Source organism: Poecile atricapillus, chromosome Z (assembly GCF_030490865.1).
Source record: "Poecile atricapillus isolate bPoeAtr1 chromosome Z, bPoeAtr1.hap1, whole genome shotgun sequence".
Lineage (NCBI taxonomy): Eukaryota > Metazoa > Chordata > Aves > Passeriformes > Paridae > Poecile > Poecile atricapillus.
In genome coordinates this window covers 80,714,627-80,786,715 of record NC_081289.1, presented here as the reverse complement: position 1 = coordinate 80,786,715, position 72,089 = coordinate 80,714,627, and the positions used below count along the sequence as shown (strand labels likewise).

Below are 72,089 nucleotides of genomic sequence, written 5' to 3'. Positions count from 1 at the left end.
TCTTAAAAGATAAAAAGTAATAAAAAAACCCAACAACTGCCAGAGAGAAGCAGGCAGCAAGGAGGAGGAGGACAGAGGCATGAGTGTGCTGTGAGGTCGCTGTCTCGTTTGGCTACAGTCTCCCAGAAGCTCAAGAACATCCTTCCTTGCCAGGACTGGACAAGTCGGAAAAGCCGCATCAGATTTTGACCTGATTAATAAACCACCAAAATGCTATTATTGTTATTATTTGCTTTAAAGCAGACACTTTCACTCATCTCCTCTTTCAATTCTCTTGATATTGAGAGTCTGCCAGCTATTCACCAGCCTTCACAGAAGTAAAGGTGAACACCGTTTATTTCTATCTTTAGCACACCTTTTATAGGGTTCTGCAGGGTCCGTGGGCTAAGCAAGTTACTATTGGCTAATAACACACAGGTTTACATTCTTTCTCTTATACACAAGGATATTGTTTTACTTTACTCTCTCTTCTTCAGGAAGGTTTCAAGGACTTTAGCCTTTAATATCACAACTTATTTCAAAGGCTGGTTTGTACAGACAGGCCTTCACTAATATATAAAATATATCAACAACTTGAAGCTGATGGAGTTGTAGACTAAAATGTTTTTAATGTGAGGGCATCACATTAATGGTTGTAAATATCAAGACAGCAGTTTCTAGTTTGCTCTACAGAAAGTTTTTTACTCAATCAGATTAAAATATTTTGGAGAATAAAAGGCCTGAAAAATTCAACAGTAATATCTATCACCCCCCAACATGGAGTGCTAGTCAGTTGCATGTACTGCATATCCATACTAAAATATGTTTGAAATACTGATATGTTTTTCTTTTTTCTGTTTTGAAACCCAGGACTATTTATAGATTGCAATTATTCCAGTGTTTGCATTGTTATTATTGAAGGAGAACCTGCTACACAATGGATGCCTTGTGAAAATGACACTTCAAAGAGAAAAATTGTGACATAAACCCTTGCATTTTTTTCCCACAACTGTGATTTATTAAATTCAATATGAAATATAGATGTAAAAGACAATTTGCATTTTTTTCTTTCTTTTCTTCTGTGTTTTCCGCTTAAATGATTATAAATACATAAACTGTCCTGTTCCTTTCTTTCTGAAGTCCACTTCAATAATGGCAGACTAATGTAATTAAATCATAATTTTTACATTTATTTCCAATTTTATTTCACTTTATAGCTAATTACAACATTTTGCAGCATTTTGGAACTGACAGCTCCAAAACACTTCAGCAAAGATGCCAGGAAGATGCTTAAATATTTTAAATGCAAAATGAACACTTTTTAAAAAACAAATATTGTATTAAGATAGTAAATATAGTTCCCTGTATGTTTAGATTGATAACAGAAGTACAGATATTTTTAATCAATTTCCTATTAATAAATACCACAGGCCATATGATTTCAAAAGGAATTGCAAAAATTCAAATGGTGTTTTAGAAAAAGCTCCAACTTTATTGTGATTTAGTCAAAAGTTAACAACCACTTCTTCAGAAAACTACCACTATAGTTACTGGTTAAATTAATATAGGGAGAGTGGATGTGCATCTTTTTTCCTTTTTTTTTACTAGCAAGAGATATATTTGCGAAATGACACATACATCTGGCTTATTATAACCCAAAAAAAAAAATAAAATAAATCAATAAAATAAAATAATTCAGTTTTATGGAAGTATAATTTTTTAATTCAAACCAACCTGAATCTAAATCAATACATTTCTGTGCAGGGATTTTTCAGCTGTTGGTTTACTCTTGTGCTTCAATCACTGAGAGCAGCTGGGGCTTTCCAAACAGCGCTTTTCTGCTGTGTTTGTCATGACAGATACAATGAGCTTGCCTGGGAAAAACCCTGGGCTTTTTGCAGGTACAGGAACTACTCTCCACGAAGAGGAGAGAGTTCCTGAAGAGCTGCCTGGCAGAGTACCAAAAGCTGTGTGAGCTAATGGAAGCTGTGCTGACATCTCCAGGCCATGGAGACTTTTTTGTTTTGGTAAAAGTGCAGCTTGGGGAAGTTCAAGGGAAAGGTCTGTCCTGTCAGAACTGCCTGCTCCTGGCAATGGCTTGATTCTGTCAGGGAATATCTGGCCACCAGAGCTGAGCGCATTCATACTTTTCATTATTTTGCAATTTTTTCTTGAGAATGAAGGCTTCATTTTATCAATTGGGCAGTCAAGGACTGTGTGAGATATGTCCCTTGTGGGTGTTAGCAGACTGCACTAGAAACTTTTCCTTCCTTTAGCCAGAGCAACAAGTGTTAAAAAAAAAAAAAACAAACTAAGTTTACTTGCAGCCTGATTCTGTCAAAATGCACAGTAGTTTAAGTTAGCTGTTGCAACCGTAATCCTTTGAGGTTTGAGAGGAAAAGTTGGCAGAGGTAAGGCTTTCCCACCCCCAAAAGAAAACACAGATGAAATCAGGCAAGGTTTTAAGCTGTCTTCAGTTCTAAACAAATCACACATATTCATACAAAACACATATTCCCAACAATTTAATTGTAAAGAAAAGACCCAAGAATACTAACACAAAGAAGAATTCTTTACTCAGCCATATTCTGAAATTCTGTTGTGGGTCAGTTGGGTCAAGTTTAACACAAAACTGCGTGGGCAGCAAGGATAGACATCACACAGATGAAACACCAAAATGATTACTGAAACTCCTATAGCAATTTTGAATGATTTCAGGAAAACTCTCCTGCAAGAGTAGTTTCATTCAATCCATTACCTGCCTGCTACTTTAGCCAGAGGAGCCTGGGTACTGCAGTTGGCACAATGCCCTGTGTAGCCTCCTGGAGGGGTGGCAACAGGGAAGTGATCACAAAAAGCTTTACATAAACACTGAAGATCAGTTTCTTTTTTCCTTTTTTTTTTTTTTTTTTTCTTTTCCTTTTGCAAAGTATCTGCTTTATGCTACTTATAAATAATAAAAGAGCTGGAAAATTTACCTGCAGAAATCTCTTAAGTTTCAATATTTTCTGTGAGGTAATGGTCTAGAGAGGCTGCTGTGGATGCTCCCTCTCTATACTCTCCCGTCTAGCAATAGAACAAATTCACATCCATCCATCTCTGGGAAACAGGAATATGGTCTGTGTCCCAAAATGAGCAAAATTTGGCAGGGTTTGGGTTGAGCAGCTTTGCCACAGAGCTGTGCACACAAGTCCTGCCTTCTCAAAACAATTCTTATGCTTTCCTTCTGATGTTATTCCATAGGAAAGAATGTGAACCAGTCACCTCCCTGACACAAGAACTTGTTTGAGTTGGTAGGGCAGGTTTTTGTAGAGAGAAATTAATGTAGAATGGCAGAAATGAGAGAAAAAAGACCAGGTTAATTAAATATAGGCTAATGCCACACAGGCTTCATTTCTTTTCTAAAAATAAAACCCTGCAAAAAAAACCAAAGCATTGGTAAAACTCTACCATTTTACTAGGTGAACAGTTCTCTGTTTTTCTAGTCTTGTTTATATACAAGTGAAGAAAACTATTATTTCACTGGTGATGTGCATGCTGGAGCGTGTTGAGCATGTGCTGGTGCAGTGACAGCCACCCCTGAAAGGACAGCACCCTGCACAGGCTATAGGAGGGGTGTCAGGAGGCCCCCAAAAAATCACTCACCCTGCAGCGTCACTTCTCTGGTCATCCACAGACTCCCTCCAGCAAGCAGTGCACAAGCATCAGATGAGTAAAACACTCCAAAGTCTTTCACTTTGGAGTAATTACTTCAGGAGTAATTTCTGACACCTTATCTCCACTCCTGATTTTGCCACTGGGATTAGAGTGTTTCATGCTGGAAGCTTGTGGGAGCCTTTGTAGCAAGTTCACTTAATTCTAATGGGCTTCTTACTTTCCACAGATGAGCTGCTATTATTTATCATCATCATCATCATCATCATCATCATCATCAACAATGTAAAACAAATCTTTATGTTTTGCAAAGCCACAGCTTCCTGAAGAGTCAACACGTTTTTTTTCCCTCTCACACCTCAAATGGGATAAAAAAGAAATATTGTAGGATCCTCTTGTTAAAATATTGGGTGATTATCATTATCCTACATTTTTCCCAAGAGGCTCTTCTTACATATGCAGAATCATTCATTACAGGTGAAGTGTCAGCTGGCAAATGCAGAAAAAAATTCCCAGACCAGGTACAGAACTGACAATGAGGGGTATTGAAATCCTTTATCCACCGACGAGAGTTGATGAAAGTTTTCAGCCACTTCTGCATGATGCAGTATACCCAGGCCCTTGGTAGTCCCATGTGATGTGCCACATGAACATGACACAGCCTAAAAAAAATTAGAACCAAAGCCATTTATTAACAATGTCAAATGCTCAAGTCAGCTAAGTAACATCACAACCTGTTGCTGGGGTTAGCCCTGCAGCCAGCGATAAAGTACACTTACAGCCACATGAAATAGAAGGCTCAATTCCTCCTCTTCTTTTTTAAAATCTGTTTTTCTAATGATTTTTATTTAGTTCACACATTGCAGAACCCAGTCTGTAAGACATTGTTTATTTTGTAAAAGGATAAAGCTGAAAAGTATTGAAGTGATGCAATTTGAAATTAAAAAACCCTTTTTGCTTTGATAAATCCATCTTTGTTTAAAATTATTTGGTTAAGCAGCTGATTTGATCAGTCAGATACAAAAGCATTTTCAGTTTAATAATGATGTTTACTTAATTATGCTTAATTAAGTATATTTCAATTAAGCACACTTAATTATTCTTAATACAAAACATGAGTAATTATGTTGCCTTCATCAATGCATACATTTAAGCCACTTGCAGGGTAACAAGGAGATGTTGTCACTGCATTTTTCAGTCAGTTCCAAGAGAAACTGATGGCACAAACAGACTGCCTTCACCTTCTGGTATATATTTATTTTTGTAGCCAAAGGCTCTTATTTTTCTCAGAATGTGGACCATTTGGTAGTATAAAGCATATAGAGTGTAATGGCCAAAAAGGATGTCCGCAACTTTAACTGAGAATTTGATTTGAAGCACTGGTATTTTTGGCTCTTTCTTGGGGTGACCTTGGAATAATTAAAAAGAAAACAAAACTTCAGAGTCACCCAGTTGTTTTACATTTCAGGGACAAGTCCCCTGTTTTGGACCACCGAGGTTGGCCATGTAGATCCACTCCCTGACCCAGAGGTCTCCCAGTATATTCACACATCACTGAAAATGAAAATTGAAAGCGAAAAATTATTTGAAAACCATTACAAAATTAATTTCTGCCTTTGAAAATTTGGCTGTGTTTTTTTTATTCTTACACTGCTGAGATCTTTGTTCTGAAAGATGGTTGTCTATGCTTAGAGTGGTTTATCAAAAGCTTTCCCTGAGTTGTACATCTCAAAGCAATGCACAAGAAGCTGGCTATTAATTCTGATGCAATGGCATGGTCTAGGTGCAGCACAAAGTTTCTAGAACACTTTTGTTAGCATTGTTACATAACAGCATCATTCTCAGCTGAGAGTGGTGAGGAACTGACACAGTGCCAGAGAGGATGTGGGTGCCCCAGCCCTGAAAGTCCAAGCCTAGGATGGGGCTTGGAGCAACCTGGTCCAGTGGAAGGTGCTCCTGCCCCTGGCAGGGGTGTGGAATCACATGACCTTTAAAGTCTTTTCCAACCCAAATCATTCTGTGATAGCAACAAAAACTGCAAAGCCCCACTTCTCACCTGATTTCTCTCTTCCTGTATTTGTTTTTGTCATTCTTTGCTAACAAAACAACTTAGAGGACCCAGGCAAACCAGCAATGACAGGCTTAAGCTGCAAGGAGAATTTTAAAGAAGAATAAGGCAGCTACTGTGCACTCTGAATCTCTCAGAACTAGATGAACGGAGTTAAATTATCTTATCTCAGAAGCTGATGGGCTTGACCCTCATGTGTGAGACACACACATCCTCTGGGCATCACCACCACGAAGTGCATAAGCACTGATGAACATCTCAGTGTGAGAATGGACCATCTATCAATCAAATCCTGCTGCTGAGGCCACAGCTCAGCAGTTTTTAGGAGGAATTTTCTTTTCTGGGAAGAGAAATCTAGAAACAAACTATAGATATATGAGGTGCCAGCAGTTCTCTGCATTCAGAGGGAAGAGGTGGGTGGTACATGGGAAGAGAGAGTACTACATGAAGAGGTAATTTTTCTGTTTTTCTTTTTTTATTCACAACCCTACACATACATACATAGGAAGAGATCAGTGTTCAAGAGCAGGTGTACTTAAGAAGCTATAACCCACAGAGAAGTGATGTGCTATACAGCCCAAAGATGCTAGCAACCATAGCAAAGGGAAGAACAAGGTTTGGGGGAAGCATTCCTGGAGCAGGCAGAGGTGCCCCAAATGGTAATGATGCTGCTAAATTCTCAGAAAGGAGAGTATGATGAAAAGTCAAAACTACGAAAGGGTGAGGAATACCCCTAGTGATGTGGAGTGATTTGTCAACCTAAAGGAGACAAACAGTAGAAAATTATTTTGACAGAAGAAAGAAAAAGTGATGGAAGAAGGTCCCTTTGAAGTTGAAACAAGGTCCCTTGAGACTGTAATTTGTATAACCTGTGAAATCATGTTGGAAGCTCCAAAGTGGCCCTAAAGAAGATTAATTACTCTGACTTGTTGGAATAAGCACTAAGAGCAGAACAGGATTTTACATGGATGCATCTGCCCACTATCCTCAGCAGAGAGAGAGAGAGCACAAATCTGAGGAAAAAAATACCTGCAGCGTGTCTCATATTGTTGCATTTTCTCTGCCACCAATTCCAGTACAGACCTTTTTTTGTCCTTGATGCCACAGCACAACAATTCTCACCTGTTCTGGCATCACTTCCTCCTTCCCTCTTGTTACAGCATGTTGTACTTCCATGGCGGGAATACAAATTCCCAATGCTATGGGGACAGACAGAGCACAATGAACTCTTGTTGCCTTCCAGCTGCCAAATCACTCACCCCTTCAGGTAGGGGTCTGAGTGGGGCTCTTAGCAGGCCTTCCTCACCACCCAGCTGCAATGCCTCAAACCTCTTGGAATTTGCAACTTCATGACTAGAGTTTCTTAAATAATGTGTGCGTGTGTGTGTGTGTGTGTGTGTGTGTGTGTGTGTGTGTGTGTGTGTGTGTGTGTATGTGTAAAACGGTGCATAATTGTGTTTGACTTACTTCCACTTTTCTCTTTAACACTCCTCTTAGTCCTAAAACATCAGATGTATCCATGGCAACAATTAAAAACCAGACTGACAGGCCTTACCAACAGTATTTCAAAATTGTAGCTATACAGGATATGCCATATCTGTGTTAATTCACAAATGTGTCCTTAATGTAAGTGCTCTAAATAGGAAAGTTGAAAGATGTGTTATTAAGGATAGACCTGAGTGAATACTAACACAAATTTATGTGAATACTGTTGACACTTCTTTTTCTTTTTCTCTTGAATGAATGTTCCCATCAACTCTGAATGAAGCGAATTATTGTCACTTGCTTTCAGGAAACCAACCCTTGAGAAGAAAAATACACATCGCCAAACAGGCAAACATGAGGTTAGGAAGGTAGGGCCAGATAACCCCACCAGTGATCCTTTGCAGCCTTACTGTGATTCTGTTTATGATCTTGGGTTTATACACTTTCATAAGACAAAATACAGCTTGAAGCACAGCTGAGAAGATGCTGGATTTCAGAAGTTAAAAGCAACCCATAAAAAAAAAAAGGCACAGATCATTCCAACTGTGTAATGTTGAAAAAAAGAAATCAAGTTTTTGCAATAAACTTTGTGTGAATTTATTAGGAAATTTTACTTTATTCTATGTAACATAGACTAGAAAATGCACTACTGATAGGATTTGTGAATGCTAGTTATTTCAAGGTAGAAGTTTTATATTACAAATCCACAACTTTAAGTTATTCCTGCCTGAGTAAGATGGACAACTGAAAACCCTGAGCTAATAGAACTATTCTCATGCTGCTTTTCAAATTGAGATGAAAAATTGAGGGAAAGCCATGATTTACACTCAAAATATCCAACCATTGCATGGTGAGACAGTTTCTCTACAATTCCTAAGATGAATAGGATTTGATGAATTGAACAGAGAAGTAATTTTATGTCTGGGATAGTTAGTAAGAAAGTGACAACTTAGGGGGTTTTTCTTTGGGTTCTTTTCTCTTTTCTCTTTTATATTTTCCTTTTCCTTTTCTTTTCCTTTCTTTTTTCTTTTCTTCTTTTCTAATTTTAAAGAAAGAAATCCTTTTTTTGAACTCGTTTTTTGCAAACTGCTTAGTCTTCAGATATGTGAGGGTGAAATGCACCCTCTTTTTCCATTGCAAGGGAGGGATGCCCCTGTCATGTGAGTACTGCTGCCAGCAGGGTTGGGGTTATGGTGGCAGAGCTGCACTGATCCCTTTCCCCTCTGCCTGGCCAGGCTGTGGCTACCTGTGTGATGCTGCTGCTCACCAGAAATATTTATATTAAGCTGAGGGAGACTTACAGCAACAGCACCAGTATGCAGATGGGGAAAATAGACAGGAAAACTTACAAGACCGTTTATAGGTTGTTCATACGACCTTGCTATGAGCCCTACAAAACTCACTACAACCCTGCTGGAGTCACTAACAAACCAAAATGCTTTACAAAACTTGAAGCTCTTCAGTAATTCTGAATTGCTCTGAAACACTTGTGCTCCACTCATGCTCCATAAAGTCTCTTTTAACCACTTCAGATTTATAAAGGGAATACTGTCAATATTATGGTAATTCAACTCCTTCAGTCGCACATGTGAAATGAAATGGTTCTGTATTTTTCTCTTATAATTTTTGCTATCTGCCAGGTAAAAAAGTGGATTATTAAATGAAAGAAAAAAAAATTACTTTTCTGGATTAAAAAAAAAAAATAATCAGTTATCTTATGCCACTTTGCCTAAGCTATCATGAAGCTATCATTTTTCTTCAGTAAATATCCACTTCATGAGTTAAAAAACCCAAACCATGAAGGGGTTGGACAATCTTCAGATATTTGCCTTTAATATTTGTTACAGATACATTTTATATTGTTGGCTTTTCACAAATATTAAAATGAATGTTATGTGCATAAGAATGAGAAATTTTGTTGTATTAATATAGTCTTCTTTATTTCTGTTATTGATAAAATTTAGAAATAGTAGTATAATACATATATGTTAGGCTATGGCATAGTATTAAAATAAAAACTGCTTTTGTTTGTACAACCCAAAGACTGAGGAAAAAATAGGTAGAGACTCCTGCATTTGTAAACTATCTTACCCAGATGAAGACAGCACTGACCAGAGCTCTGGGGGAGGAATTTATTGCATTTCTGGTATCAGGGAATGTAAATCTCAATGGCGCCAAGAGGATTGATCTATTGGGAAGGGGGCAAGAGAAGACTAAACAGAAGAACACCAAAGATCCTAAGAAGAATGTATGAATATGTATGAGAATTTATGGATATGCAGTATGATTCTGTTTTTAAGGGACAATCCTTTGTTAGTAAGGTGTGCTCTCTTGTCTGAATGCAGAGACACCCGGCCGTATCTGTATACTTTACTTTATTTTTTTCTCCTAATTGTTTTTTTATTAAACTTTTAAATTCTATAAAAATTATGTGAACCTCGTTTTTCACATGTTGAAAGCATTTTATGGTCAGGAGACGTACACTTGAAGTATATTTTACTGAGAACTGAAAATATATTAGCAAATACATAGAGCTTACTGTTGCAGTGCATTGTTGTTCATTATATTTGATTCCATTACATTCTTTATTGTTAAGTTGTACCCCACCCCCCCCCCCCCCAATCCTGCCCTCCTACCCCGGTTGCCAATCCACCCTGATACCTGCCCCTTGTTCCCGAATGTTCCCTGTTCCCCCTCCCATTAAGTTGTCAATCCTCCCTTGTGCCAACCCCCTGCCTGGACCGCCCCCTTTGGAATTCCCCTATTCCTCCGAGCCCCATTGGTCCATGTGCCCCACACTCCTGGTGTTCCCCATTGGTTTATGTATTGTGTAACCCCGCCTTGTGCTCCTCCCCTAAGTCTTCCCTATTGGGTTATTATTTGTACACTCCCCTTGCTCCTCCCCCACACATAAGTTGCTGTACCCTTGTATCTTTTGTCTTTCTTCCCTGGAACCTCCAGGAGAATGAATCCCTTTTGGAAGCCACATGGAAGACGTCTCCCTCATCCTTGCTCCTGCCCTCGACGCTGGACAGCCTGTGCCGTAGAGCATAAGCCCTAAGCTGCCCTGCTTTCCAGGAGCAGCCCACTCTTGGCTCGGTGCCGGGAGCTGGCTGGGGAAAAATCCGGCTCCGTGTCAGCTTACCACTTTTTTTGGTATTACTCGCACCACACAGCAGAGAGCAGCACTGAATTGTCTAAATCAGACATTCTTAACAATGAAGTTGTGCAAATAAGAGTTATCTCATTTTAGCAACTAAAACAAAAGAATATTGGTATGTGGGAGGAAAAATTTCAGATTAATGCAAAAAGACAGGAAAATTTATTCAACTTTAATTAAGAAATCAATTACGAAAACATCCAAAACTGCCATTTAAATAAGGATGGGAACGGGATAATACAACTTCTGCTTTGTAAAAAAAATCAAAATAAAAAAAAAAAATACAGAGTTCACCAGAGTTCTTAATTTAATTCAAAAATATCTTAGTTCCTTGATGAGACTGGTCCTTTGGATTTTGATTTTAATACAACATCATTTCCTCTCATGCTGTCCATTGATGAAGTATAAACTTATCTTCCCAAGAAAATGCATTTCTGGTCACACTGTTATTGCAAAAATCCTCCTTTCTTAGCCCCAAGAAGAGGCCTGAAGAGAGACATCTACTGAAGCTGATTATCATGCAGTGGCACAGTATGGTGTATGAGCAATCCCACGTTTAAAAGATGTGAAAAAACAGAGAAAGCTGCAAGGGAGAAAAATGAATACATTGACAGAACTGGATGCAAAAACTTTTTTCTTGTTTCCGCCCCCCCCCCTTTTTTTTTTTCCCCTAGTCTTTCCTGCCTCCTCTCCCCTGGCCAACTAAATTAATCACAAAAACTAGGCAAGCACAAATGACCAAGGTGAGCCAGCTGCAAACTAAATGGGTAAAACAGCAACAAGTGAGGTAGCTATGAGGGCATATGCCCCAGAGCTCAAATTGCCAGGGAACAGCTTTATGCAGCTCTAATAAATTTTTAAATGTGCTTGCTCTTGGTTTTTACAAGAGTTTAAAATCGCATATTTCACACTAATTTCTGAAATATATTTTGAATCAAACATCATAATAAACCAGTCACTAAACTGCAAAAAACTTCAAATTAAGTTCTGGTCTTTTGCAAATCAATTGAAATCCAGTTTGATTCAGCAAGGACTAAGAGAGCATCTGTCTTGGTTTGAAAGACAGGTGTCTATTAAGGAAGGCAGGAGCCTCCCTTGAAATGGAAAAACAACACAAACCCTCTGGCTCAGAATGACTATAAATTTGAAATGAGGGGTTTTCAGGCAGGGATATGAGAACAGCAATATAATTTCTTTGCAGGTGTGCAGAGGCAGGCAAACACAAGAGCGGCTCTGCAGGGCCCAGGCCCAGAGCCAGGCCCCAGAGGCCCCACCCGGCCGCCCGCGTGCTCCCCTCGCTGCACTTCCGGGCACGGCCGCCGGGGGCGCTGCTGCTCCCGGCGGGCAGCGCGGCTGCGGGGATTCCGCCGCGCCGGCAGGGGGCGCTGTGCCGCGGGCGCGGGGAGCACGCGGTGATGGCGGCTCGGCCCCGCTGGGAAGGGCTGGCAGAGAGGCTTTGCTGCACGAACCCTGGGGCAGCCGGGCCCGTTGCCCAGCAGGACTCTCGGGAGCGCCGAGCTGGAAGGGCAGGAATGAGCAGAAACCCCGGGGCGGTGGATGAGATGCGTGCGAGGCTGTGCAGCTGTAGCGGGAAACAGCGGAGGCTGGCAGGCAGGGCTGCGGGTGCAGCGGGTGAAGGCTTGGAGCAGCGCGGGAGAAGCAGTGCTGGCAGCAGTGATCCAGCTGCCAGCAGGGCAGGGAAACGCAAGGCCGGTATCCCGGGGCTGTCCCCTGAGGCACCTGAGCAGATGGTGAAAAGTCCCTCTTTTAGTGAGGAAGGTGTTAATAAGGGCCCAGTTCAGTGGCTGCTCTCACAAGCAGACGCTCAGGCATAGCAGAAGCTGCAGGACCGGGCTGGGCTCTGGCCGCAGCAAATTCCCCAGGCAGCAGCTCCAGCTTCGTCCTCCGAAGCTAACAGAGGGCAAAAGCCAGCAGTTCCCCAGCCCCGACTTTTAGCCCAAATCTCTCTGTATCTCAGCCCTACACGGGAAACCTCAGGTAAAGAGAGAGTAGCGAGCTGCACCACTCCCCTGAACTGTCTCTGTTAAAGTATCCAGTCATTATTGTCTCCTAGCAACGTGTAAGGGAAGAAATTCCTCAAGACGAAAAATTACAAAACAACTTCTGAACCCCTAACACCATCAGTGCCCAGATTTCCACACATGTAGTCTGTAAAACATGTATATTAATCAGTGAAATACAGTTTAAAAAAAAACCAACAAAAAAGCAACAAATGAAGAAACAGCTGTCAGAACATGCCAATTCTCTCAAAGAGTAAGAAAAAGTATGAGATAAAGGAAGACCAGAGCAGGACTCTTGCAGAAGGTTGCATACAAAAACAAAATTCTGGCAAAAGTAAACTGTGTGACATTCCTCAAGAGATCAAAACCAGCTCTGTGAAAAGTTACCATGTGCTACATGAAGTAACTCTCATGTAGTGATGGATCTCATAGCCATCTTTGTCCAGAGCATAGAAGGGGAACCTGCTGCTTCCTGAGTTGTTCCTCATCCTTGGGGCAATGTCCAGCCCTCACCTAAAGAGTGACTTTTCTTGGGGGAAAACAAAGGAATATCCAGTTGTGATTTGCAGTGGGCTAAACACTGCTACATCTAAATCCAGTATCAATGTGCTTCTACTTAACCAACAGAAGACCAGTTAGACACATGCTCAAATATAAAAGTCTTAGCAAAACTAGACCAGGGCATCCACACACATTTAAGAGCTCACTCTGAGGCAGACAGGCTTGAACACTTCACCTTGTAAAACTCTCCATGTTTCTAACCATGTAATGGTTAACATTTAACCACTAAACAAACTATTTACATTGCTAGTTCAGATTCATTACAATATTGTTTGTTCAGGAAACTTAATTTTAAAACCTTTTGTTGAATGACTTGCTAGAAGTATATTAAAGTGATTTCATTATTTTAAAATTTCTTAAAAGAAAGGTAATTTGCAGAATGACCATTTTTCACATGCAAGACCAGTGGCTGTTTATCAGCATTCAGATTCCACCCCTTCCTTCCCACCTTACATTTAATTTTTATGGTAGCAGAGAGGTTAGAGACACCACAACCATGAAATATAATCAAGTAAAAGAGTTTAAACCACAATTTAAAAGATTATTTTATTTTTTTAAGTCTAGGTGGCACTTGTACATTGTATTTTTCTCAGCGATACATATATCTGTATCTGTCATTTTCTCAGAGATGCATATATCTATATCTGTCTATATATAGATAAACTAGATATATATTGATATAGATAGATATAGATATATGTCTCCCAATAAAGTTTGCCAGAAATAAACCCTTTACTCTTCTATGTAGTTGAATCAAAAAGGTACAGAAAATAGAAGTAAAAACAAGATTGTAGAGACTGAATGTGAATTGAGGAAATACATTTTATTTAATCAGCATATCCTGGCCTCTTCAAAACTTACTCCTCAGTATTTCAGGCTGATGTTTACGTAACCTGTTTGTTAAAAAGCAGAACTACTAAATCCACTTAAGCAAATAAACCAGGTTGCAGAGTATTTCTTCCTGTCCTGCTGAAGAGCTGCTCTATTTAGTACAGCTCTGCATTGCAGGCATCAGCAGCTGACTTTGGGCACATTTATCTCTATTTAATGTGCATCACAGATATGGCCTTCTTGGCAAATGCTGCCTTCCTTGATACAGCTCTGCAGTGGAGAGAAAACATCTACAAGCTTTTTGTGTTGATTAGCAAGTAAAGAGAACACAGATTGAAAGCATTGTGTTAATCAAAATCTGGTAATAAAATGGTAAAGCATGACTGAAGGTAACTATTAACTGTGTAACAAAAATCCTTTTTCAGTGGGTTTAGAATAACTGTGTTTTATATAGATGCAAACATCAGGAACTTACGGAGCTGCCAGAGATCAGAGGTGTTTACAAAAGGCAGCAAACCTTGACTTTATAGTTCCCCAAAATGACAAATTCATGCTGTGGGGTGACTTAGGCATGTTTTAAACCTTGCAACAGCTCTTTCTCAAAAATGTCTAAGAAAAGTGACTTTCTTAGTGGAGTGAAGAGAGGTGATAAATTACAGCAGATAGAAGAAATAGTAACATGGAAGGAGAGAATCAGAGCAAGAAGAAAGCTGGATTTCTTTTATAACCAAACTCAGAACAAAACCAGACTAACAGCACACAAAAAAGAGGAAGCATAAAAAAAATCTACAAAAGGGAGACAGGGAAAAAGCCAAGAAAGTTGAGAATGTCTAAGAGACAACAGAAATAAAAAGGAAAATTTACAGTTGTCATTTAAGGTGGAAATTAAACAAATAAGCTGCTGTGATGCCACGATGATTTTTTGCCATTTCTTCTATATAATTTTTATGTATCCTCAGTATTCTTATTATGAATATTTGTAATACTTTAAGTCTGATAATTTAGCATAGCCCTAGTTTCCTGTTAGGTCAAGAGACCAAACATCCTAAAGGCCTCATAGCAGGAGGCCAGAAAACACTACACTATCTTGGGAAACCAAGGTCCTTGCTAGAACATGTCCTGTAAACTACAGATTTGGCCCATATAGGGGGGAATTCCACTGATGGGGGAATATCACACCATTCATCCAGGCCTCCCACTGGGACATCTTAGTTACATATGCTAATTTGTAAGGTCTGTAAATTCTACAGGTGATCTATACAGATTGTGTCTGTGCATTGCAGCGCATCCCACCTTGGCCAAGTGGTACACTAATAAGGATCCTTATTAAAATACCAAGGTAAAAAAATGTTATCTGTTAACTGTGTCTGGCTCTTAATTTTTTAAGACCAGGAAAAGGCATCAGCTGGAATACTCTTGTGTATTTCTCAAAATGGCAGCCCAGAATACAGGAAAAAAGACTAGGGAATATTGAGACAAATTAGATGTATAGATATAATCAGGAATGCTTGAGGAAAGTCAGTGGCTACCATGAAGTTGGTGGTTACATATAAAAATACATATATGTAAATTTACGTATAGTGCATGTGTGCATGCACTTCTCTGATGGCAACACATTTCAGTATTTTCCTTAAGAACTTGAGGGCTGGACTAGATGACCCTTAAAGGTCCATTTTAGCCCAAACTATTCTGTGACTGTAAGATCCTAGTATGTTTCTGTAGGAAACAATGAAGTCTAATAGACCCAAGTTAAAACTAGTTTGAATTGAAGTAACTTTGATGCATTGGAGAAATGGTCTAATATTAGTATTTTTTTAAAAAAATAATCACAACAAAGTGCTAAGTGCTAGATTTGATAAAAATGAAAACACATATACATACAAAAAAGGAAAGTATTGTTTTGCAATTAGTACTGCCTAAAAGGAGAATATCAAATACCTAGGTAAGAATCTGAGCTGCAAAGCTGTTGCAAAACAAGTAAAGGTAATTGTGATTTGTTTTAGTAAAGCTGCCTAATTAGCACTTATCTTAGAGGTTATCTTGGGGGGTAGCATAATGGGTGGCATGAAAAGACTAGTAACACAGTACTGTTTTGTATGAATATACAGGGTGAGTAATAGTTTTGTAAAACTGTAATTACAGATTAATGTGGGAACGTTAGTGCCTGGTGGCCCTCTTTGTTGGGGAGGATAACAAGGGTATGGGATGCAAAGAGAAATGGTAAGCATGTGCCTGGGCTGCCTGGCCTACTGTGTCCATGAGAGGACACAAGCTGGCACCTTTGGAGGTTGCTCCACTGAAAACACTCCTCAGCTAAAAACTGCTTAATGGAGTTAAACTCAGCAGCATTTAGAAAACTAATTTCCATAGAAAGTTTGCCTTTTAAGATATCATTGTCTTTAGACAGAGCAAAACATTTGTATTACCTTCCTTTATGTTTATTTTCAAATTTATATTACCTTTTTACTAGATGTCAGAAAAATTTTAAAATCTTTTACCACTAAAACTTTTTGAAAGCATTAAATGCAATGCATTATGAACAAATGATGACACACAGTCTGTGTTAAAGAAGTTACATTAGTGCCTTTGATGTGGCAAACCAGCCACAGCTATGCCAATCCGAAAGTTCCAAAATTCCAATACTAGTAAAAATTGATTAAACAGTGGTTTAGCTGCTGGTCCCTGGTGCCCGAGTTTTCATATGAAAAGCAATACACACCACCTCACCCTGCAGTTTTATGGCATTAGTCCAACTTGTTCTGCAGCACACAGTATCATCTCCAGCTTGGCCATTTTGTTTTTTAATGTGAAACTCATTCTTCATATGGACGATGATGTCTTGCAGTGTGCATTGAAATTACAGATAATCACATTGTCCTTTCCTGTGGAAAACAAATCCCTGTCCAGAACAACTACTTTCATTTAGTAAATTGCAGCCCATATTCCTTGATACACAACTCAGCTGATGTCCCTTTCCATTTCCCCTTTCCCAACTCTGTGAGCTCAGCTGTCTGTGAAATGACAGCATCAGCTTAATCCCAGTCCATGAAGAGGAAATGGCAATCCAGAAAAGATACAATGTTTGGGCTGAAGATTTTTCTATTTTATTCTTGTCAGGCTGATACCAAAATATGTGTTCACTCAAAGAAAACAGGTTATACGACCAAAACTTGGAGGTTTGTCCTATTCACAGTATAAGCCAAATGAATGGGAAGCAAATGGACACTGCTGATGCTTGAAGACGAACCTAACTCCAACTAAGAGCCTGGATTCTTTTAATTTCTGACAATGTACAAATTCTACACAGTATACACTATATATCTATATAAATGACTGCTTTGGGAAATCATACAAATTTTATATTTGTTGAAAAGCTGCTTTAAAATTTGACATGTTAAAGAAATGTGTCAGGGGTTTGTTATCCAGAACCATTGAAAGTAGCTTGTAAAGCTCAGAATTCAGAGAAAAAGGTTGTTTATTTTCCTGTCTGCTTTAAAGAGAGACATGTCATGCTCCCATTTAATGAACTGAAAAGCTGACCTTCCCTCAGACTCATCAGTGCTGCACCCCCTGGAAAGCAAAATTCTCATCTCAGCTCCAGGGTAAGTACAAAAATCTACTTTCTTTTCATATGAATTTAGATGGAATATGAAAATTCCTCTAAAAGAGTGATTTTTCTGAACCACTTCAAGGTCCACTTGGTAATAGCCTATTAAGGAGGCAAGCAGTAATAACTGTGTTGCATATTCTTTGAAAATTTATCATAAAATCCAAATCAAACCAGCAACATCTTCAACATTTTCTCAGCCTTACCTACACCAGACACACCAGGACAGGTACCAGATGCTTACCTTCTTGTCTAGAGAATACTTCCAGGGTTTCCTCTCCCACAGCACATACTCAGCTGAAATAAACATTTCAAAAAATTGAGTACTCCTTATGGAACTGCACTGAATCATGCATGTTTGCACATGACAGCAGAGATCAGCTGAAGACCTTTTAAATCCTTTGAGTTACACAGTGTGGACTTGGTGGATTCAAAAGCAAGATTTCATACGACCCCTGCAATCCAAGGCTTGCTTTTATTCCAGAAGCTTTCTGCCAAGGCTTTCACTTGTATTTTTGCCTAAACTGCGAAGTCCCAGGGAATGTGGATTCTAAAGGCAGCTTGAAGCTTTAGGCTGCACGGAGAAAGCAGAAGGCTAAGCTGCCTGAAACAAGCTGATCTCCCACCATAGTTCCTTTCTTTTTTCTAAACCATCACTTTACCTTTGTTACACTTTCAGGAAGGGGTCCCACAGCTCACATGCCTTGTAGACTTTCAAATCCCCAACCCAAATGTCAAGACTGGCTCCTCTCAGCACCATGCCACACTTTGCTTCTGCAACACAACTGATGGCTATTGCTGAAGGGGTCTTTGGTACTACTTTGGGTTTAAGCTAAAGAAGGATGTTTGCTCAAGGTGGGTTTTTTTGGTTTTTTTAGCTGTGGAACTATTTGGGCAATTTTGGCATCATTCACCTGCACTGTTGCACACGTGGAAAGAAACTGCATGTGTAACCAAAGCTAATATTCCAAAAATCAAATTCAAGATGGTTACAAGATGTTATTAAGTATACTCCTTCTTAGTGCTGCTAGGCTGAAACAAATAGGAGAGACGATGTAATCCTTTTTTAGCACATTGCCTTTTATAAGAAACAAACACAACCCTTTTCTAAGTGATTTCTGACTAGGAAGGGTGACAAATCCTCTGGGTGTAAAACTCAGAATTTCCTCCACTTACCATGGTGTACAATCTTTCTCTAGAAATGGTTCAAAAATTTAAATAGTGAAATACACAAAAATTAAAACACTCATATGAAATCTCTAATGGTTCTTTGTGGTTAAACTGCCGTTCACATGAATAAGATGCTATCTGCATTTATACTTAAAAATTATTTATTCTGCTGCACCGAAAAGAAGGAGGGAATAAATGTCAACTCAATTATTTCTAAAAGAAGTAAGCAATTTAAACTAGTAGAAAAACTGGTAGGAAGACTGGTTATTACTTGCTCTTTGGAAATTTTGCAAGTTGATGAAAAGTAGTATATATCACACAAAGTAGGAAGAAAAATCACACTGGTAGACAATAAACATTTATTGATCTTTGGCTTTAGAAAGTGTCCTATTTTGGATATGGGAAATACTATATAAAATAATGGAAGGGGTTTTTTAAACCTAAAGTACTGTAAAACAGTCTATCCTTTACAGTGCACAAGTGCAAGGCATGCAGAGTACATGTACGGATGCTAAAATACTATAGGAACATCATCACTGCAGTAGACATTATATGTCCAACATGGGTTAACGCTTTACAAAGGCAAGCAAGTTAATGGGGTCACTTGAAAATCAGCAGGTATCACAGTTTCTCTTAGATTTGCTGTGGTATTACCATGAGAAACTAATAGGTAAAAATTTCATTTTAATAATGTGTGCATTATAAAAGCAGAGTTAAACTGTAACATTTTCAATGAAATGAACAGGGAACAAGAAAGTATAACCTTGCTTCAATTTTGTGAAATTTACTGTTGTTAAAGAAATGTAGGCATTTAAATGACAAACCAATTCTTACTATTTTCACATTAATATAAAATGCTGCCTGAGCAAGGCAAAACCACTTTCTTAAATGCTCTACAGTAAAAAACGTAACGTAATTTACAATTAATGTAAGGAAATATTTAGCAGGCTTACTGTACCAGGTTTTCCCAAACAGTGTACTATATACAGTACAGATTTATATAGCCACTTTTTAGAGCTAAAAGCTCAATGTGCTGTGACAGGCCTTCCTCAGAAGGCTTCCTTTGGTAGATTTGAATCAGCAACACCATCTCAACTTACAAGCACTTCACAAGCAGAGTGTATAATTAACTCAGGAGCAGAAGCCTGTTGTTTCCTCACTTTTAACTTCCTTGCTGAACCAGTCAAGTTCTACCTTCAGTTCTACCTTCAGCTCTTGCATTTCTGAAGGTGGGCAAGCAGTTTTAAAGTAAGGGTGGTTTCACTATTGAATACTTTAACAGACTGCCACAAAATTCTACAAGGTGTAACTTTTTGAAGCTTGGTGTTAGTCAGCCGTGTCACATTTGGTACTGTTTGTGCTCCAAATCCGTAAGGATTCAGTGACCTTCAGTGCTGCCTTTCTGAGCCCAAGCAGAACGACTTACCTGGCTGAAGTCACCCATGTGCCTGCATGACTGGGGTGTAATTAACACCCAGGTGTCACTACAAAACTTTGTCAGTAAATCCATTCCAAATCTTGTAAATACTTACCCTCAGTCATAAAGAAAACAATGCAGAGGTGGCAGGAGGCAGAGGGAGTGGTGCTAATTTAAATTAGGGGTGTTCAAGTATCAGTCTGATATGGGCCAAGTCGTTAGATTACCATTTAAATAAGAGGAATTTCTTTAAAATCTTATTTGTCTCCAATACATAATAACACAAAACCACACATGGACATTACATAAGCCAAAAACTGTATGAAAAAAATAATTTCATAGCAAACCCCATTTCAAGGGATACCAGAATCACCCATGATTAGGCACTTCACAGTGTACAAAAGTAATGCAGTATTACTGGAGGCTGTTTATTAGCTGTAGTAGTTGTACCCAAGTATTATCCACAGCACTAAAAAAATCCCCAAAACAACCAAAAAATCCCCTCAAAAGTGAACTTTTTCAACTTGTGCCATGCTCTTCTGATCAGAGATCTTGATGAAGTTTTTTAAAAGCATAGGAGCCAATCTGTTTTTAAACAGCAGGCAATGCAACACCAGATCCATATAATGCAAACACCACTTGACACCATCCTCACTGTGAAGCATGACAGTCTTGGTAAAGCTGTAACTATAAAATTCATATTTTAACAGTATTGTAGCAGTATGAGGAAGCTAGAATTTACATATATAACATCAGTCTTTCCCACTAGGCAAATACTGAAATGAAGGGAGAGAGTCTTTTTGCCGTAGGTCTTTTTTCTAGAGTAGCAAGTATTAGGTACTTTTCACTTAAAGACAAACAAAAAAACAACAAAAAAACCTTATTAATTGAAGAACAACACGGAATTTGTGTGTTCCCAGAAACAAAGAGACAAGTAGAAGATTTAAAGTAAAATATTTACAACTTGAAAGATGTTCCCTGTGCAGTTTGTAACATGTCTGCCTTATGAGAAATTTTAGTCTGAAATTATTTAATAGTGTCTTTGGATTAATATTTGCTTACATAAATGGGAAGACTGAAACATTAGGCAGCTTTCTAGACAGAATATTTTTCCATGTGTATTTCTTCTAAAAAACCTTACATATGTTAACAATGGAACAAAGGAATGACCAAAGATGGGGGAAAAAATAAAAACTCTTGGCACATCGTGACATGGGTATGAACTGTAGTTATGAAATACAATTTTTTGGTGCCTTTTTCTTCGTCCTATGTTTTTCTTGAAAGTACTGTGAATATGCATTCTGGAAGCTTAGAACACATACAGGAGTTACTATGAGCAGAGGAAGAGAGAATAAGGTTGACTTTAAGCACAGGAATTGTAAGCCAGATCTTAATATGTTGCAGCATAATAAAAGACTAAAACTAAAGAGTTTCTAAAAAGCTATTCAAAGCTCTTTTGAGATGGGTATTTTATAGATAGCAGGGTTGCATGGATAGTATGTTGTTGAGAAAAAATGCTGCAAGTACAAATTCTAAGGCTTCTTGACTGATGTGTAATTACATGGAAAAAATCTGGTATTTACAGGTTGATTTTGGACTTTGATATAAAACTGCATACCTGTTAATACTTCAGCCTGAATACCAATTTTTTTTTTAAAAATAGTGTAGAAGTTTTTGACTTCTAGTTGCAGGCACCTATATTAATTTAAAAAACGAAAATATGATCCATGGTATTACGATTAAAAATAATTTCCATTAAAAACACCATTGAAATCAAAGGTATAAAAATACATATACACTGGCATGCAAAACAACATCCAGTGCTGTATTACTCTCCTGGCAGTCCACAGTGAGAGACTGGAAAAAGTTAAGTGCAGCATATACTGATGTCAGTAAAAGCAGCCTGGAAATGACATGTTGGCTTCATGACCTCATCTAGAGGAAGAAAACCTTTCAGTCTAGTACTGAGGAGTGCAAATGAGATGTGCCATCCACTTCACAGGTCACAAAGCATGGCAGGCCTTCCTAAAGAAGGAGTTACACAAAAATCACTCTGAACCACAGACAGACCAATCTGCATCAGTCTGCTTAGTGAGATCAGACATCTGGCTTCTAAGCACCTGTTGCCTAGATGCTCTTTAGAGTAGGTATCTATGAGGTCAAAATATTGTTCTTTATTTACCACCTGGGATTTAGGCTGCAGATGCTGAAAATAACAGTCTTACGCATAATTGTAAAGATTCACATTTAATATTTGATTTAGAATACAAGTAATCTGCTGTTGCCTTCCTCCATTAAGATTTTGCTCAGCCATAACAGATTTCTCCAAGAGAACACACAGTTTTCTTTGGCCTCGTTCTTGTTCAATGTCTCCATTTTGTCTGGGCACTTAATTCTTAAACCTTAACTAAAACTATCTAGGAACTTTATAGTGACAAAATTATCTGTGGGGTTAAGTCTGAGTGGGGAGGGGCTGTGTTGAACAAATAAATGTGCAAAATGTGTCACATGAAAAAGCATGAAGCGTAGTATTTAAAAACTGATCAAAATGATCTCTGTGGAAAGCACAGCTATTTGAGAATAAAGATACAAAAGCCTTTTACCTTGGAGAGCCTTCCAACAGCTTTAAGATCAAATGTGTTCAATTTTCTATGTGATATATCCAATATCCCCATTACCACTTAGCTGTAGTTACTGTAAAGAAGTACAGCACTTTGAATTGTTCTTTGAAGTTAGCTGAAATTTCTGTACTTGCTAACCACTACATAGAGGTTATGCTACATGAGGTTATGCTGCCTAAATGTTGTGTTGATGTCTTGGTAGCATTTTTGTTCTTAAGACAAATTTGACTTTACAATCCAGTGAAGAACATATCTCTGTTTAAACACCTTGCAGTACTTGTGATCCAAATGAGGAGAAGAATGACTGCAACAGAAGTTAGTTTTCTGTAAGTATCTTCTGTACATGGATGTTCTCTTGTACTGATGCTACTATTTAATCTGTGGATCCTTTATGCAAGCGAATTCTGGAAAAGACTGCAGCTAACAAAACCTCAAAAACTGGCATAAACTATAGCTTGAGAAGGAATCAAAAGAGGGCAAGTACAGCCTGAGAATGTCAACTACAAAGTGTAAGAATACACTTTCTATAATGTATTCCTCTGTTCTTAATCAACTTCTCTTAGCTCAGAAATAGCCCAAGTGTTATTTCTGGACCTCCCTGAACTTGCTGGAAGACTTGGATTTATCGCTATCTTAACCCTATGTCTAGAGGGACCTACGTAATAAAAGTGCAGCTTTTAAACAAATGTTAACAAGTTTGTTAGTGTGTCAGATGGAATTTGAAGTTATTTGAACTGTTTAAATGAAATAATCCTTCAAAAATAGATAAACTAAACAGAAGTCAAAATACAATCTTGAACTAATTTAGCCTACTTGGTTCTGAGTAGGAAACACAGGGAAAGTACTGTAGATTGGCAACAGAATCCTATCACTAAAAGAGGGAGATCTTAATTTAAGAAGAAACAAAGATTGTTTGCCAAAGGAACATGTCATTCTAAAACCTTTCCTTCTAAAATCCCTCAGAAACTAAGGGAGATCGCACTGTGCCTTCCAGTACTTAAAGGGGATTATAAAAAAGAGGGAGAATGACTTTTTGCACAGGCAGAGACAAGGGGGAACAGTCCTAAACTAAAAAAGGAGAGGTGTTAGGTGGAGACTCTTGCCTGTGAAGGTGGTGAGGCACTAGATAAAAGTTACCCAGAGAAGCTGTGGCTGCCCATCTCTGGAGGTGTTCAAGGCCATGTTTGACAGGGCTTGGAGCAACCTGGTCTGGTGGAAACTTGTCCATTTGAGATTTATTCCAACCCAAACCATTCTAAAATTTTTTGGCTAAGTAGAGGGCAAAAAGCAAGACAAAATGTTTAGAAACCTGAGTAACACCTACCAACCTTTCAGTCACATTTTACTTGCTTTTCCATTTCTGCAAGATTCTTTTTCTCCATTGCCAGGTGCTCATTAAGGTTTCCATGAAACAAACAAAAAACCAAGCAAACAATAAAAGCATTTGCTAGCTGCTGTTTCAAAGGAACTTACTACAGAAGTGAGCAGATTTTCCTTTGAACCTCACACAATACACATGAAGTCAGGACTACCATGGTTGCTACTTTAAAACACATTTTTGATCGTATCACATACTTGTAGGAAGCACTGCTCACAACCTTAGCAATATGGTCCCTCTGGTTTCACTGTCACCATATGTTTCAAAGGCTTTTATTGCCATATTTTAGTTTTTCATAAGCCTTGCAGACTCATGACAGGATTAAATAGATCCAAAGAAAGATCATCTTGCCCTCACTGCTGACCAGGAAGTCAAGCATTCAATTCTGTAGAACAATGAAATAGCACAGTGGCTACAAGCACAGATCCTCATGTTTGTAACACCAGGTGCCTATTTTTCATGGTGATCAGTGTGATGTCTGAATAGTAAGGTGGCATAAGCTCTTAGCAAAAGCTTTGTGAATTTCACGTACATGATCCAGTTATTACCTCTGCTGAATGCATTATTATATAACTGCAGTTCACTTTTGATTATGAGCTTTCAGAATGACTATATCAGCAGAAACTCTTTTTTAATATTAGTTTGAAATATTCTTAAGTATCCAAAATTTACTCCTTCAGATTGTAACAACAGGTTACATCTCCTATATAGTGAGCTTCATCAGGCAAGTTCACTATCAGAATCAAATGTTTTGCACTGTTCTATTTTTCTGAACAAAAGATTGGCATTGAACACTTAACTCTAACCTAAAAGCTGGACTTAATAATTCTATTAGTGATGTTGTATCTTGTAGTAATGATATATCTTGAACTAATACAAAAGTGGGTCCAGTATTGTTGGACTTGTCATATTTTGTCATTCAATTATTCATCTGAAAGATACTTTGTAGGAATGCTTTGAGATTTGAAACTATGAGGTCAAATATTATCCTTTAAGCCAATTCACAGTTAAGCCTTCATCCTTGTTAGTTACAAAAAGTTGGTGTGAAAACAACAAAGCTTGCAGCCCCAGTCACACTGAAATACTGCAATGAAACCAGTAGTGTCATGCAAGATGTTCTCTGACATCCCAAATGCATGCAGTAGGTACTAGGCTGGTGTACATAAATCTTTCCCCCAAAAATACAACTTAATAAACTAATAAAGAACTTAGAAGGTTTTCAACACAGTAAAATAGTTTATCACCAGCTTAAAATCTTGATTTTCTGCATTCATTGAGTTTGTTTTCCCATATGGTAGGTTTGCTACATATTAAATGTTTAGTTAAGCTTTTCCATTTATAAATGCTTATTATATGCCAAAGCTGTACACAAATTCAAGAGAAAAAGAACAGTAACATAAAACCAGCTAGTATTAGTTAAAAAACCCACTGACTTCTGCAAAGTGTAATATTGTTTAAAAAAAGCTATTACATAGAAATCCCCATTTCTGTTTTGCAAATACACAAAACATCTGAAAAACTGTCAATAATTTTATGATTGGAACCTATCTCTCCAGTTAAGCAAAAACTGTAAAGTTAGTACTTTGCTCTTTTTCTTATTACATAGCTGTTTTATTATACAGAAAACCTATTTCTGAAGCCAAGATATATTAATTATCATTATACGTTCAAGTTAGCACAGATTAAATTGGCAAAAGAGGATGATTTGACGGAGGAGAAATTTTAAGATTAACAGTTTAAGTAGATCTTTTCTTCCAAGACAGTGTAAGTTCTTCAGTATAGCTAAGTACCTCTAAAGAGGCACAAAAACCAAATAGCCCTTCCACCTGAACTAAAAAAAAAGAAAAAAAAAATTAGTTTAATTTCAAAAGGGAATCTTGAAATTACTAGATACACATATACCCCTTTCCCACAGCCATGTAAGATACATTGATGAATTTAAAGATTCCATATTTCATACCTTCTTATATATTATATATTTAATATATAATATATATTTGTATGTTCGTTACACATATACATACTCCATCAGTCAGCAGGATTAAACTGTTTTGTTTAGAAATGTTTGACTGGTGTCACTAATTATTTTCTATTCTTTTGTAAATTCAATGGAATTTATCTACTACATCAAAAGAAGAAATTTAAAAGATCCAGATGCAATCTGTGGATCAATACTAGCACCAATACAGATGGCCATTACTTCAAAATGACTTCAGGGACTAAAATAATGTATTTGTTATAACTCTCTTCTTACTGCACAAGCACTCCTGCAAAATATGTAGGCAGCAATACCTGCCAGGTACATACATCTACTCCTGTTAAATTTATATTTTATACAACTTTCCTTACTGTAATATACAGTATCTCTTTAGTCCTGTTGGATTTTTTCATTTTCCAAGGAGAAAAGTGATCAATAGCTATCCAACAGAATTTTTTTTTTTTAAAATCCCCTCTCTCTCCTTTCACTGTATGGCTCAGTTTCAAGACTTAATTGATAGGCAGCCACCATCACTATGTCCAGTACCCTTTGAATGCAGTTCAGTCAGTGACTGTTGATGCTTAAAAAGCAAATTTTTGAGTTTGGCTTGCTGTTTATGGAAACCAAGATACTCAGAGGTCACATCTTTTCAGCATGCTTACCAACATCTACAAGACAATAATGTCAGTCAATCCCAGGACTATAACTGAATTAGTTACCTACCATTTGGGTAACAAAAATAACAAACCCAGTTGAAATTTTAAACATCTTAAGATTATTCACCCTGAGAACACCAAGGAAGTGTTTAAAAGTAATTATGATATGTTTTCTCTTCACATATATGGTTTTCTTTTCTCTTCATCTCCTCTTGGGTACCTGGGTTTGTATCTAGTATTTGACCTCACATTTGCTCTGTCAGTTGACTTGTTCACGCCACAGTCAGGTACTGGTGATAGAAGAGCCCAAAAAGGCTTGTAGAAAATAGGCAAGCAGCAATCCACCAGGTGAGAAAAGACAGAAGTCCCCGGAACAGGAGAGGAGTGAAAATATTCTTTAGGCTTCCCAGAGCCATTGTTATTTGTACTACAGTTACTTTCATCTTTCCATCAGCAGGTGGAGACTCAGAATAAACAGAATTGGGAAGCAGACTGTTTTCTACTGGAGTGTCAGAATTCAATCCTGGGTAGATGCCCCAAGAATAATTACCTGTTAAAAAGAAACAAGTAACAGGTTTTTGTAGAACTGAATTCAAGTTCCGTTACTTCAATCACTCTACAGATTGTCTTTGATGTATTTTTAATACAGACACAAAATGTGAAGTTTTTCTAACTTAGTCAATAAAAACTATATTCATCTGCATGACTTCCTGGTCATACCAGCAACCTACTGGGGAGATTCATCTAGTATTCTGACATCCTAACATCTACATGTGATGTAGTTGCCTTGAGACCGCTGTATATTCTGGGTATGATTCATCTCACCAGATAGAGATGTCTACTCCAGGGCAGGATGAATCACAACCTACTAAAGCCTATCTCTATCCATTGCCTTTTTGCAAAGAGAATGACACAATTGCATGGCAGGCTATGAAAGACATGTCTCACAAGCAAGAAATAAAAAAAGAAACCCAACCAGACCTACTTCAGATCTCCCAGTAACTACATGAACCCCATATCTCACATCTCTCATTCTAAAAGTCTGCTACAGATAAAAAGGCTGAAAAAATTCCTTTATGAGAAGCTCATGATGTTAAATCAATCATGCTTTATACAGTTCACTTTTAAAATACTTCTAAAAAGATAAATACTTCAACAGAAGTAAACAGTTAAACTGGTTGCATTACACAATTTTTTAGAAATAAATCAAAGTAGCATGTAATTGGAAAATATCAAAAGCAGCAACAGAAATAACTACTTAAATGGCACACAACATATGAACATTTTAAAGTACAGGAAACTACAAGGTGTTTTTATATTGCAAGTACCCATGAATTCTAATTCTCTTTAGTCAGGTGAAAATAAAAAAGTTTCTGTGTATAACAGAATAAATGACTGTTGATCAAATTTTGCCTACCTAGTGTTTTCAAGAGCAGAGTTGTGTGAAGAAGCATTACCATTGGTGCAACATACTGAAGTGCAATTACACAGAGATAATAGAATACTCGAGCTACCTGGAAAAATGAAAGAGAGTAAAGTTCATTAATCCTGGTTGATCAAAGCAGACCTTTATGAACATGTCTAGAAAAATAAATTATTAAAAAAACCCAGTACTTATACATTAAAGCTGTTTAAAGAATTTTCTAGTTAACTCCTGACATGTGACATAATGTCTTCAAAAGACCTAATGAAGAAATCCCCATAATGAATTCTAGTTTCAGGACATTTACAAATCTGAGAGAAAGTGCTGAAAGGATACAATTAAAGGCCTCAATTCTGTTAAAACAAAGATCAATTTTGCTTCTGCAAACTGCATGCATTCCATGATTCCATCATTCAATGATTCCTATTTTAATACACCAGAACAGAATTTTTTAAGTTCCCAGTCATTTACAAACTAAATCCTATTTCAAAAATGAAGTAGTAGTCACAGTCCAAAGCCCCATAAAAAGTAAACGAAAGCTTGGTTAATATTACAGTCCTTTTTCAAAAGCGAGATATTTTTAAGATTTCTAACTGGAAAACACTTGTATTTTAAAAACAATGATGAGTTTTCATTAGATCAACAACTGCATTTAAATGGTCTTCATTTCAACCATACACTGTGGTTCATTAAAATCCACTCAGATATATCCCTCCCCCTGCTCTCCATCTGTTCCATTTTTCTCAAGATTGTAACATTATGTATTTTACAGAAGCTGTTGGTCTAAAAGATTAAATTAAATAAAGATGAAAAAAGTGATAAAATCAACAGCAAGCAAGTAGTGAAATAAAACCTGGCATTTAAAAAAGAACAGAATGCAGGGCAGCAAATATGATGAAGGCAGACATGACAGTTTTTGGTATACCTCTCAAGCCTCAAAGGGCTTTTTAATGAGCAAGCACCAGAAAACTCACGTGAGAAAAAAATAGTAGTAAGACACTGACAAAAGAAAAACCATGAGACAAAAATATTGTCAAAACTTGATAGAATATGACAAAATAACAAAAAGTAATGATCACTGTAGAATGACAGGAAAGACTTCACTGGCAGAAGTTCTAGAAAAGGTAAAACAGATACGATGAGTAAAACAAGACAAGATTACATCTAGTTATTACAGCCTTCTCAAAGAGATTATATGAAGACACTGGAGAAATGGATTTAAGAAATGCCACATTGAGAGGACAATACTGTTTTATAGACAGGAATAAATGCTCTAAAATAGTACATTTAGAGCAATTGGCACAGTTCCATCCTAACCAGTTGCTACTACATGCATTTCCTAATTTTTTTTCTGGAGCAAACTCCTAGCTACTTTGTAATAACTACAGCACAGTTCACTTATGACCTTCTAATCCCGCAAGAGGAGTCTTTGTCCTTCGGCATGCTTCAATATTCCTCCTGCAATAGACCCCAACTCAGCAGGATCATTAGACAGCATTATGCAACACTAGAAATTTACTTTTCAGACAACACAGCAGCCATTCTACCTCCATTTCTTCAATGCATGCTTTACTACTTTTCTTTAAAAAAAGAATCCTCAGAAATTTTGCCTTGTCCACAATAAAAGAGGCAATTTTTTAACTAGGCTGGTGAACTTCAAAGTGGCCTGACAGAATTAAACATCTGTCATTTTATTCCAACATGTAACCACCTTATCATAAATTTTCCCTCAATTTAAAAGTCACAGTTGGTAACAGTATTCTACCCATCTATCAAAATTAAATTTTTTCTTTCCCATGTTGTAGTTACAGATCACCACTCATTGGAAGGGATCTTTTTTAACAGCTTCCAAGTATTCAAGGACAAACAATCTGCATAACACATATGATACATCTCTCCATATTTTGGTTCGCAGAATTTCTCCTCTGTAATGATGCTGTTTTTACAGGAGATATAGTCTAGAGAGCTTCATTCAGATTTGAGCTCTGCTGTCACAGAAGACAAACAGTTGGAAAAAAAATCATTTGCAGTCAAAGTACTACAAATATATATATATATGTAGTGCCACCATACTTACCATTTTCTGTAAATCAACCATACTTATTCTACCAGCTTCCTTTTTCATCTGATCCACACTTTTCTGGGCTAAATTCAGATAGGCCTGTAAATGATGACGCATCATAGCCAACCGTAAAATGCACAACATGATTATAATCCACAATCTGACAGTATCAAATGTGTCCTCTGACATTCTGTGGATAGTAAAAAAATGATGTTTTCCAAAGACCATTTACTGCTACAGTTATTTGTTTTTATCAATCATCTTTAAAGTAATCTTGAGGCAAATTGTCAAAAATATTTAATACACAAACTACAGTTATGAAGTTCACATGTAAGTAATGTTTACTTTTCCTTCCCTTTCCTACTACTTCTGAGTAGCCCTACAGCATAGAATTACTATTTATTTGTCTGTAAACAAGACCAGTTCTTAAATGCTTAAATTCTGAGTAATGAAGGCAGGACACTAAAAACCAAGGTTGCTCAGACAATGACAGGTTTTCAGACACACAAAGGACTAGATAGAAAATAGTACTAGATTGTAAATAGGTACTTCAGTTGCCTGAGACACCCAGTAATAGATCAACCATTACTGTAAGATGAACTGAGAAACAAAAGATACACAAAATATGTATATCTGTTGTGTTTTATGTAATAGTTCAACAGTCACAGGATCACTTTAGAAGCTTATCTCACCTCTAGAAAGCAAGAAATGTATCAGCCCATTGTATCTGTTTCAAGTCTATTTGAAATTAGCAAGACTAATTGTGACAATGACAATCCACTATGATGTTTAGAAAGTACTTCAGATACTTCAGATAAAATACTTCAGATTCTTGGAAACTCTTTCCCTTTTTATATTTTAAATATTTTACCTATCAATTCAATACCATTTCATCAGCACATAAATCTTAAGACAATCTTCGTAGCTTAGTTCTCATTCCAATGTATCTTGACTGTTTTTAGTGAAACCACTTCTCTCCTACATCAGTATGATGCAAGATACAACGTTCCAGCAGGTACTAGTGAGGTGGTATTCCACCCCTACAAAAAACAATGAATTACTGCCAAGGAGATGTCAGAAGACAGCAGCTTTTTGGGGACCACCACCTTAACATGCGACATTCTGCAACCAATTCTCATTCTTTTGAATTACTAAAAGCTCTTTAGAATTCAGCTGTACCTTCCACAATACCTCTGACAGCAGATGCTATTAAAGTCTTTCACATTTCTACGACTTTCAAAGAGCTCTAAGCCAATGTTTTGATCTCAGTTCCCCAGAAAGAACTTTTAAAAGAAATCTTACAAAGGAATGCTCTCTTTGCCCAAAGGTGGGCTCATAATGTAGTCCTTAGTGATTGGTTTTACCCACAGCAGAACCATAAATAAAGGTGCCAAGAAGTTTATATGTAGCAATGTTCTGAAAAAAGAAAAAGAAGAGGGAACTTAGTAAACAAAAACAATGACCATACTGTTGAAACTGTAAACAGATTCAAAAGGAGAAATACTAACTTTAAAATAGTTGGAAGATAAATAAGAAAATTACTTCCCAATTTTATAGGTATGACTTATATTTCAACAAAAGAGTAATATTATGTATTGTGAAATCACACTGGATTTTGGCTTTAAAAAGAACAGGAGAAACAGTAGCCAGGTCAGATTTCACAGTTTAATGAAGCATCCTATTTAAAAACCCTGATTTAATAAAACTTGGTACTTGTATTCAATTAAAGACACTCAGACCAAAAAAAATACTGTATGAAACTGAACAACAAAAATAACAGTAGTACTCTTTAGTAATCTTTGAGTACAAATAGAAGAACTTAAAAAGGGGATATAGTTTTTGGAATTCTCCTTGAAATTAATATCCTTCTTTATTTCTAAACTCCTAAATTTTCTTCTCTATTTTTAAACCTATTTTCCCAATAATTTTTCATTACTAAAATGAAATGAGAACAATTGAAGGGACTAGGTTGTTTTTTTAGTGCAGTATTTCCTCACTAACAGAATCAGGTATGTCTCCACCCTCACAACAGTGCTTCTACACTATGATGAGGAAAAATGATGTAATCAGAAATTATTCTAAAGAACACAAGACTGTCCTGATTGCAAACTATCAAACTTCCTGAAACCATTAAAATGCTTGCATGTTACAGAAGCAGTCATCACACACAGTGTTTTGGTTATTTTTGGAACAGGTAGGAAGGTGGAAATACTCTTGATGCAGGCTCTGGAAAAGGAGGGAATGTGTATGAAAATAGTAAAAATTTGTTAAGAAGGCTCCAAATATATGCAGGGAAGGATATTTTTTTCTGCCACAGAAAAAAAAAAAAATCAAACCAGTTTTCAAAACCAAAAGGAACACCAGATGATTTTTATTCTGCTTACCCCAAACCAATGAACTTACTCCCTATACTCATAAAAGAATCATACAAATAATTTTGAACATATTAGTGACGAAGTACTTGATCATTAACCCTTAAATTTTGGGCCTTTCTTTGGTCAATGTTCCCTGCAAAGTTAGGTGCTCCATTCCATTAAGGAATAGATTTTGTGTTGGGCTTTTTTGGGTTGTTCAGTTTTGGTTCTTTTGTTGGGTTTTAAGGGAGATTCGTGTTTTGGATAGCTTAAGGGACATGGGGGCTTTTGATTTGACTAAGGTTTTTTCCTTTGGTTTTTGTTGGTTTTGTGTTTTGTTTAGTTGGTTGACTTTTTCTTTGCAGTTGTTTTGGTTGGGGTTTTTTAAGTAGAGTACATATTTGACTGCAGAAATAGACGCTGTTTTAGCACCCAACTTGAGGAGAGCTTTGTATCAGTGACACATCATACTCATTTACAACCCCCCTTCAGTCCCTTCCAAACAACTGTAGTCAATAAATGATCTATCCATTAACAAAAATGCATCAGCAAGGACAAGTTATGTTCTTCAGGTTTATTAGAACCTATAACTTGAAAAATATTCTTATCATGGCTTTGCCTAATTATATGGATATCTTATCAAGTTTTAATCAATTTAATGTAATTTTCACACTGTTACAGTTGAATAGTCAAAGTGTTGGTGGACTTCCAAAAATAATTCAGTGGCGTTGAACAAAGTTATCTTCAACAACCAGTTCCAGTATCATCTAAAGAAGCTAGACAAGTTTTAATTTTCATAAGCACACTTCAATAGATATTAATTGCCTTTTAGGTCGTGATTAACAGATTTTTGTTTCAAAGAGTTTGTATTTCTGCCTAGGATGTCATGTCCATTGATCAAGGAAAATGTTGGTATACTCACAAAAAAGACACAAGGAATTTTAAAAATATTGAGAACCATAAAAATTAAGAACTAAGTAGTTTATCTATCTGGAAAGAAGAGAATAGGAAGCGACTCAGCCAAAGTCCATGCAGACAGAAATGTAACAGCAGATAAAACTAGCCAGTAGCTGGCTGCTATACATGGAAAATACACTGACTGCAAGTGTACTTGTTTATAAATTTACCGAGACTGATGGATTCACTTCAAACAGATTAATTTTTAAGCTGAGCATTCCTGAAGGGAAAGAAAAAAAATGCAGTTTGAACAAAAATTATTTTCCTTTGGGAAAACATAATGGTTCTCTTAAGAAATTTATCAGACTGAGTACCCACACTGCCCTATGCTGCAGAATCTGTCATTATCACGTCTTGACAAGTCAAGATCTCTGAAAGTCACTTGGAGTTTCAGCCTCTCAACCAGAGAATGCTCAAGAGAAATAGTTAAATTGGACAGAACATTTTACTACCAAATGGAAGGATGGTTGAAAATGAAAATATTCCTTTAAATTGGTATTAACATATGACCTTATTAAACCTTATTAAAAATTCTGGGTCATTTTTGCATTTTATCCTATGTTAGATTTATTAAAGGAATAACACCCAGCTGGAAGCATGGGTGAAAAAAAACAGTCTGTGGTTGTACTTGTACTTCCTGAAGGTTATCTTAACTTCCAGAAAGACGTGATGGGGGAAAGAAAGCCGGACACAGAGACATTCATGGTGGAGCTCTTGCAGGAGGAAAGGAAAGCTCCTTTAATTGGGACTCTTAATTACAAGGCAAAGAATGTAACAGACTGGCAGAGCACAGGTTGAGCAGAAAGTGGCAGGTGGCAAATCTGCTCAAGATATGAAAAGCAGGCAGCAACAGAAGTCTTAAGTTACTACCTTCTTGTTGGAATAATTTGCTTTGTTTATTTTTAGACATAAAAGATTTAAGATTGAGTAGCATATACCTATTTGCATATATTTTCTCTTACTGTGTTATTTTTTCTGTTGCTAAATTCAGAGCATCCAGATGCATTTGAGCCAGTCGCAAGCCAGGGAATGTCAAAAAAGCACCAATAAGTGAACACAGAACAGCCAGGAACAATTTGAAGGTTAGTTTAGACACAGGACCCCTAAAAGAAAAGAAAGGAAATAAGCATTTTCTTGGGGAGGAAGTTGAGGGAGTGGGGAAGTATCAGAGACTATTTTCAACCCAACAGTATCTAACATTTAATAAAAAAGCCAACAGTATTCTATAGGCTTCCTCCAGAATAACAGCATTATTGAAAAATAATAACAATCAGAAATTATAATTTTAGAAAATACTTTCAAAACTAAACCAAGTCACCTATTTATTTCCTAGAAAAACAGAAAACCTAATTTACTGAATGTGAGATGTTAATTTGTTAGTAGAGAGGAAAAAAAAGAATAATTTTATTTTATAATTAACAACAAATTATATGATAGAAATAGCTAAAATAGAATGAATTTCAGGATTGTGTTTCTACGAGGAACAGATGTCTCAAGTTTAACTGCTCAAAGACAAAATGGATACTTTATACTACTATTATCCACTAAAAATCTCTATCAAACTGTTATTACTGCAGCTTTTCACAGATTTATGTGAAATGTACATGGGGTCTTCCAAGTGATTAGTATTGTGTATTAAAAAAACTACGTGAAAAATATCCATGATCAACCAAATCACAGAATTAATTACATAATAAACAAACATAGGATTACACAAAGCAAAAAAAAAAAAAAAAAAAACCCTCAAACAAACAAGAAAACATCAGTTACAGTGAAATGTAACTAACAGATTAAAGAGGAACAAAACTGTATCTAGTGATTCAAATGACTTTCAGATTCTTTCATAATCTGTATCACATAAACTACCAAGAGACATCATCATCAATTCAGCTGCTGCTGAAATAGGCAAAGCACTGCAATAGTTTATAACTCAACAAACACTTAACATGAAAATGAATACAGAAGTTAGTGACCCCAGGAAAGTAGATTAAAGAAAGGCTAAGAAACACATGGGATTCAGTTACCAGTTTCCCATGACTTTATTCATAAATTGCACTAATCTAGTTTGAGGAAACTTCTGTTCCCCAAAAATAAAGATACACCATGGCTTCTGCATGGTACTTGAGACCTACCAAGCAAGAAGTTCAATGTTGTGCTCCTAGTGATGAAATGCTCCCTAAATTTTAGCACACATGTATAAGGTACTGTAACAGAAATCCATTTTCCTATATACAAAGGATGCCTATGACAGTGTCTGTGTATTTATATAAAATCACAAGCTATGGCATGTTCCTTCAACAGTCTATACAAGGCTTGGATGTCCTGCAGCAACCAGGTGTTTTTGTGTGATAGGAACACAGCTAAACCTGAAAACCGGACTGAAAAACACAATTTATTCCTAATGCGAACTTTAACACGAACTCCATCTTGTAGCTTTTGCATACTCATCCTCTTGCATGCCACAGGAATGACAAAAAATACTTATCTATTTAAACAATCCTTGCTGAAATGAAATATTGTGAAAAAAAGTATTTACAGTTTTGAACTTTTGATTTTATCAACTAAATCAAAATGTCAGAAATTATCTCCATATTAAAAACTTTAATGCAAGTTTAGTTACTTGTGGATACTTTCAGATCTTTTTATTAACTTCTTTAAAATGTTGTAGGGATTACAACCATGTACAAAAAGTAAAACATTTGCCAAAGGCTTTCTAAGAAAATCCAAATGGTTCATAAATTCACATAAAAACAGACAAGTTATAAATTCATAAATAAACAGACAAGTGTATTTCCAGAAACTTACTGGGATTCCAAACCTTGTTTTTCAAGAAACTGCATAGCACTTTCTGAGAAATTCGAGAATCCTGCAGAGACACGTATATTTATTTTATTACAGTACAAATGAAGAATCCTTTTTGTGAAATAAAATGCTGGGTTAATAAGTCATCTTTTAAACAATTTTTCATACGTCTAGCAGAGCTCTTTCATGTGCTAATTAGTTGGCCACAATACAATAAAGCTTTTATTAATATCTTAATATCTGTAATATTTCAACATTTCAGAAAGGTGAAAAAAATAGCTTTTTAAATTCTTTTCCAGTAAGGGAGCTACACTTTACTATGAAAATCAAAACAGGCTAAGCCTATAACTGGAAGGCAAATACAATTAACAAAATCAACAAGCTAGGCAAAGATTACACTATTTAAGAGAAAGGCAGGAAAATACGCAGGATATTATTCACAATCTTCATTACAAAGCAAATTTTCTTAGAAGCATATGACTTAAACCATTCATTTTAACACAGATTTTCTCAAAAACACTGGAAATAATTTTTTTTCAGATCATGCAATCACTACAGCTGTTTCAGACACTAAAGAAAGGGGTTACCTGATTCCAATCCAAACTCTAGATAGTTTTCAGTCACAATGAGTATTGCCATTGCTTTCACAAAGAAGAAAAAACCAAAGGTGACACAGACTGATCTTTCACCTCCATCTTCAACTTTGAAATAATGGGTAGTCAATGAAAACAGTACCTTACTATGTAAGAAAAAGGTCAAGGAAAATTAAGCTTGTAAATTAACTTTAACTAAGAATTATAATCTTGTATTTTGGTCATCTACACCAAGGCGGTGTAGATGCACTATGATGTGCATTTATTTCTTTTGAAGGTAATATGTTTTCAGCCAATTTCAGGTTAAATTACAGAACACATTAAAGAATAACAATCACATAGTAGCCAGGAATACTCTGGAGTAGAGTTTTGATCTAGGCTTATCTATAGTATGAAAGAAGACACATGAAAAAAATGAACTTCTATTTCTCTCCTTTCAGATAGAATAATTTTATTTGGGAAAAAAACCTTTAAGATCAAGTCCAACCATCAACTTAACACCAACAAGTTCACCACTAAGCCATTTCCTCAAGCACTCCAAACTATGCACACACTTGAGATTTTCAGCTCAAAGAGAGTTAAGACAATAGCATAGCGAGTCCTATCTAGGAAAGAAAAATTTATCCCATGTTCACCTTGGAAAAACAGTTAGTCTTAAAACCCCCTCTGTTATCTGGTATGATATATCAAATCCTTTTATCTGGTCCCACTGTCACAGAGACAAACATTTAAGGCATCATCTGCTCTATTATCAGGGTGCTTTAAAAATATCTATTAAGTATTCTTTTTTTTCACATTTCTAGACTGGTTCTAAACTGAAACATATTAGGATAAACTTTTTATGATACACTGTCAACTCTTATCACTATGAACTGCAGCTCATTATAATTTAAATGGTAGGCAATATGAGTCCAGATTTAAATAAACTATTTGGAGATAACTCCAAGCATTACGTGATCTGAAAAAAGAGAAAAAGGAAAACCAGGTGTAATCTGTACCACTTTTTTCCCCCCACTATACAGTAACATAGTTATATTTGCCCATTTCTAATATTGAAAGAATATATAGAGTACATGAGAACATTTTTGGGGGTATGTATTCAATAAAACATTTGAACAACTCAAACAGTCTCTCAAGAAATTATGATTATGCAATATTACACTTCAACAGGCAGCACACATTTAACATACACACTGCTGAATTCATGTATATGCAGAGTGATCCTAATATGCACAATGTGTTCTAAGGACAGCATCTAATAATTCTAATCTCATATAGTAATCACCTTCAGACCCCTCTATACAGAAAGAACTGATACATCAAAAGGAAGACTTAACTCATCCCAAAAAGAAGTACATAATAGATCAAACAGACTGTGTTCTGGAAAGCTTTGTCTCTCTATTAACATATGTTTAATCCATGCCTCGCTTTACAGCTAGGGATATTAATCACAAATTGAAAATACCCTGAAGTTATACAAAGGACTTAATAACAGTTTGTGATCAACAGTCCTAACCTATCATCAGATTTATGTCTCCCTAGATACTTCATGACTTCAAGCGTGGATTGTGCCTGAAAGATTTGGAAAATCCAAGGAGGAAAAAGAAAGCATATTAACAATAAATTACAATTATAGTGCAGATTCAGAACTCAATAAATATATTCATGATTATGCAAACTACACATGACTGAAACCTTCTTTTACTTAAATAATCAGCACTGCTTCTATTTCTGGGTTGGAGAAAATTGGAACACTATGGCTTGCTTCATCACTTCCTTCCACTGCAAGACCTAATATTCAGGATCTTCTGAAAGAATAATTTGGGAGTATTTAGTCCTAAATTTATAGATTGCCTATGCCAGCTCCGCTTTCATTAATTTCTTTTGGCCACAAGAGGCATTTTAGAATTGTATCATTTGTATATTGTATATAGTTGCAGGCACTGTAGAATTTACGTTATACCCTTTTACAAAAATAATTTTATTTTTTAAACTGCTGCGATTATGGAATTCTTGAATTTTATAGTTCATATGGTAAAAGTGAAAAAGATCCATCTTCTATTCCTACCAAAACACATTAAAACTGTGAATTCACAGAAGCAGAGAACATTTGGGTTGGACAAGATGCATAGGATCATGCAATTCCGGCTTGCACAGCACAATCCCCAAGAATCATGTCATGTGCCTGTCCACTGTCCAAATGCTTCTTGAAATCTGCCAGGCTTGGTGCTGTGACCACTGCCCTGGGGAGTCTCTTCCTGTGGCCAACTGCCCTCCATGTGAAAAACCTTTTCCTGATATCCAACCTAAACCTCCCTGACCCAACTTGAGGCCATTTACTCAAGTCCTGTCACTGGGCACCACAGTGAGAGATCAATGCCTGCCCCTCCTCTTCACTCCTGAGGAAGTTGTAGGCTGCTATGGGGTCTCCCCTCAGTCTCCTCTTCTGCAGGCTGAACAGACCAAGTGACCTCAGCCACTCCTCATACGGCCTCCCTTCCACACCTTCATCACCCCTGTGGTCTCCTTTAGACACTCTCCAATAGCTGAATGTCTTTCTTAGTGCAGGACAATATCCTCCCTTGCCTGGCTGACCATGCTGGGCCAGTTTGCTGACTGCTGACTCACACTCAACTTTCTGTCAACCAGCTGCCCCAGGTCCTGCTCCATGGCACTACTTTCCAGATTCCTATTCCCTAGTCTGTCCATACAGAGTTGCCCCATCCCAGGTGCAGAATCCAGCACTTTCCCTTGTTGAACTTGGTATGGTTGTTCATTGCCCAGACCTCTAATCTGTCGAGGTGGCTCTGCAGGGCCATACTGCCTCCAAGGGATATAGCAGCTCCTCCCAGATTTCTATCATCTGCAAACTTGCTTTGTATGCTTACAACTTTTCACATCTTCATACACAGGATGAAACAGAAGAAATACTTATTAGCAAAACACAAAATTGTTCTATATTTAACTTTGACATATCATGTTGACTGCTTTCTGTCAAAAATATGTAGGCAACCAAATTTTTCTGAATCTTCCTTTATCACAGAATCATTTCTAGTCTTGACATTGAATTAGCAATTACTTGAGTAAGTTTTAAGTACTCTCTGCATCCCAAAAGCCTGATGTCACAACACATGAATGAACCTCTTTCTGAAATCTCATCTGACTAGGTTCCAGTGACCACAAGAATTGTTACCAATACGTATGTGTTATACCTCCTTCAACGAAAAAGCTGTAATGCCTGGAATAAGTTACGTTACTGTATTTATGGAGATGTTAAGGCTAATACAAATTTAAGACTGTGCTTCCTGGTACTGCATCCTTCTACACTGCCACTAACTCCTCATACAAGTACTAAGCACAGACTCTAAAAGCTACTTGCACATTCACATTGAGACAAAAATCTTGTACTGACAGGCAACTTAAATATTTTTTAAAGTTTTGCCCTCAATTGATGACCAAAGGAAAGCAATGATAGGACAGAATACAAAACCACAGTAAGAAACTGTTACTATGGTGAATTCTCCTGTAACACATAATTCACAACACTGTTTCACTTAGAATTACAATTACTATAGTATTATTTAAATTGACTATTCCTGAGATACAAGAGATGAAGCAAACAGGACATTGTCACCAATACATCTAAGAGTACATTGTAGCTTTAGTATTAGAAGCTTGTTTTTCCACTAGTTCTATTAAACTCCCCCTCATCCTCAAAATCAGAGGTGTTGGCTATCACTTCTGATCTCTGTAGCTACCTCTTCCTCCTTCCTTCTGTGAAGATTAAACTAAAATTCCCAACTTCACACCAAAAAATAAAACAAAGGATGTGCAGTAACAACTATGTGCTACCTATACTACAGCTGTAATACAATTAAAAGTTACACAGGAGATGGACACAGATTCTCTTCTCATAGCAGACTAGAAAAACCACCTTTTGGACCATGGTACATCAAACGGGAAATACCTAATCTGGAAGCATGCTACTGACATTCTTTTTTCTAGATGTGGGTTGACTTTCTCTTCTAGCAAGTTTTTAGACATTACAAGCAAAAATTCTGGAAAATTCTATCATTTATACTTCAGTCTACTTAGAAAAAAGTTCCTGTCCATACTATACAGGCAGCACACATTTTGGTAATTATGAAGGACACACAAGCACGAAGCATATTCAGAGCTCATAGCCAAATGTAACCAAACATTAGAGTTCAAGGTTTTACACAACACCACCAACTACTGCTAATATTACCAACCAACTGAATGAACCACAAGACATTAAGAATCTCTAAAGAAGAACTAGCATTTATACAGGGCAAACAATTTTGAATATTCAAGAGGTTTATCAACTCTAACTTAGTGCTCTTTGTGTTCTCAGCTGCTGAAGGAGCAGAGGACCTGTGGCAAATCACTTTCCAGTTCACCTTTCTATAATCTGCACTCTTACAAGCCCTTACTCAATTCCAATGCTTTATCCCAAATCATATCTTTAAACTGCAACTTTCCTCCCTAAGGTGTGTGTCTGGATTCATATGTGGAATGCAGTTAACTACCATGCAAGCATCTATGTCTGATATTGCCTTCTCCAGTAAAAAAAAAAAATAAAAATTAACTGCTTTCTCCATAACAAAACAAACATTTTATGGTTTGATAATGCCTGTTTCCTAATTACTCCACTCCTGTTTCCCTCAGTTTGAGAGGTGAGTTTAGCTTTTCACAGAGCCCAGTTCCTACAACTGTCTACATACTTTATTTTCTGTAAGAATGCTTTTAATGTATTTTAAAATTATGAATTCATGCATGTATTTTTGTAATAAACTAGTATACACATCACTGTACTATTTTGATCAGGAAATACAAGATTAAATATACTGAAAACAAAATGCACTAGAAGTGCACACAATTTCCAAACTTCTTCAAAAGCAGTACTTTCTATACATGTAACTATTTCTGATTGCCTAACTGAGAAAATTCAAGTTAGAACCACTACATACTACAGGTGAGCACTAACTATATTTGCATATGTGTATTTTTCTCCTAAATGGTCTGGTATTAATGTTATCAAGCCAATGATACCAGCATTTACAAAGAGCATGTACAGCATATACATTATTAAACAATGGCATTAGCTTATGGGATTCTTTTTCCAAATGCTAAATACTTTTGTATCCCACCCATCAATGGCACAGAATTTTATACAAATTGCAGAATGACATAAACTATTTGGAACAGGTAGAGGGGGAATCAACAAAACAGAAAAGGATACACCGCAAAAGCCAAAACAAGCAGACACCACACGATGCTGATATTCATTTCTTGAGAGGGCTTCATAATGCTGTAATAGGCTTCTGTCACCACATACACAACTGTAGCTGCAACAGTGAAATCCACCAACCACTGATATTCCGGAAAGTAATGCAATGCTGAAAAATATAAGTTTGTGAAAGTTAAAGGTGTGTTTTAAGGCAGTTACTGATGTATGTAGAATGGAGTAGCAATTAAAAGAGGTTTTTAATTGTGTATTAAGTATGTTAAAGTGAAATTTAGGTAGACTCAGATCAACCAAGTGAAATGCAACAACAGTGAAAAAGTTACTGAACAATGTGAACTTCATTCTATACTTCTGTCATCCAATACTTGATTACTACTGAAATTTATAAGGCTATGAGGTTTTACTACTTTATCACCTCAGCTTTTATACATTAACATCCTCAGTCAAAAAAGCTTAATTCAGATTTCACAACAAAGAGATTAAACAGTTTCCAGTAGAGCCTGGCTGCAATTCCAGGTAAGAGGATTTGTTTTGACCCTTTGTTAAAGATTAAAATCTCACTGTCTGTCAATTATATTACAAATAAACTGTTCTTTTAATTTACAAACCTCACCATCTAAGATACTGATGGTTTGCTCATCAAGATTTTGTTAATACATCCTAGTAACTGTTGTGTAAACTTCACTGTAAAAATTCCAGGGATCATACTGTGTTGCATACAGGCTGTATGTTTTGGACAGAGCTCCCATAGGTGTTTGAAACTGCAAAGAACCATTTGTGACAATACAAATTGTCCACTCTGAACACCTTCCCTACATTTACAATTTGAAAACAGAAAAACGTTACCCAACGTTGACTTGCCTACAAGCTACCTGTTGGCAAAGATATGAAATTGGGCAAACAGGTATTTCCAAGTCCTGTACTTTGAAATAACAATCTGGTTAGATTTACAAACAAATTGTATATATAACTTTTCAAACACAGTCCAACCCTATCCTCTATCACTAATGTTGAGAACTGACTACTATAATTTCAGGAAAGTAACAACAATTGAAACTTGTGAATGCTTTGTTTATTTACTTCAGAAACTTCATTTCTATTACACAAATGATGTCTCCTATAATTTAAGCTGAGTAGCCTCCTGCACAGGAATACGCATCCTTTCTTTCTATATTTATCCACAGAACACATAAATACAAAAACATAGGTAGGAAAAAATACATATCACATACATACTCGTATATAAACCTTCTGTAACAGAACGACTGTGATTTAATAATCAAAAATTAGTATCTAAAAAAGCAGTACCTTCCAAAACACTTAATACTGCATATTTCTGAAATGTCACTTGCTGTTTTAAAGCATTTTACCTGAATGCTTGAGATGTATGGCTGAAAGGGTTTAGGTTCCAATGCTACAGCACATTTCCTATTTTAGATGAGCAGAAAGTATGACTTGACATCTGCCAATTGTTATTTTCTTGCACAAAGCTAGAAACTCTATTTTGAATAGACTGTGATGTGATTCTTTCAGTGTTGTCTCATATTGCTATGGACACCAGATACAACAGCTGTGCTTTATGCTGGATTTCGTTGACTCATCCCTTTCCACAACACTGCCATGAAAAGTCACTCATGGAGACTTAAGCCCTACTACCTGCTTTCTCATTTATGACCAGTTTTGCTTCTATTCAGTCACTATCTACAAAAAAAGAGATATTTCAGCATTAATTACAAATAAACACTTGATAGAAAGAATCAGCATATATTGGAAATAATATATTATTGTTTGCATACTCTTACCAATAGTGTCCCTTTCTGTTACAGATTTTGTTTCCAGATGAAGATCAATATCTTTTGGAATGGTTAAGGGTTTGTTTTCAATGTGACCATTGTATTTTCTGTAAAATAAATAAATAGATAGTACAAGCATGGGTATGAAAAAATAGATTTTTTCAATATATAATGACATTTCAAATTTTAGAAAAATGCAGAATGCTTTTTTTTTTCCCAAATACAAATATTTTTATGTCTCCAGCTAAAACTAGTACTTCAAATTCAAATCTTGGAAAACAACTAGGTAGGTCAATACCTCCTAGCTATAACTTCACTCTGACATCCTACTGTGGTATGAATTTAAATGGCTTCCAGTTGCTTCAGTCTGAGTATGTATTGGGTCAAGATCCAGTGGGCAGTATTTATTTTGGCCCACTGGTTTTCTTTACTCAGAGCTACAGGGTGTTCCCAAGGTCAAAAAAAACCCAAAACTTGCATTAGTCCTTCTTGTCACAACAAGCAGGTATATGACATCAGCGGGACTAACCTAGATCCTTGAAAGGTCCAACCTACTAGCCACCAAGCGAAGGCAATTTAATGTATCTTTCTAATCTAAAAAGGTGTGTATTTAGAACAAAAGGCACTTTTCATCGGGAGCTCTCAAACTATAGGAATATGATCTTCACTTCCCTGAAATTAAGTCACACTAGACGACTTCAAATCCAAACCAACTACGCAGGAACAATTCCCACTTAACTATGGTTCTTCCCAAACAAGAGTCACTTCTTTGAAGGACACAGAGGTATGTTTATTAATTAAAAAATAATTTATTATTCATTCAGCTGTTAAACAAGCAAAGCAGAAAAAACGTCGTTTAAGCCTCCACATTACAGCTTTAGCTTCTTTGATGTTTTATTTTCCCCTATGACTAACATTCACCCTGGTACAATCACCTACTACTACTATTGGAAAAGACTGGCAAGGCTGAGGAAAGGCAGTAAGAACAATTATTGTTTGGCAGTGCAATTGTGTTTTTCAGTTTAATGCTCTTACAGGTGGATTTAAACTTAAAATTACATAATTAAAGTTATTTCACATATGAATAAATATCACTAATTAAATGGGTAATTATAAATTATGATCTTATTCATCATTACTTTGCCTCATTTTTGTCACAGAACACTGCTAAGAAAAGATTCTTAACTTTAAGGGATGTAGCAAAAAAAAAAATAAAAGAATACTACTTTACAGGGAACAATTTAACCCAGAGAATGGCAGTGAACGATGCTGCATCCAGCTGGCAGCTGGTCACTGATAAAGTTCCACAAGGCTCAGTATTGGGCTCTGTCCTGTTGAAGTTCTTTGCAGATCATCTGGACAAGGGCATGGAGGGCACCCTCAGTAAATTTCCAAACACTAAGTTGGATGTGAGTGTTGATCTCCTGAATGGCAGGAAGGCTCCGCAGAGGGATCTGGACAGGCTGGATCAATGGGCTGACACCAATGGCATGAGGTTCAACAAGACCAAGTGCTGGGTACTATGCTTGAGTCACAATAACCCCATGCAGTGCTACAGAATGGGACAGAGTCACTTGAAAACAGCGCAGTAGAAGAGGATCTGGGGCTGCTGGTTAACAGTGGCTGAACATGAGCCAGAGTGGGCCTAGGGGGCCAAGAAGACAAGGACATTGGGGCTTGTGTCAGACAGTGGGGGCAGCAGGACCAGGGCGGTGACCATATGCTGTACTCAGCACTGCTGAGGTCACATCTCTAATCCTGTGTTCAGTTTTTGGGCCTCTCACAAACAGAAAGACATTGAGGTGCTGGAGAAAGCCCAGAGGAGGGCCATGGAACTGGGGAAGGGCCTGGAGTACAACTTTGACGAGGAGAGGATGAAGGAGCTGGGGGGGGGGGCTCAGCCTGGAGAAAAGGAGGCTCACAGGGGACCCTCTTGTTCTCTGCAACTGCCTGAGGGAAGGCTGTAGCCAAGCTGGGGAGAGTCTCTTCTCAAGGTTAACTAGAGGCTGGATAAGGGGATCTAGCTTCAAGCTGTGCCAGGGGAGATTCAGAACGGATCTCAAGAGGAATTTTGTCATGGAATTGGAACAGGTTGTCCTTCCTGGGAAGTGTGTGGTGAAGTCATCATCCCTGGAGGACTTCAAGGACTGGATGTGGCCCTTCGGGCCATGTTTCAATCTACATGTGATCAAAGGTTAGACTAAAAGATCTCAGAGGTCTTTTCCAACCTAAATGAGGCAAGTAAGATTGCTAACCATGCTGCTTAAGAGCTAGGAAACAGGAGAAAAATTACATTAACAGATTATACGAGCAGTGCAGAGATTAATTCAAATCTTAAGATTTACAAGAGAGTTCATACTGGGCTAGAAGAAACAAGCTAGAGCAAACCTCCTGTGTTGCCAAAAAGAAAATCTTAGTGTGTTGTTTGGTTCTAAACAAATCCAATTTAAAAAAAATTTCATCAACATGGCCAGCTCCACCACCTCAAGATATCTCAGCTCTTGATGCAGCTGTACTTCTGGTATGGCTATTCAGAACTTAATGTCTGAATACTAGAAATCTATTTCCAGCTTAAGCTGATGGACAGCTATTCCACCCCCTCAGTTGTCTTTCCAAAGATTCAACAACCTCAGCTCTTTTAGCCCCCTTGAGTAAGACAGACTGTTTCCTGGATGATCCTAGCAGCTCTGTTTGCCTGTTCATATACAAAATTAATTTTTCTTGAACACAAATGATCAGAACTGTACACAGTAATCCAGATAAAGTTCTACATTGGTGTCTTGTCCAAGAGGATTAATATTTCCCTCTCTCTTCACTAGAAAAATTTCACGTAACATATCCTAGGAGCCTGTTTACCTTTCTCACAGCCGTGTTTCTTACAGCTCACAGTAATCCTATGTTGAACTAATAAATCTTTCTCTTCTTGCTCCAAGATGAAGACTGAAAACAATCCTAAGACTTGTTGCCTCATTTTTTATCTAAATGCATACATTCGGTAAAAAAACTTGCTATCAAATTAGCATCTCACAGACCATTTTGTGGACAGAAATTAACCAGCTCTGTAAAATTTGCCAATGTCCAACTCTGTTAAACTGTAAGAACACGTTTTGGTAAAGAACTGTGACAGTTAGTGCAAGCAGAGCAGTCATATGTAACCAGCAGTTTTGGTGAGCCATATCACACTAAAAAAAACCCCAAAAGGTGGGGGAAGACAAGCTTAGAACAAGTATTTACCTATCTTTTTTACTCTTCCCTCTTTGCTTCCCTGCAAGAATCCGCAGTTCTTCTTCAGAGGGATGTTGATACCACCGTAAACTAAAGAAAAAGAAAATCTCAAGTAAAACAATACCATTATTAGCAATTTAGAACATGACTTTCAAAAAAATGTATCACAACACAGATTTATATACTAAGACACCTGTCATTTGTCACTCCTTAGCAAGGCCCCTATGTGTGCCAGTACCAACCCTGCCTGAACTGAACAGCTAGAGTTCACTTCTCTTCAGCAAACAAAGCATTTATACATAATTAGAAAGCTTTGCTACTTTGTCATTCACATGAAAACCCTTCAATTCTCAAAACACCAACTTTTAAATATATCATCAAATACTGCAAACACATTTATACAAGGCAGGAAAGTTCACTAGAATAATTATACCACTACAATTACTCATCAGAACATATTCTAAACAACTTAATAAAGTATATTATATCCCCTCCAAACCACGCAGTTTTCCAGAATCTAAAATAGCTATTATCTAATAATCATTACCAGTATTTCTTCTTAAGCAGAGCAAATTGTAACATCACCATCCCTTTCCTTAAACATCTCCTCCATGGCATCTTCAACTTGTACTAGAAAAAATGCTATTAAAAAATCATTGATTGAACACATAGTTGCCATACATGTTTTTCCACTTTCACAGATCAATGCAGCATTCATTGCTCATTCATCTAAAAGGCAAGAAATGGCATAGAAATTCTGAAGAGGACAAGCAGAGATGGTCAAGTGTTTTAAGACAGCATATTTTACCTAAATCTCTAAGGATGGCAAAAACCTTAGTAGCTGAAACAAGGCCTTTTCCACATTCAACAAGGGAAGGTTACTGTCCAGACGCAGGAAGGATGTCACTATGATCTCCACTCAGAAACGCTGAGGCAAAGGAGACCAAGTATTAACAAGAACAGACTTGAGAAATGTGTGTGGAAGTAGAAGGCCACTAATTGTCACCCACGGTAACGCAGGTCAACACAGAGATTATAAAGGAATCCAAAAACAACACCTCCCATTATGAAAACTTCATCAAGTAGGACCATTCAAATACATGTTGGTTAACTAGAGATGATGTCAGATTCAATTTCAAAGTTACCAAAAGCAAAGTCAAACAATCTCAAGACATTTGATAACATTTGATTCTCAGCTCTGTTTTAGAAAGACTTCCTTCATCTTGGGAACTCTTCAAGAAAAGAGAATGCTAGTACCAACCAAGAGAACATTCTATTATATTATATTCTATTATATTAACTTCTATTCTCCACATGATCCAAAGCAACTGCGAAAAACCAGATATCCTGTTTTGTCATTTACCACATCACTCTGATCTGAACTTGGTATGCTAATGATGAAAGCCACCTATGTGGTAAAGAAATTTTTCAAAATCTTTCCTGCATAGACAGAGAAATAGTACCTAATGCAGCACAGACAAAATTATTGTCCTGTGTAGCATGCTAACACAAATCAACCCCCAAATTGGACCACAATTTGCTTCTAATTATACTACAAAATGATGCTGCAAGTGATACCTAATTACAACTAATAGGATAAAGAGTTTTGGTATTTTTCAGTTGATAAACCTTACACACCTTGCACTTAAAATCTCAAAACCAAGAGATCTGGGCAAACATTTTCATAAAGATAGAGCTAATAAAAAGTAGTTTGTATCTGTTCCAGCTTATATATGCTTAAAACTGAAATCCCACAACTGATTTGTGGCTTTGACATATCCAAGTCAGTTTGAACAGCAACAGACACACAGACAGGCCCTAGCTGATTTGAATAAAGGTCATTAACAAATCCACAACAAAACAACCATTTTCTCCTGTCACCCTGATATGGCCTGAAAACATAGTAACTGAAATAGCTGAGCAACTTAAACGCAATGTTTTGGTAGAGAATGTTCTCTTACGTAAAAATAATGCAAGGCCTATGCAGATATTTAAGCTGCCAAATATTTCAATAAATCTACTTAGTTGCATTTAAGCTCTCAAAATAGCACTGATAGAAAAAGTTTGTATTTCTTAAAAAATTTATGCAAATTGCTTTTCAAAGTCAGTAACAACTATTTATTCCATTAAAAAGTAATTACCTTAAGTCTGTCTATTGTAACAATTCTTTAGGTTTTAAAAAGTCTTTGTTTCTTTTTAACAGACTTCCCACAAACACATACAGGCATCTACACAAACTGGTCACTTAATGTTTCTCTCTGGAAACATATTTATCCTCCCACACATTTAGCAAGGGCTATCTACAGACATTTCAGGTCTGTCTTGTCTGCCAATCCTTTGGAAGTAAGATACTCAAACAAAGTCACTTAAAAACCACTGCTGGATACCAAAGACTAAGTGAAGTCTACAACAAAGGTAAGGAGTAGCAGGTGGTAATTTTTCCTTCGACAGCAGGACTGCTTTAGGACTGTGCCTTTACCTGCACATTTATGTGTACAAAACCCTCTACTACCCCACCCACACAGGGCTGTAAATACCACTGGCAAAAAGACAGCACTAAGGAGTAATGGGTTAAAGATAAAATGCAGTTTATCAGGTTAACTAAGAAAATAACTGCTTTTCTTTTGGCCATTAAAATTCATGTTCTTGTTGCAGTCAATCTTCTGACATACTTTTATTTCTAGAACACAGGATTATTTCTAACTCTATACCATTCCTGTATTCAGGGAATTATTCAGAGTGCCTGAAATTACAATGCACTAAAATAATCAGATAAATAAAAGAAAACCAAAAAGTAACAGCTAGTTTTTCCAGGCTACTGACTAGGAGGGCAATAAAAAAACTCCCACTAACTTCAGTAAGAGCAGAATTATCTAAGCACAAGTGCTGAAATCCTGCTTGAGGTATTTATCAATCTGCAGGGTGTGCAAAAATAATGGAGAAATGGATTTGAAAAATATTTGGACAACAAACTTCTCCCTATAACTGGTACCTTAAAACACCGGTGCCTTAAAACGAGGATACAGTGAGTGAAAACTTCACAAGAATGAAGAACATGGGCATAACAATAATAAATTCTTTTACAAGAGCAATTAGATATTTAAATTATCGAACAAAAGTTAAAATCAATCTTAGACATAGAAGGTACAATATGTCATTTGGATAATTGCTGATATAAAAGACCCTCATGCTGACGCACCTTTAAAAAAACATGGTAGGCAGTTTCATATTCATTAGTGTCATGTTCTTTTTAGAGCACAAGAAAGGTGATCAACACCCTGCCAATACGGTTAACAGTGAAATTTCACACAACAATTAAGAGTATGATTCCTGTTTGTGTTATGCACCTGACAATTATTGTTTTCTGTTATACCTAACACACATCTAAACAACATTTACAGTCACTGCTCACTAGCAACTTATGGGTGATGACATCTGGAATATAAAAAAGGAACAAGTTGATAATTTTAAGATGCAGAGGAAAAAAGTCAATGGAAAGACTTGTTAATACTCCTATGGAGTACATTATTATTCAAAGATACTGCTTCAGAAAGCAAGCAGTAAGGATTTTATATTCTCAAAATTTTACCAGTTACAAAAGACACCACACTACCTGCTTATCATACAAAGTGTTCTTCTTACCAAAAGAAAAAAACACAGTGTCGATGATTCCTTTTAATATTAACATACTGATTTATACTCAAAACAGACGCTGTTTTTCATTGTTATGGATGCAGCCACACAGGGAATGCTCTCCTTGCAACTCATTATGTCTGTTTGATCTACTGTTACAAGTAAGTAGTGTACTGAAATTTATACTAATCCTGTCCTTTGACATATTAAAAACGAAGAGAATTTTTAACAAATATCTAAGCACTCTTCATATGCAAGGCTAATCTGGAGGTAGATTATCAACAACACAGAGACAGCACAGGGGAAAATAAAATCCTTTTATTCTTCAGTATCTTGCATTCAATTTAGCTTTTTACTATTAAAGGACGGACCTTGTATGTTCAAAATAAGAGCTGAACAACAATTGACTTTCTGACTGATACAATTAATAGCAACAAACAAGTAAGTTCTTTTACAGCAACACTATATTTCTGCCTTGAGTCCACAAACCAGGTGTAACAATGCCATGGGAATAAATTCAATAAAAGTCAATTACTTTAAAAAAAACAAATTAAATCAGTATGTTTTACTATTACTACTCTGATGCACAATTGCATTACCATATTCACACTTATCTTACCTGCCACTACAGAGAAGCCAACGAGCAAGAGAATAGTGAGGTATGATCTTCTGTATGACACTAGCCATTACCATGGTAACCACCAACTGTACACCTATCACACCCTGTAGAGAAGTAAGTTAATAACAAGTCAGTATGTGTTTTAGAAGTATCTTTAAAAAAAAACACAAAACAATTTAATAACCCTCTGAATAACAGCCATGATACACTGGATATGAATGGGGGGAGGGAGGGGGCAGAATACTGTAGCAGTTTATAATTTTTTTTTTCTCTGAAACTTGCTACAATCACTTACAAACTTCATCAAAGGGAAAAGGCATTCCCAGGTCACCACAGCTAATCTCCTTGAGGAGATTATGTACAGGTACAGGTATTTCCTCTTTGTTTATCTATATGCATGGGTTTTTATCTTTCCTCATAAGTTGTTTTCAAGGACTCCTCTCCACATCATCCTCATCCTTAGCTTACCAGATCAGTCCACCAACTTTACCTCTTGATTTGAGGGTCCATCACCTCTTTCCTCCCTAAATCCTAGTCTAAATACCAGTTTGGCCATAGTACTAGCAAAGATGCTCTTGCCCCACTTGGTCAGATACTGTTCTAAAGTCTTAGCAGTCCTTGCACCTCAAGAGAGAATCCTGAGGTAATACAAGCCAAGCCCCTGCTATCAATACCTGCTAGATGTAACACCAGCAATGATCTGTTAACATACAACTCTTCATCCACCTTCCCCCTCCCTACCAACAGCATAATCTTTCATCCTAAATAGTGTGCTATTTATATATTTTCTTATATATTTCCTTACTATAACAAAAGTTTTATTTTTTTTTTTCCTTCAATGCTTTCTCCTTTTGTAAAACAGAAATTGTGTCAATACTACTTTTATTAAAAAACACAGGCAGATGAAATGTTTTGGATATACATTATCATCTGTATGACTGAGGAGATTGAGACAGCGGAAATTATTTAAGTATTTATAAACATTTTCAGTATGTTACCATACATCTCATAAAAAATGCCACATATCATTTAGAAGCAGGTGCTACTTTATTATATTTTGAAATAACACCTTTGGAAGGAGTCAGATACCACTGAGTTTCTTTGGTGCTCAAGAGTCTCTTCACCTTCTCCCTCCTCGGAATTTCTACTACTTCTACACTTTGGTGCCATCAACTCCTTGAAGTACCTCAAAAAGTAAAACCTCACTTTTGTTTATGTTCTGTTTCACTGATCAAGAGCTCTACGTATTTGAACACTCAACCTATATTAAAGATTATGCGTAGTTCTGTACATAGATTACTCAAATCAATTCCACCAGTCCCCCAGCTAAGGGAACTGTACTTCTAATGAAAAAAAAACCCTAGCAAGTTTTAAGCCACCTGAGAATAAAAACCCAACCAAACCTAAAATCCCAATGATATCTCTAAACTTAATTTTAACTTTGTGGAGGAAATATCCTAATATCCTTCCAGTATTTTTCCACACTTTAAGCAATTAAAAATAAATAAATAAATATATATATATATATATATATATATATATATATATATATGAAAAAATAAATATATGTATATATATTCCAATATATATATATTTATTCCTGAATGTTATTCCAATAACCTATATCTATCTATCTCTCTCTCTACCCCATATACGGCATATATATATATATATAATACATATATATTCATATACATACATATATGCCCTATATGGGCTTTTTTCTCCATTCCTGTAGGTTAGCAATTGATCACAAGCAGCATGCTAATAGCGAAAAGCTGTCACAAGAAATTTTTTAAAAATCCACTGCATTAATCCTCCTACAGACCAAGAACACTAGTCACAGGAACACAGTAGACGATACAGTGAAAATAACATGCTATGTGCACAGCATGACTTTTTGCCAATTCTACACTTTTGCCTGGATGTGCTTACACTCTACTTGTATGGTTACTAACGCACTCCAGAAAAATCTACAACATCCCAAACTACTCCATATTACAACACTATAACACAGTTTTCCTCCATCCCCAAATACAGGCTCTGTCTAGATCCAGTCTCCGCCATACTTCGGAGTCTTCACTTTACACTAATATCAGCTAAAATTCAAAACCACTCATTTCAGAAACATAAATGAAGATCAGGTATTGGTTTCCACCAACATCTTACATCCTCTACTTGCACACTCTAAATTAGAGGACACAGGGTTTAAACTTTAGTCAGGAATCTGCAACTTTAAAAATCCAGAGTATGAGTGGTATATGTTTGAGAGAGAAGATGCTCAATGGCAAAGGCAACACCACAGGGGGTTTTGAGGACCTCTGCTAAACAAACCTGATCTGTACTGAAGTAATTATCACACAATCTGTGATTGGGTTGATTCAAAACTAAGAGAAGCATTACTCACCTGTTACGAGATGAGGAACTGCTGCATAAATTAAATAAAGTGTCTGAAGCTACAGAATAGTTTGTGGAAATGAAACCATTTCGTAAGTCCTTCAACACTGATTCCACATACATCCAAGTCCTTATCATGCTTCAGTTTTGCAGCTTAAACTTGAACTCCAAGTTCAAGACGCTAGAAAGAGATGTTTGTATTCTGCTGATCAAAGACATATCTGTCAATCTCTCTCTAATGGTGGGAGGCATGGGGACCAAAGCTGACTATGTAAGTCAGTTTTTCTGCAAAACACAGGCTGGCAAGCAATCTCCTGGTAAAAAAAACAAGACTGAAATGGTACAGCCATGCAGCAACAACAACACGGTCCATCTAATAAACTGCAGTCTAGCTGTGTTTCTGCCACAGAGGCACTGAGAGGTGTCCCAGAAGTCTCGAGCACTGCCTTCACTTCCCAATCCTCCAGCAACCATAGCATTCCTACTTTTGTTTGAGTAACATAGCAGACTTTACATAAAAGCTTAAAATTAAAGATTGCAGAGAACACATGAAGTGGCCCATAATAATAGTTTTAGCAGTTTTATTAAAGTGAAGATTGACAAACGTCTTAAAATTGGTGGGAAAAAAATGGCAGAGTGAAAAGCCAAAAGTGTAAGGTTGAATGAAGTATAACCTGGACTCTGGCTTTCAGTCTTTTATACTATATACCTGCAAAGCTGCTGATTAGTAGAAGGACAAAAACTAAGAATAAGCAATTCAGATAAAGTTACAATACTCTTATCTACACAGCAAGTGTACTTATAAAACACCAACAGCTATCTCAGAGTCTTGAACAAAAAATCCCCTTTTTAAAAGTACTTCTACCTAAAGAACATTTTTCTTTTCATCATGAAATGATTTATAGAACATGAAGTACAAAGATAAACAAGGTTGACTGTATTATGCAAAGACACCACTTTAGTCTCCTTATTTTGACCTTGTCCAAGGTTATTCCTCCTTACCTGTAGTAAAAGGCTAGGGGTTTCTGTCTCATTTTCCCTTTACCACCTACCTAGATATTACAAATAATCCAAATACCGAGCTTTACGCAGGACTTTGAAATGACATGTTCTCTGGCAGTAACCATTACAAGATGGTATTTCCTCCATTACAAGATGAGGGCCTTGAGCTGAAGTCAACTGCTGTATGCACCAGGACTGCAGTAGGGATAGAGCTGCATTACTGAAAAACAGCTGGTACAATCCCATTCACAATTTCACCTTCAGAAATTTAATGGCCACTGCTTACTTTCTGAAGTGGCAATTCTTGTAAAAACAAGATTTTAACACAACTGTCCTTGAGTATTCTACAGATGTTAGTACAGGGCGTAACAATATCTTTCAATGGTAGCCCACAAACATACTAACACAGCTGTGATTTTTCAAATAAGAAATTGAAAAGGTATTGTAACAGTAATGGCCACCAAGATTTATTAGAGAATATAACAAATACTCTTATTTCCTGCAATTTTAGAAGTGCAATGATATTTGTGAAGTCTGGAAGATAAATCAATACAACCGCTTTGAAATGCCATTTAATAGCTGACTCATTATTGCTTTTACTGTAAATGAGACTTTCCCTCATATAATTTTTCTTCATATGCAAATTTTTCTCTGAATGTTTATGTCCATGCTAAAGCTCCAGCTTGCAAAAGCAAGATAGTATTCTCCTGAAATATAAATGCAACCCAAAATTGCTTCCTTAACAGTAGGAAATATTATATAGGACGGCCAAAGAAAACTGAGCTTTCTGTCCAACATCTTAAAAGTCAACACTTCCTGTGAAAAGGACTACTTTCACAGAATACCTACAGTCATTATGATAATCAGGAATCAGAGGTAATTCAAATCCTATGTTTGTAAAAATCAGACATTCATACAGCTAATATTGGAAAAGAAATTATGCCAAGAGAACTCTTAAAAAAATTCAATTTTTACTTTTTTTTCTATTCTCGTGACCAAGGCTTCCCTGAATTAGAATTTCCATGCACCTACCACTGTTTACAATAAAAGATGCATGAAGTGGCATGAAGAATATGCAAGGTTTTCAATACTATCACCCAACTGCTCACCCTCACAGTGTCGTTCACACCCAAAGGTCACTTCTCTCTTGGCCACTGTCTTTACACAGTCAAAGAAGAGCCATAAACTGCTGGAAAGACTCAGGTGTGCATGAATCCCTTTGAAACAAGTTGATTTGTTTGAAACCAGAATTATGCTTTAGTCAGTGAACAGCATTCTACCTGACGATCTTGCCTCATTTACCACTGAGGCTCTCTAAGCACAAAGATTACAAAACTAGTGGTCATAAGCAAATCAAGTTTTTGCCACAGAAATCCTATGGATGGAACAAGGGCGTTTATAAAAATGTCAATTTATCATTATTACTGAAGAGGCAATACAGTTGCAGTGAACTGTATACGGAACCTATTCTTAAATTACGGAACCTATTCTTAAATTATAAGTAAAACTAGTTCAGAGAAATTATGTACTACACATGGAAAGGAAGGTTATATTTCATCATTACTTTTCCAAGATACTGAAAATCTAGTTTGCCCAGTATTTCCACAAATAAGAAAAACAGGAACTACAGAAGACTTGCTTTTTAAAGAACAGGCTCTGCCATTTCAGGAATCATTCCAAGTATAAAATGTGAACAGCCATTACGCCTCTGCTGAACAGTCTAGAACACCATGGTCTTACCAAGTATTAAGACACTTATGCAGAGCTTAAAGTCATGGCCTAACTGGCATTGCAACTGCACAGGTGAGTCCTGACAGTGCCAGCTTGGCAGGTGTTGATGTTTAAAACTTGATTTCTAAGCCTCTTACTACAAAAGAAACTAATGAACATTTCATTCTCCTGTTGCATTGGAACTGGAAAATACAGCTTCCAAACAGCACAGACCTTTTGCCTTTCCTTACGTCATGGAATCACACACAAAGATTATTTGCCCACACTGCCTGCATCCAGCAAAGAAAACTGGACCTGATCTTTCAACCACATTAGGCAACACAAGCAAGCACTCAAGTAATTTAAATAAGAAACTACAATGAAAGGAAAAACTTTTTTGCTTGCAATTTTCCCAATGTAGCTTCCAATACTAGACCACAGCACCCATGGACTCCTACAAATGAAAGGAGCATCTCATGGCCTTTTGAATAAATATTCTAACCCTGGTGGAAAATAAAATAAAATAAAATAAAATAAAATAAAATAAAATAAAATAAAATAACTTCATGAGAAAAAAATACAATTCCTTTTATAAACCAGAATTTACACTATAAAAAGTACTTCAGTGGAATAACATGATTAAACTTTTAAGTATGCGAACAGTTAAAAGGCAGATTTTATCAAAAATATACTTGTAAAGTGCATTTCTTAAGACTTAGATCAATCAACAAACACTGGAGCCATAATTAAAATGAAATATTGACACATTCATATAGTCATATGAAAATGAAATGTAATATATTAATGACAAATACAAAATATGTTTTTACATCTGCAGACCCTGTTCTTTGTATCCCAAATATAAGCACATTAAAAGCTGAGCCAACCAACTCCAGTGTTTTAAATTATAACTAAGACACAAATATGAAATTCAGCATACCTCTATAGAGATATATCTTTATATAATTTAATATTCACTAAATACTTAGCGTGCTCTATTGAAGCAACATGTATCCAACAAGGTTACATCCTTAGCAGGAATTACACCAGACTTTGTCCTTCTCCTACTACATTACATTTATTGTGCGCTACATTTAGCCTAATAAATTGTAGCTGTGCTGAAACACTTTTTTTTCACGAGATCCTTTCTAGCCCCAAATGCTCTATGATTCTGTGACACTCATGTGCTGCCACAGCACACATGACAGCACTGACATGACCCAGAGCACCAAGCTTGAACTTGTGGCAATGAACAACAAAGCGTCTGGCTAAGGCTTCTAGGTATGTCCAAGATCACATGCACGCTCCATTTACAGGGAGATATTTTTTTTAAGGAGATCCGACAAAACAGTTATGGAGTCAATGTTGGAAAACAACTTAAGATCATGAAGTTCAAATGTCAACCCAGCAGTGCCACTGTAGTTCCCGCATCACTAAAACGCATCACCGAGTCCCTGGCCCAAACGTTTCTAAAATACTTCCAGGGATCGTAACCCCCACCACCTCGCTGGTCAACTTATTCCTATGCCTGACCACCTGAACAGCGAATTTTCTTTTTTCTAGTATTTCCATCGTCATAGCTTGAGGCCATTTCCTGCAGGCACGGTAGAAGACACCAACCCCCACCTCGCTACAACCTCCTGCCAGGTACTTATAGAGAGGGAGAAAAATCCTATGCATTTAAAAAGAGACACCCAAACCCCGTTACAGAGCACTAAGTGCAGTGGCTCACTCTGCATCCCAGACGAAAAGCAGCAGAGATGGAAGCAACCACTGGGCAGTGGAATCGTGTCGGTGTAAGACATCGGAAAGCAGCAGACACCGCGGTGCTCCATTCATGAGCGCCAATTACGGAGCTAGATGGTGTCACCCCGCTGCCTCCCTGCTCCCGACATGCCCAAACCCCCGAGCTGTCCCCACAGCAGGGACAGGGGCCTGTAGCAGCTCAGCCCCGAGCCAAGGGAGGGGAGCGGACCCGCCGCCGCGCTCCTCGCCGTCCCGCTCACCATGATGCCCGCGCCGGCCCCGCCAGCCGCCGCTGCCGCCCGGCTCGGCCCCACTCCCGGCACATAAATCCGCCCGCCCGCCGCTCCCGACAGCGCACGCCGAGGTCACGCCGGGATCCTGCCGCCAACAAGGCCCGCCTGAGCTGTCCTACAAGCTGCCTGTGCGGACGGGGCCCCGCAGCGCTGAGACCGCGCCGCGACGGACAGCCCCGGCCTCACCGCTCCACACCCGCGGGCTGCCGACAAGCGAAGAAGGTAGAGGCGCCTGCCGGGGCGCAGGGCCCGCGGGCCCCTCGGCGACAGCCCTGTCAGGCGCCGCGGAGCCAGCCTGTCCCGGGCAGGGCACTGCCGCGACCCCAACCACGTGATGCGGGAAGTCTCCCCGAGCGCGGAATTTCTCCACCCTCTCGACCCCCGCATGCGGCGCGGCACCGCCGGAGCGCCGGGAAAGGAGCCCCAGGACAGGAGCGGCGGGAGCAGGGAGGGGGCCGAGCTGTCGGGGGCGCAGGGGAGAGGAGGCGGGAGCGGGATGTGCGCATGCACCGAGGTCACGTCGACCTACCCCCCGTGCCGGCGCTGCGCATGCGCAGCGTTGCGGCCTGAGAGCGGAAGTGTGGCGGCCGCCACGGCCCAGCCATGGCCGCGCTTTGCGGGGCCCGGGGCCGGCTCTCCGAGGAATGATTGGCCCGAGGGGAATAGGTGTCCTCCTTGCAGAGTACCCAGTACTGTGTACCGCCTGGATCTGTCAGAAAGGGACACACCTGGATAGTCCGTCCTAAAAGACCACTGGGAAATGGTCGCGTTGCTCAACAGTTTTGTCGTACGTCGTGTGGTTTTAAATAGATCGCTGTGGTCCTTTGTATGTGCGCTGGAAACAAATAGAAGCATTCTGCTTGAACATTCTGTAGAATATGTTTAACATCTGTTCGTGTTTTGTCAAGCTTTGCCTGCCTTGTGAGAAGCCCCCGAGGGCAATTCATAGAATCACAGAATGGTCTCAGGTTGAAGGAGCCGTACGGATAATTCATTCCAATCCTCTACCATGCCCAGGGACCCCTTTAGTTAGAGGAGGTTGCTCAGAGCCCTGTCCAGCCTGGCCTTCCAGGGATGGAGCATCCATCCAGTTTCCCTGGGCAACCTGTGCCAGTGCCTCGCCACCCTCACAGAAAGGAACTTTTTCCCTAACGTCTAATCTCAGTCTCTCCACTTTTAGTTTAAAACTGCTTGTCCTGGTCCTGTCACTATCTGCCTTAAACTCATTCTCGCTCTTCCTTCTAACGCCATCGTTACATAAAGCAGCTCTGAGCTTTCTCTTCTCTAGACTGACCCTTGCCAACTCTCTCAGCCTGCATCCTTAGCAGAGGTGCTCCAGTCCTGCGATCACCTTTGCAGACCTCATCTGGACTGACTACAATAGGTCCATGCCTTTCTTGCGCTGAGGACCCCAGAGCTAGACAGAACCCAGGTGGAAGTCTCAGGAGGTCAGAGCAAAACGGCAGAATCACCTCCTTGGATCTGCTGACAAGGCTGGTTAGCATGCAGCTCATGCTTCTGGGCTCCACACGCACCTTGTAGGCTTATGCCCAGCTTTTTGTCCACCAGAACCTGGAAATCCTCTGCAGGGCTGCTCACAGTGAATCTAAATCTTGGTCCACACACAGGTCCCTAGGAAAAGCTCATTTAGTAAAGTCTCAACAACCATCAGGAAAAGTTATAAACTCTGTCATTCTGGCATTTTTAAAAGTTCCTTTGAAATATGTCTTAAAAACAAAATCAACAAAACCCCCTCAAAATCACATTTCTAAATCAGTAGAACAAATATATTTCAAAGGAGATTACAGTACCAATGACAAGATGATTTTGACCTATTCAAACCTTTTAATTTTAGTTAACAAGTAGGTCTTTGGCCTCCCAATTTATTAATGCTAATTTGGTGACATTTATGGCAAATGTAGCATGTTAATAAAATAACAAATTCTAAAGGCGGTTGTTTTACACCATGTGTTTTTTGCAGCCAGAATACTAAAGAAAATTATTAAACTCATTAAAAGGCAAAGTTAAAACAAAAAGGTGTCAATCTTATTGTAGAGATGGTAAGAAATTATATACATTTGAAAAGCAACGGATTTGAGACGTTTACTTGTGGAGGTAAGAGTCATGAAAATGTTTTGAACAAAATTCTTACCTATGGAACTCTGGTGTAATATTTCATCACTGCTATGAATTGGTGCATTTTATGAAAAATCATCAAAATTGCAAGTGAGCAGAACTGTGTCATTAACTGAAACACGAATTGGTCAGCTTGAACTCTAGCAATCACAATTTTAGAGCTCTAGTATTTTAATTCTAGCATTGTTTAAATTTGTATTTTACCCAAAGACAAGGCCAAAGTTGATCTAATCACTATGGAAAAATGGATTTTTAATTGCATTTATATGGGCTCAGTGGAACCTTTGGAGCAGCAAGGTAAAGAAAACATTCCCACGCGTTACTGCTGCTTGTACAAACACCACCTAAAACGGTGAAGTTGCTCTCTTGAGCCCTCTTGTCTCAAACAGAGGATAAGTTTTAAGAAATGCATTAGAGCAGACACATTTTTACTGCCTGTGACAGCTGGATACAAGGCTGTCTTAAGCTGGATGTATACACCTCATTATTCAGAAAAGAGGCAAGGCTCCCCAAAAATACATTTCTAGACCGTCAAATGTAGTCTCAGCAGCCACAGTTGAAGCAGTTGAAATACTTAAAAATAATTAAGAATTCTTCTAGTGTAATGTTAAAGGAACTGAGCTGCTGAAGGAAAATTTGTTATACCACTGTCTACAGTCTGTAAATGACAGAAGTCTAGATCAACAAAAGCCAAGTCACATAATACATGAAAACTTGCATTCTATACCAGTTAAAAGTTATTTATGAAGTGAACAACAGGAACACATCGTTGTCATGTGTTCTGTTGGTTTCTAACCTTCCATTATTCAAGATACTTTTCTTTTTTGTAAGGTATAGACTACTAAGAGATTCATTTAAAGCCTAATTTAACACATGAGAGGATACTGAAGAAAAATAGTGGCAAAATCATCAAAGTATTTTCCAATAAGGAAAATTAATTAATTTTAATAAGGAAATTAATTTCTTTTTTTGGCAAGCAGCATTTTAGGCTGGAAATTTTCCATTTAAATGTATAATTCTAAATATTCCAACTACTATAGAAGTATTTTCCAGCATTTTAAAATGTAGTGACAGGACAAGGGGGACTGGCTTTAAACTCAGAGTTGGTAACTTTAGGTTAGATACTAGGAAAAATTATTTACTGTGAGGGTGGTGAGACTGGCACAGGTTGCCCAGAGAAGCTGTGGATGTCCCATACCTAGAAGTGTTCAAGACCAGGTGGGATGGGGTTCTCAGAACCCCATCTAGTCTAATGGAAGGTGTTACTGCCCATGGCAAGGGGTTGAAACAAGATGATCTTTAAGGTGCCTTTCAACCCAAACCATTCTATGGTGACTTTATGGTTTAGTATAAAAATATAAAGAGTGGGAATGGGTTTGCTTTGTGGTACTTTGGACTTACACAGCTGGGTGCTCAGCTTATTTGAAAGAGTTCTATGAATAGTGGAACAAATGAAGTTTGGCTTCCTGTGAATTTCTCTCACATGTAGAAATGCACATTTCTGTTTTATGAGTATGTCTGTTTGGGGCATTTATGGTATTGCTGACCCACACACAGGCAGTGCAATTATAATCAAGAATTTCCACTGATAAATGCATCTGAAACAGACCAGTGGCTTCCGAATTAGGTGGAAAATCACTTACCAGCATAGAAGCAGACATTCACAGATCCATAGGAATTTACATACGGCCACAGTGCAGCACCTATGCCTTATTTCTGTGTTGTCAGAACAAAAACAAAACACTTGTATCTGTGCCAGCAGTGTGTTTGTTTCACCTGTTTTACCTTACCCTAAGGCAGAAAGTTACAGCTACAAAGGCAGTGGGTTCTTTTTTTGTGTGCATGTGTGTATGTCTGTGTTTAATGAGTTGCCTCAGGACCTAGGTCTGCCCTGAGCTTTCTAGATATCAGCCCCCACCCCCACACTCTCTATTGTATTTTAAAAATACGACCAAATTGTTTTAACTACATATGAAAGTACATATTTTTAACATACATTGGTTCACACAGTTAGGCCAGACACACAATATTCATGCATGCATATGTACCTATATGCACAGAAAACTTGTATTTTTAAATGTGCTGTTTCAAATGGAACACAACATAAAACAGACAAATCACTGCTAAAACTAGGCACTCGATATTTTACCTACTGTGTGACATTTCTGAAGTCACTACTGTTCTGTTCAGTAAAATTGAAATATGCTTTCTGATAGCACTTTTTTTTCCCCTTAAAAAATCAAGTTAGTGAGTAGCAAAAGCCTTTTTGCTCAGAAATTCAGCAGTTTAGTGGTGTGTCGTGGTTTCATTTAACCACTATGTGTTAAAAAATTTTTAAAATACATGTCTCTGCTGGTAGTATTTCCTTTTAAAAAGCACTGAGTGGTTTTGATGCTTTTTTCTCTGTATTGTATCTTGAGGTTACATGTGCATTGTTTTAATATACAGCAAAGTATCTGTGAAGGTCTTTCAGATCAGAACCAGAATTTCAAAATGAATCCTCTGCTTCTCAGAGAAGCACTGTAGTGGGCAAGCAGAGTAACTCTGTTATGTTTGGAGGCTTGGAAGCAAGCTAGCAACCTGTCAGGAACATTCTTTAAATACTTGGGGACGGTGCCACACACCTCTACTCAGTGTCTCAGTTCCTTGGGCATTAGGAAGTGTATCCCAAGCACTTGTAAGTATTACCACCATATGTTAAAAAAACCAACCAAACAAGCAAATGAAACACTGACTGGAAGAATATTCTTCTCCTATGAATCAGAATATAAAGGCAGCATTTGTAAGACTCAGGACTAGGAATTCTCCAGCCCCTCTTGATGCTCTGATCATATGCCTCTTCATTCCTCACAAGAATGATGATTTGTAGAGCTCTAAACCATGCCAGGGGCCCCAAACAGACTGACCATGAGTAGGTGGTGATCAGGTAATTACTTATTCTAGTCCTATACTATCGAAGGGGAGATAAGGATCAAGGATGCAAGTCTTCCCCCACTCCTAGTCCCTCTGCTAGTCATCAAGGTCAGTGATGAATTTTTTACTTTCCTGTGATGCTGTCAGGGAAGGGAACAGGTCAGATTCAGTCAGCTTTGTTCAGAGGGCTGCATGCACAGAAAACCAAGTAGCCCCTCATTTTTATTTGTTGTCTCTGTCTACTTTCCCAACACATAAACAAATCATATGTGCACAAGTAGGATACATTCAAAACAGTAGAGATTATCAACTGGAACAGTGAGATAGTTCCATGAATATGTGGCTGTACTTTCAAAGAGAAGTTGGTAGTCAGAATAAAGATGGAATTACAAATGCTAAAGATTATAATATGTACCTAAACCAGCTTTATGTTCTGGCATGTATCTTTTCCTCTTTTCTTGTACATGGCTGAGAGGTGAGGTGGTAGCTGACTTCTTAAATTTAGCTTCAAGATTATGTTTCACTCTGGTTCAATAACTTTTTGACCAAGACAGTGGAATTCCTTACCATGGAATATGCTATTGTTATCTAGAACAAGTGTGTTTAGCATGTGTCATTGAGATGCATCATTAGGCCATCTTTATATTGTTTTGTTTTTTAGCTCTATTGTTATTTATTTGCTTTCCTGGTTTGTTTGTTTAGTGTTTGTTTAGCCGGTACTGAATGGACATCCCAGCTCCTAAAGCATAATGCCTGTGATAAGTCATGGATTATGAGAACACAGTAGAACACAATGATATTTTGCTATAAACATCACCTACATAAGGTCACTCTGAGGGGTAAGGAGTGTAGAAATTGGAGCCTTATTAAGATTTGTTGGTTAACAAGAGATACTCAGGTAACCATTTTGAGGACAGTCACTAATCATGAACAAGCTCTTGGTACATTTTTATGACTTTACAATGGGCATGAATGTCTGCCACAATTTTTCCCCTCAGTGAAAAAGGAATACATGGCCTTTCCTGTGGGACAAGTCAGAAATCCTTACCTGACACTATAAAAAGCAGGGAAAGATAAGTGTCTATTTCTGCATTGTTCAGAAGGAAGATTGGGAGTTGGGTGAATCTGCAAGGAGCCTACCAAGCCCACCAAGAGACTTGTGAAGATGAGTGTAAGGTAGCTTTCGGTGCTTCTAAGAGAGGAGGGATTTATTTAATTTGCAATCTATTTACTAATCCTGGAAAACTGATAGCCAAACAGCTCTCAGGGTATGTTGAGAAGAGTTGCCTGTGTATCTGCCCAGACGGATTTAGAAGGTTGCTGCTAGCAGGGGACTCCATTTCTGAAAAGACATCCTCTTGCACTGTTGTTTCCTCTGACTGAACATGGTTAAAGCCTTTATGCCATATTCTTCAAAACCGCAAATTATGTAGCTACTGCTCTTGTCAGCTCATGGTGAAAATGTGGGTCACTCTGTTGTTTTAAGTTTCAAAAATCAATGTGTCATTTTGGTTACAGGTACCCATCTCATTCCCCCAACCCCAAACTGGCTAAGACTATCAGTTGTAAATGAAGGAAATACTTCTAGTAGAAGGAGGGAAAACTGCATGAGATTAGGACTGGTGAAATGTTATTGCTACTTCTACAAGGTTCTAGTTAGTTCATAAGAAGGTTACTTGTCTGAGAAGTCAAGTAACCTTTGATTCAAACCTGATGTCCTCACCTGGGAAAAAAGAGAGGATCCTAACAACTCAAAATTATAGAGGTAGAGATGTGTATCATTAGTGAAGTGAAAGAATCACATACTACTTATTCTGTTTTCACAGTATATAAGAAAACTTAAGTTCAGACACAACATAAGTTTTATCTCCAATGTTTAAGGGTTAAGAGACTATGTATGGACAGACTTGTGTTTGAGAGGATGTCTTCAGGGGTTCTCTGCTGCCTAATTGTACCTGTTAGAAAAAGAGAGCCAAAAGGTCTCACTGCAGGAGGAAATAAAGCCCAAGTAAACAAAAACCACCAAACCAGGCAATCAATCAAATAAAACCCCACAAAACCCCTAAGGTAAAAGGGATTTTGGAGTGAAACAGAATCTTAATTTTTAAGGCTCCTCTCAAGAGATAGCTACAGCACCTGGAGGATGCAGAGCATCTCCCCAGAGCCTACCAGGGTCCTGCAGTAGCCATGGCAAGTTCAGCAGCCTCCCTAGCCCAGAGCTGGTGGCAACAGCTGCCTCATCCAGTTTAGAGGGGACACGATCTGAAAGCTGACTCCGGGTGTCTTATTACTGGACTTTTAGATTTGGGTTCTTTTTCCCTTTGAACTGAAGATTGATGAGAGGGAGGCGGTTTTTACTCTCGTTAGGTCTCAGTTGTTTATTTTTTCTTATCAGTATTACAAGGTACAAGGAGCTATGTGTGCTATGATAGAAAAGGGGTAAAATGGCTAACAAAGATCTTCTTCAAGGTCTTTTATATGCCCATTTACCCAATTAACAGATGCCAACCAAGCTATTTTTCTTAGTGACCCAATGACCCAACACCTGTGTGCTGCACTGCAGCATTTTCTACCCAATCACTTACTACTACCCAAAAACCCCTAGGAAAAGAACATGAAGAAGAAAGAAGAAGGACAAGGGACAACACCCTAAATCCTCCATCTTGTCTTCGGCTCTCTAAACTACTTTAAACTCTAAACCTCAACCCATTCACCCAGTGATTTAAGAAGCTTTCTAATTTACACATTTACATTTTCAATCTTTTCTACTTAACTCTACCTGTTGTCTCCATGGTGCTGTGCGAAACTCAGTGCTTTTTTGGGTGTCAGAGTTAGGCATTACAGATAAAGGTATATACCTTGCATCTCTGACCCCAACATCCGGGTTGTATTGATTGGCAGGATTCAGCCCTGTTCCGGATGGACAGTGCTTGTTTTTCTCCTGCAGCATGAGTTGCACCGGTGTTTAAAGACCAGTGCAGCAGGGAAGGGTCGGAGGGTCTTGGGGAAGGAATCAGAACAGCACAGAAGACAGATTACTGAAACACACTCGGGATCCTTCCACGGCAATAATCTTATTTACGAATCATCAGGATGCGATGGTTCCTGAGGGTCCAGTACCGCCCGCCCCCCCCCCCCCCCCCTTCTGGGTGTACCTGAAGGAGATATGCTGGGGGGTATAAATGTTTTGCCAGGCAAACGCTTTCCTTGAAGATGCCCTGTGTCAGCCAAGGTTAAACTGTCTGAAAACGGTGCAGAATTCATACCGGAAAAGAGTGGATGCCGTGAGCAAATCGACTGTCACACATGATTTGCCAAATTCTGATGCCCTTTTAGGAAAACATCTGTTAATCCTGTTGTGGGCAGGGGAGAGGCTGAGGCGGGGATGGCCGCGGCCCAGGTGTCCGGCAGCAGCCGCTGTGGAAATTCAGGATTCTGAAGTCGCGTTTACTTGTCGCACTTCTGGCCCTGCCCATGCCTCCTAAAATCCGTGAACGGAGTAGTCAGGAGGGGTAAGGCGTGGAGGGAAGGGGGAGAGGAAAATCTGGTGTTTCCTTTGGCATACTTTGCAGAAGTTGTTTGGTTTTGCCCTGTTTCCCGTCCGAAGGTGCTCTCGAAGCCGTGTCTCAGGCCCAGGCTGCCCTGCTATCATCTGCTCTCCCTCCGTCTGGAGCTGCCCCAAACTCTGCTCCTCCAAGCCAAATGCTGCCTGTGACAGACGTTGGTCTCTGGGCGGGGCTACTCGGGCTGTCGGTCTCCTTTTTGCCCTGCCCAAGGAGATTTGCGTTTGCTGGGAAGGCTATTTTTCTCTACTGTTTCGCGTTTATAATACTGTGTGTATTATATTTATAGGGTATGCTCTCGTATTGTATACGTTGATACAGATCCCCTGGAGCCTTTGGATTTTTGTCGCCCTTTCACAGCCTTATTCTTTTTCACGGTAGCGTTTTTCTCCAGCCTCGTGGACTTAATGGAAAGGCAGGCAGAACAAATCATTAAAAACTAGGGAGCGGACAGAGGACAGTAAGGGGTTTCCTTAGGATTTTCTTGTGAGGAGGCCGGGAGGAAGAGGTGAGTGGGTGATGGACAGCACAAAAACGGCATCCCTTTGGGATGGGCGGTGGGAAGGGGGGTGTGGAGCCCCCGCAGCGCCTGCAGGATGGTCCTTGAGAAAAGAGGCGGGCCGTGCATGTTACCACTGCCCGGGGATACTTTCTCATAAGTATTCACGTATTACATTATCTCCACTGCAGACTTTCACTCAAGTTCATATACATATACATATACATATACATATACATATACATATACATATACATATACATATACATATACATATATTTATATGTATATAAATATATGTATACACACATATATGTACATGTATATAAACACACATATATATTGTATAGTATATATAAAAATATATTTATATATACACATATATATTGTACATATATGAATATATATAGATGTGTGTATGTATATACACACATATATATAAATGTGCATATATATGTGTGTTTTATATATATATGTACACATATATGAATTTTCTAAGCATGCACAATGATGCTTATCCTGCTTGCTTTTTTTTTTTTTAAATACGTTTTTTTCTCTGTTTCTTTGGTCTTTTTTGGCAAAAGGCTAGCTTTGAAACCGGGCAGGGTTGGGGGTGGCACTGAAGTTGTTTTCTCTGTTAGTGTGATTTGAAAGTGAGCCCATGTAGCGTTTTAGCCTGCCTTCAGCAATCAGGCTTTAGACTCACAAGGCTTTGATTGTAGGAGTTGCCTTATTTGCATTGATGCGGATGAACCAGCTGCTGGAGCATATAGAACTGCACCTGACACAATAACTGAGCTTGGGATTAGCACGGGGAATCAGGAATTCACTGTGCGACATGGCAATCTCAGCCCTACATTAGAGTCACTCATGCAAAATGACCCAAATTTTCAATGAGCACAATTAGCAGTCCAAAGATGCATTTTAAAAATTTAGGGGCTGATATTTGCTTGTGTTTTACTTATTAAATAGAATGATTATGTGCTCCTTAGTATTCAAGGCTGAGGAAGATTAGCTTTTTACTCCCCTGTGAGCCCTACCAAAGCGTCCTAACTGCAATCCTTGATATTTAGACGAGAAATTTTGTGCTCCGCAACCTAAAGGATGCATTTCTTTCTTTGTTCAGTGTTTACATTAATAAAATAGAAAGGGCTTGGGTTTTTTTCACAATTTTTTTGCTTTTCTCTCTCATTGAGCAATCACTTCCAATTTAAGGAACAAAATGTTGCTGTGTTATGTATCTCTCTCCCTGCCCACCAAATTGTTCAAAGTATTCCCATCCCTAAATCACCTACCATTCCTGGCCTTGGGAGAAGGGTGTTTCACCGAAGTTAAACTGCTCAAGTGAGAATCTAGCAAAGTAGTTTCACTCTTGATCAGTCCTAACACCGAAAGGTCTTGAATTCAGAAAATAAATCAAAATCTGAACTCTATTTACCTTGCTTTCGTGTGTTTAGGTATAGAAATTTCTACCCATTGTCGCCCTGAAAACTCAGCTTCTGAGCTTGCTGACATGGTTTTCTAAAGACTTTCCCAGGACAGTAACTGTAAACATAGATATGTGTACATTCTTTCTGTTACACGTCTTGTGATGGGCATCTCTCATGGCCAGTGCAGTGAGAAAGTGTTATCCTGACCATCCAATCCCTGGCTGTGGTCAGGAGCCTATAAATCCTGGGGGGAAAAATAAACTTTCTCTTTCTTTCACCACACCTCGACCTGTGTCCGTGTGATCTATTCATCTTCAGTGGCAACATTTGGTGAACCCCTATGTGTCTTGCACGTGTGTTACAGGGTACTGTCTAGCCTGTGGCTATGGATGGTTTTGGGCTTTCTCCTATGGAGGGCAGGTTTTGGAGATATGGCGTGCAGTGCATGATCAGAGAGGAATTGATGTTTCGTATGCTTTCAGCAATTGTGTGAGTATGGCAAAATTGAGGGTTTTTTCCCTGTGGTTGAAGCGATTTTTTCTCAGTCGGCTTGGGAGGCTTTAGGCGATTCCCTGATCGAGGCTCTGCTGGTCGGTTATGAGCCCTGGGTGCTCCGGCTGCTCGGGATCTGGCGAAGGTGCGGCTTTCTGAGGTCGGGTCCCGAGGTCGGCTCCCCCGGGATCGCTGGGGCTGGGTTGAACAGGGCCGCCGCGGGCCCGGTGGGCGTGACCCCGCCTCGGCCCGCACCCCGGTGGTGTAAGCCTGAGCCTTGCCAAAGGGCCGTCGGGGGCGCCGCGGACCCGGGGGGTGTAACGCCGCCTCGGCCCGTGCCCCGGCGGTGTAGGCCCGGGGCGGGGTTGGATCCCTGCCCGGGGACTGCCGGGGACGCCGCGGACCCGGGGGGTGTAGCCCCACCTCGGCCCGCGCCCCAGCGGTGTAGGCCTGGGGCGGGGTTGGATCCCTGCCGGCAGGCTGTCCGGGGCGCCGCGGACCCCGGGGGTGTAGCCCCACCTTGGCCCACACCCCGGCGGTGGAAGCCCGGGGCGGGGTCGCTGCTTCTGCATGCCCTCCCAGCACAGACTGATGCGGGGGTGCCTGAACGGGGGGCGGCGCCGGCCCTGGGGGATGCCTCAGGGTCTGTCCCGTGTCCCTGCTGCGGCTGGGCCGTGCCCTGCCCCGCAGTGGGGGACGGGCAGGGACCAGGCTCCGCGCCGGTGGCCGTGCACGCCTTTCCAGCGGAGGAGCGGCTGGCACCGCTTCTTGGACCTTTCGCCCCTGAAGAAACGCTGTTAGGGGCGATTCCGAGCGCTGCCCCCGCCGCGCCGGATTCGTGGGGCGTGGGGGCGGGTTCTGCGAGTGGTGCCAACGCCGGGCCGGGTTCTGCCAGTCCCATGCTGCCAGATTCCCATGCCTGCTCCCTGGCAGCGGAGCAGGACGGTGCCACAGCTTCGCAGGCTGTGCCTGTACCGGCGCCTCGGTCCTTCCCGGCGCTGGAGGCGGGCTGTGCTGAACTGCCTCCAGCCCCCCCCCGCCTCGGGTTCCCGGGCATGGCCCGAGCCTGCAGCTGGAGCGGGCCCTCCCCCATCGCCTCCTGTGGCTGTGGCAGACCAAGGTCCTGCGCTGTTTACCACTGGTTCGGGTGGTGATGCCGCGGGGGCGAAACCGGTGGCCTTGACAGGCCAGGGGTCCCAGGCTGCTGGAGCCTTTTCGGCTGGCCTGTGGACCTTGTCCTCTTGTAAAACGACTGTGCAGCTGAGCATATCAGGCATTCCATGTGCTTCTGAATGCTTTGGTCCGGTGGGTGAGGCCGTGAGTGCTCTTCTTGTGGCGTGGTTGAATTCCACTGCTCAGGGCATCATTGCTCACCTAGGGGATGTTGATTCGGATTTCCTGGGGTGCATTTCTGCCATGGGTTTCACACTCACCCCTCCTGTTCCTAGATTTGCTCACCTTGTGCCTTTTGAGTCTTGTGTTCGCAGCGCTGAGAATCAGCTGCGGGGAGATGGTGGCTTCGGGTTCCCTGGACCTCCCTGGGTCACTGAACCACTGTTCTGCAGCCAGGGGTCATCCTGAACGGGTCTGCATCCTGTCCATCCTTGGTGACATGCTGTCAGAGATTAGCTTCTGTGGGTTTTGACACTGGCATGGACATCACGATTGTCTGGTTTGCTGATGGACCCTTGGACCCGATGCTGAGACACTCAACACAAGGAAGAATTAGAGACTGACTCTTTGTTCAGCAGATTCTGTTGTCTTCTCTCATGATAGACTAGTCACCCTCCGTGACTTGATGCAAGAACAGCTGGATCACAGTGATCTGGAGTTTCAGCCAGTCCCTGGGACATTCCTGTTTTCTGTATCAAGAAGTCTGGGAAATGGAGGTTGCTACAACACCTCCAGAAAGTTACTGCTATGATGGAAAGCATGGGGATGTTGCAGGCTAGCATGCCTTCTCCTGCCATGCTTCCTGCTGATTTGCTAGTCCTCATTGTGGATCTGAAGGATTGTTCTTTGCAATTCCTTTGCATCCTGATGACAGACCGAAATTTGTCTTTCTGGTGCCAGCTATTATTAATGCTGAGCCCACACAGAGATATCAATGGAGATTTTGCCATAAGGTATGCGAAATTTGCCAGCATTTGCCGATGATATGGGGCTCTAGCCCACTCTGGAGTTTGCAAGCAGTTTCCTGCTGCTCATCTCTACAACCTCCCTGAAATTATTTGAGGGTCAAAATAATTTTTGGGACAAACAGTCCCGCATTTGGAGGTGCAATTATTTTTTTTGCATTCAGTGCAGACACTACATGAATGATGTCCAAATATTAATGGACTTTTACATGGTTGTGTCCTTATATGGGACTGACCACGACAGAACTGTCTCCCTTGTTTGGTCTATTAAAGGGGGATTCTGATTTTAAAGTTACCTCTGACACTGACCCCACAGGCACAGAAGATGCTGGAGGAGGTTCTGCGAGCAGTTTCTGCTCCTCAAGTTTATTACATTAATCTTTCCATTGATGTCGCTGTTTTGTTTTTAGGTTTGTTTTTTTTTAGAGAGTCATGAGGCTGGAACAGCCCAATT

At 38.6% G+C, this 72,089-nt stretch overlaps 1 protein-coding gene across 3 annotated transcripts; it reads right to left on the bottom strand.

The window, feature by feature from the left end:
* Positions 1-18,654: 18,654 nt before the first annotated feature.
* Positions 18,655-58,780, bottom strand: TMEM161B (transmembrane protein 161B). Of its 3 annotated transcripts, XM_058864943.1 has the most exons (12): positions 58,432-58,780; positions 51,317-51,420; positions 47,074-47,154; positions 43,849-43,946; positions 42,041-42,197; positions 36,772-36,923; positions 36,188-36,248; positions 34,345-34,485; positions 31,374-31,487; positions 30,087-30,261; positions 28,004-28,100; positions 18,655-27,136 (listed from the first exon to the last, which is right to left on the bottom strand). In XM_058864943.1, the coding sequence occupies exons 1-12, from the start codon at positions 58,432-58,434 to the stop codon at positions 26,859-26,861; spliced, it is 1,461 nt and encodes a 486-aa protein (XP_058720926.1). In that variant the 5' UTR covers positions 58,435-58,780; the 3' UTR covers positions 18,655-26,858. The 3 variants fall into 3 exon arrangements, with proteins under 3 accessions (XP_058720926.1, XP_058720927.1, XP_058720925.1); XM_058864944.1 differs by lacking the exon at positions 51,317-51,420; XM_058864942.1 differs by lacking the exons at positions 43,849-43,946; positions 47,074-47,154; positions 51,317-51,420 and having other exon boundaries at positions 58,432-58,525.
* Positions 58,781-72,089: the final 13,309 nt, after the last annotated feature.

What these genes read in the sequence shown, in the direction of transcription:
- TMEM161B (XM_058864943.1), bottom strand. An exon ending in AACAGAAAGGGACACTATTG is followed by an intron (nt 42,198 to 43,848) that starts GTAAGAGTATGC and finishes TATATTTTTCAG; the next exon opens with CATTGCATTACTTTCCGGAA. An exon ending in AAACAAGGTTTGGAATCCCA is followed by an intron (nt 34,486 to 36,187) that starts GTAAGTTTCTGG and finishes CTTTTCTTTTAG; the next exon opens with GGGTCCTGTGTCTAAACTAA.